The 67,000-nt window shown below is 47.1% G+C and overlaps 1 protein-coding gene across 1 annotated transcript; it reads left to right on the top strand.

The window, feature by feature from the left end:
- The first annotated feature begins 8,869 nt into the window (after positions 1–8,869).
- Positions 8,870–44,380, top strand: LOC134346425 (zinc-binding protein A33-like). Its single transcript, XM_063047795.1, has 12 exons — positions 8,870–9,299; positions 9,377–9,472; positions 10,808–11,041; positions 12,310–12,332; positions 12,429–12,544; positions 21,787–22,311; positions 29,829–29,980; positions 30,491–30,586; positions 30,985–31,218; positions 32,280–32,302; positions 32,390–32,508; positions 43,771–44,380. Exons 1-12 carry the CDS (start codon positions 8,889–8,891, stop codon positions 44,301–44,303), a joined length of 2,562 nt encoding a protein of 853 aa, XP_062903865.1. The 5' UTR covers positions 8,870–8,888; the 3' UTR covers positions 44,304–44,380.
- The last annotated feature ends 22,620 nt before the right edge of the window (positions 44,381–67,000 follow it).

Genomic DNA, 67,000 nt, shown 5'->3' with positions numbered 1-67,000 from the left:
TCCGCATAGTGAAATGAAACTGTCCCGGACTCGGAACGGAGATAAACTCCTACCCTCCCGAGGATGGGAACAGCGGGGAGATGGGATTCAGGGACAGTGAGAACCCTGATTATTTGACTAAAATGCCAGATGATCCAGAATGCGGTCACTGGACTCAGGCTGAACCTTCATTTCCTCTCCACAGACTCTGCGGCAACTTCCAGCATCCAAGGCTGATTCCCCATCACCTCCACCTCCTAGTAATGTCTCCCCTCTGTAAATCCCTCCGATCCCAGCGCACAAAACCAGTCTGTGAACCTCTGCCTGGTGTCAGGGAGATTCCTCCGGGTCTCGGTCCATCTCACACTCTTCCGATCCTCAGACACCTCGAGCTCTGGATGCACCGTTTCCACATCCAGGGTGACAGAGACTGGGGGGAAAAGCAGAGAATTAGAGAGTCCCTCGGGATCGGTGGAGGGGAGGGGGCGGGGACAGGCAGTACGGTCCCTGGACCAGGGAGAGGCCGCTGAGTCTCAGGCACTGTGGTTAACTCAACTCCAGGGATGGACAACCCGTATCTCCCCCATGTTTTCCCTCCGGGATGGAGAATGGAGTTTTACTGATCAACACACAAAATGCAGCTTGAGTGGAGGGAGATGGACAGTCCACGTTTCAGGTTAAGTGGAGGGAGATAGACAGTCCGTGTTTCAGGTTGAGTGGAGGGAGATAGACAGTCCACGTTTCAGGTTGAGTGGAGGGAGATAGACAGTCCGTGTTTCAGGTTGAGTGGAGGGAGATGGACAGTCCGTGTTTCAGGTTGAGTGGAGGGAGATAGACAGTCCACGTTTCAGGTTGAGTGGAGGGAGATGGACAGTCCACGTTTCAGGTTGAGTGGAGGGAGATGGACAGTCCGTGTTTCAGGTTGAGTGGAGGGAGATGGACAGTCCACGTTTCAGGTTGAGTGGAGGGAGATGGACAGTCCGTGTTTCAGGTTGAGTGGAAGGAGATGGACAGTCCGTGTTTCATGTTGAGTGGAGGGAGATGGACAGTCCGTGTTTCAGGTTGAGTGGAGGGAGATGGACAGTCCGTGTTTCAGGTTGAGTGGAGGGAGATAGACAGTCCGTGTTTCAGGTTGAGTGGAGGGAGATGGACAGTCCGTGTTTCAGGTTGAGTGGAGGGAGATAGACAGTCCACGTTTCAGGTTGAGTGGAGGGAGATGGACAGTCCACGTTTCAGGTTGAGTGGAGGGAGATAGACAGTCCGTGTTTCAGGTTGAGTGGAGGGAGATAGACAGTCCACGTTTCAGGTTGAGTGGAGGGAGATAGACAGTCCACGTTTCATGTTGAGTGGAGGGAGATAGACAGTCCGTGTTTCGGGTTGAGTGGAGGGAGATAGACAGTCCACGTTTCAGGTTGAGTGGAGGAAGATAGACAGTCCACGTTTCATGTTGAGTGGAGGGAGATGGACAGTCCGTGTTTCAGGTTGAGTGGAGGGAGATGGACAGTCCGTGTTTCAGGTTGAGTGGAGGGAGATGGACAGTCCGTGTTTCAGGTTGAGTGGAGGGAGATGGACAGTCCGTGTTTCAGGTTGAGTGGAGGGAGATGGACAGTCCGTGTTTCAGGTTGAGTGGAGGGAGATGGACAGTCCGTGTTTCAGGTTGAGTGGAGGGAGATGGACAGTCCACGTTTCATGTTGAGTGGAAGGAGATGGACAGTCCGTGTTTCAGGTTGAGTGGAGGGAGATGGACAGTCCGTGTTTCAGGTTAAGTAGAGGGAGATGGACAGTCCGTGTTTCAGGTTGAGTGGAGGGAGATAGACAGTCCGTGTTTCGGGTTGAGATCTTTCCTCAGGGATGGTAAGAAAGAGGGTAGATATCCAGTAGAAACCTGTGTGGTGAAAGAGTCGAATGGGATACAGATGGGGATGAGGGTCACTGAATATTGGGGGAATTTAAAGAGGAGGTCAGAATGGCTCTTCGCCCAACTCGTTCCACCCGGCCAACTTGCTTTAAAATGCTAATCCCATTTGCCTGGTAGCATAGTGGTGAGCACCAAGATATTATTCCTCAGGGCATTTGGAGTTCGATGTCCCTTTCTGGCGCTGTGTGTACGTTCTCCCTGTCAACATGTGGGTTTCCTCCAAAGGACGTGTTAGGAGTTTGACTGGCCATTCTCAATTGTCCCGTGATTATGCTAATGTTAAACACCTGGGTCCCTGGGCGGTGCAGCTCACTGGACTGGGAGGGCCTATTCCACACTGCATCTCTAAATAAATAAATAACTGCTTACATACATTATTCCTTTACAACTTTCTCATCCAGGTACCTGCCCACATGGATTTTAAAACATTGTCACAATACCCACCTCTACAGCCTCCTCTGTCAGCCTCCAAGCTTCAGGAAGAAAATCCCAGCCTATTCCACTTCCACTTATAGCCCAAACTCTCCAGCCCCAGTAGCATCCTTATAAAAAAGAGAAAATCTGCAGATGCTGGAAATCCGAGCAACACGCACAAAATGCTGGAGGAACTCAGCAGGCCAAGCAGCATCTATGGAAAAGAAACAGTCAACATTTTGGGTCGAAACCCTTTGTAAAGGATTTACATCTTCGTAAATCAGGTTTGCACCCTCTCCAGTTGAATGACATCCCTCCTGTAGCAAGGTACCCAGAACCGTACACACTGCTCCAAATATGGCCGGACCAACACCTTGTACACATGGAACAGGAAGTCCCAGCTCCTGTACTAAGTATTCTGACCGATAAAGACAAGCACTCCTCCACTCCCCCCATCCTCCATCCCATTGCTCCATTCCTCAACACTCTCCAGAGTGGTACGATTGTTGTGTAAGCTGTGTTTGGCTTTGCAAATACAACACCACGCTTTTCTCTGAATTAAACTTCATTTGCCATTTCACAGCCCACTGTCCTAGTTGATTAAGGGCCCATTTTAACTTGAGATAACCCTCTACACTGTTCGCTATACCACCAATTTCAGTGTCATCCACAAATGTACAAGCCATGCCACCTACAATCTCATCATAATCACTAATATGAATGACACACAATAGTGGATCCCTAAGGCACACCTGCAAGGCACAGGCCTCCAGTCTAAAAACGAACCCTCCACCACAACACACTGCCTCCTCCCAGCCAGCCAATTATGCATCCAATTTGCTAGATCGTACTGGATCCCATGTGATCAAACTCACCGGAATACCATTCCAGGAACTACCTTGTCAAACACCTTGTTAAAGTCCCTGTAGACAATGGCTAGTCCAGTTACATCATCTGTATCAACCAAATTCATGAGACAATATATTCCAGCCAGAAAGCCATGCTAACTATCCCTCATCAGTCTTTGCCCTTCTAAATACACGTGGATCCTGTGTCTCTCAGAATCCCCTCCATTAACGCCCCCACCACCAATGTTAGGCTCACTGGTCTGTACTTCCCAGGCATTTCCCTGCTGTCATGGTCCGGTCCATGAAATCCACATTCCGGTTCACGGTCCGGTCCGTGGACTCAGGACTCCGGGTCTTCCAGCACATTTGATTGAGTTAAGCATAGGCACCTGATTCCCATCTTGGGGCTTGGGATATAAGTAGCCTTGGGGTTGAGTGTGGGTGGTTGGTTTGTCTTGTAAGTTCCCCTTGGAGCAGTCTGCTGATGGAAGGCTAGTGAAGCCATTTGTGATCTCTAGGCCTGGTTGGAGGACCACCGCTTCATAGAGCCTTGTTGCCACTCGTTGGAGTAGTCTTTTCAGTATGGATTCAGCTGTTTCCCGGGCCAGCTGAGTGGCCGTCAGCCACTCCAAGCTAGGTAGGGATACCGGTGACCCCTGTTTCCATCCAGGAGGTCAGTGTGGACATGGTGGAGGATTACAAATACCTGGGGATACGAATTGACAATAAACTGGACTGGTCAAAGAACACTGAGGCTGTCTACAAGAAGGGTCAGAGCCGTCTCTATTTCCTGAGGAGATTGAGGTCCTTTAACATCTGCCGGACGATGCTGAGGATGTTCTACGAGTCTGTGGTGGCCAGTGTGATCATGTTTGCTGCTGTGTGCTGGGGCAGCAGGCTGAGGGTAGCAGACACCAACAGGATCAACAAACTCATTCATAAGGCCAGTGATGTTGTGGGGATGTAACTGGATTCTCTCACGGTGGTGTCTCAAAAGAGGATGCTGTCCAAGTTGCATGCCATCTTGGTCAATGTCTCCCATCCACTACATAATGTACTGGGTGGGCACAGGAGTACATTCAGCCAGAGACTCATTCCTCCGAGATGCAACACAGAGCGTCATAGGAAGTCATTCCTGCCTGTGGCCATCAAACTTTACAACTCCTCCCTTGGAGGGTCAGACACCCTGAGCCGATAGGCTGGTTCTGGATTTATTTCATAATTTACTGGCATAATTTACATATTACTATTTAACTATTTATGGTTTTATTACTATTTATTATTTATGGTGCAACTGTAACAAAAACCAATTTCCCCCTTGGATCAATAAAGTATGACTATGACTATGGGGTGATCTGACAGAAATATATAAGGTTATGAGGGTGTAGATTGAGCAGATGGTTGAAATCTTCTTCCCACAGGAGGGGGGATCAAATACAAGAGGTCACATGTCTGAGGTGAGAGGAAGGAGTTCAAAGGTGAATTTATTTGAACAGTGAGTGGTTGATGTTGGAACTTGCTGCCAGAGGAGGTGAGGGAATCAGATACAATCACTCTGTTTAAGACACAAACGAGAGAAAATCTGCAGATTCTGGAATCCAAGGAGCCCCACACACAACATGCTGGAGGAACTCAGCAGGCCAAGCAGTATCTATAGAAAAGAGTACAGTCAGCGTTTCAGGCTGAGACCCTTCATCAGGACTCTTCAGTCTGATATCTAATCTTGCCTCTTTTACCATTTATATATTTGAAAAAAAAACAATGAAGGAACCATCAGCAGCTCTATGTTATGATCAGAGGAAATAATTTTTTCCTGAGATGTATGGAAGTTGTGGGAATCCAGTTTTGCCACAGCAGTGCTGAATAGTTGCATCACCTGTCTGGTAAAAAATCAGTTTACCACCATTTGTAAACTGTTCATTGATGCCCTTTGACAGAAACAAATTCAAACATAGTCCCTCACCTTGAGAAATATCACACTGTCTAGAAGGGCTGAGATGGCCTGTTTCCATGCTGTAATTGTTATATGGTCTTTTTGATCCACCTGTTCCTGTAACTTTGAAATTTCCTTATTCATAGAATTTAAATTCTCTTCAATCTCTCAAAGATTTTTCTCCATTGGATTTAGAATCCTCTCTTTTTCTTCCCTGAGATCTCGGAGTGCGTGCTGTTCTTTCTCAGTGAGAATCTGGTGCAATTCAGCAAAATGGGATGTGATGTGAAACTGACGGCTGTGTGACCCTTTCTGTCAAATCAAAGGTGAAGATTAATTTACTGTATTGCTGTGCTGTATTTCCTTATGACATCAGGTGACCATTCAGGCAATTTAAATCCATGCTAGTTCTAGGAGCAAACCCATTTGCTCACATTTCCTGAAACTTCATTGACTCATTAACTCCAAACCGATTCACATACACCCAACCCCACATCCACAGGGTTAATAGTAATTATCCAGCATGTCCTTGGAATGTGGCTAACACTGTTGTGGTCACAGGGAGAACATACAAATTCCACGCAGACAGCCTCAGAAGGTCAGAATTGGACCCAGGCCACTGGAACCGATACTCTGCTATTCTGCATCAAAAGGTGCAAAACTACACAGCAACATTGGAAATTCTGTGCAGAATGCCCCACCCGAACTCCGGATTTTTTCTCTTTCTGTTGCTGCTTCTTTCCCTGGAAGTCTGATTTCTTTTTTTGTGAGAGAGGCTAAGGAAGATTTAACCTGATCCTGGAAGTCAGAAAGTGAATGAAATAGAAAAAAAGCTACAAAACAAACAGGTGAAATAAAAGAATTATCGCACAACATGCTGGAGGAACTCAGTGAGTCGGGCAGCAGCGATGGAAGGGAAATAAACAGGTAACGTTTCAATATGAGACCTTCATTAGGACTGGGAAGGAATTGGGCAGAAGCCAGAATAAAAAGTCTGGCGATGAGTACCATCTGGCAGGTGACAGGTGAGACAACGTGAGTGGGAACGTGGGGGAGGGTGATAAAGTAAGAAGCTGAGAAGGGCAGGTTGAAGAGGTGAACAGCTGAAGAAGAGAGAATCGAGAGGACAATCGACTATGGAAGAAACAGAGGGAATCAAGGCTTGTTGGGGCCCTGAATCGTGACGAAGGAGGATGTTGTGGAGGCAGGTGTAGCACTTGTCCTGTTTGCAGGTATAAGTGTCAGGACGGGGATCAGGGAGCAGTAAATGAGTGAATAAAGGAGTTTTGTGGAGAGCGGTCCCTACAGAGAGCGGAGTGTTGTGTGTGTGTGTGGCTTCTATGAGGGGGTAGAATCGTTGAAGATGGCGGAAGTTGCAGAGAATGATATCTTGGTTGTGGAGGCTCATGTGGTGGTAGTTAGGACAAGGGATAATGGGCTGAGTATGAGTATCAAGTTTGAGTTATTTTGTAGATTTCTACAGCTTCTTGTAACGGCAGGAAGCGGTGCTCTCTGTGTTCCCGCGCACCTCTGCAGATCAGACAGAGCAGTTTCTTGTCGGTTTCACAAAACAGCCTCAGTTCTTCCTCATGTTCTTTGCAGTGAGGTTTACTTTCGTTCCCTTTCGGATTCAGGTTTAGTTCTTGAAACTTCTCTGACAGACTTGCTAAGGCCCGATTGATCCTAAGGGTGCGGTCTGCCTACTCCTCTCTACATTCCGGGCAGGAGTTTCTCTCCTCCTTTTCCTAATACAGGAGTGGCAGAAGTTGTGTCCACACCCCAAAAACATCGGATTGGTGAAGAAATCGAGGCAGATGGGACAAATTGCCACTCCGGTTAAACGTTCGACCTGGCCTTTCGAAGCCATGTTAACTCCTGAAGCGTCCTGACTCAGAAACCTTTCACTTTCGGGGAGCTGCTGGACCCCTGCAGTACCGCGGTTGTCCTCTAGGGGCGCTGCAGTCTCAGGGAATGATCGTTATCTTGTCAGAAGTGTTCAGTGGGCAGGGATCGCGGCCATTCCCACATCAGGGTGGGATTAGAAACACATTAAACAAGTCTGAATATAAATGAAGCCGGAGAGGACAGCCTGACTCAATCTAAAGTAGGACTGAAAGGGACAAGTTCTGAAAAGGGAGACTCAAGAGACTGCAGGGAGTGAAGAAACTGCACCAATCTCCCTCCAGGCACCTATCCCTCAAGTGGCCTGAATGCTACAGCTGCCCCTACACCTCCTCCCTCACCTCCACCTCCACTGAGGGCCCCAAGCAACTCTTTCCAGCTGCGAATATGCTGGTGTCGTCTGTTGTGTCCGGTGCTCCCGGTGCCGCCTCCTCTACCTTAGTAAGATTAGTCGTGAATTGGGGGACCACTTCGTCACGCAGCTCAGCACCATCTGGCGCAAGCGGGACTTCCCGTTGGCCAAACACTACTGCCTGACCTGCTGAGTTCCTTCAGCCCTTTGTGTGTGTGATTCTGCCAGTCGGCTGCCACCATGCCCATCCAGGGCATTCCGTGCTGACCACTCCCTGATGAAACTGTGGTCAAAGGTGTTGGTCTGGAAGAACTATGACCAAGTTCACGAATGCAGGGTTCATACGTAGAGGGCGATGAACAAAGCAGTTGCGGAGAAATTTCCGTGACACGCCGCTTCCATCAGATTGACCACTCCAGCTCCCGGAGGCAGTCACACTCATAGCCGATCAGCGATTGCTGTTCCATAGACCAGTGGGTGCGACGCAGGCCGGAGTTTGGAACAGAGAGCGAGCGGACTACGAGAGAAAACTGAGATCAGGAGCTACACCCCAGGAAAAAGCTGGAACACCAGCCGGGAAGACTGAAAATCTGGCTGAGTGGTGCCACAGTATCAACCGCTCATTCAATGTCAGCAAGACCAAGGAGCTGATTATTGACTTCAGGAGAGGAATCCAGGGGGCATGAAACAGTTCTCATCAGTGGATTAGGGCTGGGGAGAGTCAGCAGCTTTTAATTCCTCGGTGTTATTATATGGAAAGACCTGTGCGGGACCCAGCAAGTGCATACAATTGAGAGTTTATTTACCTCCTTAGGAGTTTGAGAAAATTGGACACGACACCTAAAACTTTGACAGGCTTCTAGTGGAGAGCTTATTGACAGCTGGTATGCAGACACCAAACGTCTGCAATGGAAAGTCCTACAAAAAGTACTGGATACGGCCCCAGTCCCACTCGGGTAAACCCCTCCCCTCCATTGAGCACATCTACGTGAAGCGTTGTCGTAGGAGAGCAGCATTCATCATCGGGGACCCCCACCACCCAGGATATGCTCTCTTCTGGCTGCTGTCATCAGAAGAAGGTACAGGATTCTCAGAGCTCACACCACCAGGTTCAGGAACAGTTATTACCCCTCAACCTTCTGAGCCTTGAACCGGGGGGATCAGTTCATTTGCTCCAACACTGAGCAATTCCGACAACCTACGGACTCAAATTCAAGGAATCTTCATCACATGTTCTCGATGGTTTGTTTATTATTACTGGTTCTCTCTCTTTGCATTTGCAGCTTCTTGTATTTTGCACTCTGGTTGATCAATTTGGTGCTGTCTTTCTTTGATTCTATTACAGGTTTTATTCTATTGTGGATTTATTGAGTATGCCCACAAGAAAATGAATCTCAGGGTAGTAGACGGTGATATATGGGTACTTTGATAATAAATTTATTTTGAACTTTGAACTGTTATACAATGGACAATCGCGGTACTGCAGGGCTTCAGCAGCTCCCGAAAGTGAAAGGATCCTGAACCAGGAAGTGGAGAGTTAATATGGCTTCGAAAGGCCAGGTCGAGAGTTTAACTGAGGAGGTAATTTGCTCCATCTGCCTGAATTTCTTCACCGACCCGGTTATACTGGAGTGTGGACACAACTTCTGCCGCTACTGTATCACACGGTATTGGGAAACTGCGGAGAGAAACTCCTGCCCGGAATGTAGAGAGGTGTTTGCGAGCCGCACCCTCAAGGTGAATCGGGCCTTAGCAAATCTGTCTGAGAAAGCTCGAAAACTAAACATGGATCCGAAAGAGAAGGAAAGTAAACTTCACTGCGAGGAACACGAGGAAGAACTGAAGCTGTTTTGTGAGACGGACAAGAAGCTGCTCTGTGTGATCTGTAGAGATGCGCAGGAACACAGAGACCACCGCTTCCTGCCGATTAAAGAAGCTGTGAAAATTTACAAGGTAAAAATCAACCGATTGATCGCCTGTTTACTTTGTCGCATCTTTATTGTCTAACATCTTTACTCTCTGTTTCCCAGGATAAGGTTAAATCTTCCTTAGACTCTCTCACAAAAAAGAAATCTGACATTCAGGAAATGGAGTGGCAACAGAAAGAGAAGATTTCTGGAGTTCGGGTGAGACTTTCCGATCCTTCATCGTATTAGAAACATAGAAAACCTTCAGCTCAGTACAGGCCCTTTGGCCCACAAAGCTGTGCCGGACATGTCCTTACCTAGGCTTACTCATACAAGGAGGAACTCAGCAGGTCGGGCAGCATCCGTGGAAAAGATCGGTCGACGTTTCGGGCCGGAACCCTTCGTCAGGACTGTAGAGGGAAGGGGCAGAGGCCCTATAAGAAGGTGGGGGAGGGTGGGAAGAAGAAGGCTGGTAGATTCCAGGTGAAAAACCAGTAAGGGGAAAGATAAAGGGTTGGAGAAGGGAGGCAGGGAGGTGATAGGCAGGAAAGGTGAAGAAAGAATAGGGGAAAACACAATGGGTAGTAGAAGGAGGCGGAACCAAGAGGGAGGTGATAGGCAGCTGGGGGAGGGACAGAGTGACATAGGGATAGGGGAAGGGAGGGGGAGGGAATTACCGGAAGTTGGAGAATTCTATGTCCATACCAGGGGCTGGAGATTACCTGGACAATATATGAGGTGTTGCTCCTCCAACCTGAGCTTAGCCTCATCATGGCAGTAGAAGAGGCCATGTATGGACACATCTGAATGGGAGTGGGAAGCAGAGCTGAAGTGGGTGGCTACTGGGAGATCCTGTCTGTTTTGGCAGACAGAGCAGAGGTGCTCGACGAAGCAGCCCCCAATCTGCATCGGGTTTCACCGATGTAGAAGAGGCCGCACCGGGAGTACCAGATGCAATAGATGACCCCAACAGACTCAGAAGTGAAGTGTTGCCTCACTTGGAAGTACTGTTTGGGGCCCTGAATGGTGGCAAGAGAGGAGGTGTAGGGACAGGTGTAGCACTTACACTTACAGGGATAAGTGTCATGTGGGAGATCCGTGGGGAGGGACCTGTGGACCAGGGAGTCGCGGAGGAACCGATCCCTGTGGAAGGTGGAGAGGGACGGAGAGGGAAAGATGTGCTTAGTGGTGGAATCCTGTTGAAGGTGGTGGAAGTTGTGGAGGATAATGTGCTGGATCCAGAGGCTGGTGGGGTGGTAGGTGAGGACAAGGAGAACTCTGTCCCTGTTGTGGTTGTGGGAGGATGGGGTGAGAGCCAAAGTGTGGGAAATGGAGGAGATGCAGGTGAGGGCATCATTGATGACAGCAGAAGGGAAACCACGATCCTTAAAGAAAGAGGACATTTGAGATGTCCTGGAACAGAAAACCTCATCCTCGGAGCAGATGCGGCGGAGACGGAGGAACTGGGAATAGGGAATGGCATTTTTGCATGTGGCGGGGTGGGAAATACAACTTAGTAACATAACATGTTAACCCTCGCCTTTGATTTGACAGGAACAGTCACACGGCCTTCAGTCAGAGATCACGTCCCAGTTTGCTGAACTGCACCAGATTCTCACCCAGAAAGAGCAACAGGTACTCCAAAATGTCAGGGAAGAAGAGGCGAGGATTCTACACCCGATGGAGAAAAATCTTCACAAGATTCAAGAGGATTTAAAGTTAATTCAGGAGGAAATCTCAAAGTTACAGGAACAGTTGGATCAAGAAGACAGTATAACATTTCTGAAGGTGTGGAATTACATGTAAAATTTGAATCAATAGAAGTGCACTGTCACAAAATGGGGAGTAGCATATTTGAGATAAATACAGTATTTCTGCAATTAAACTGATTTCAACTAGATGTTTTCACTGTTCAGGACTGTTGTCTCCAAATGGGCCTTGTACAACATCTGTACATCACAGGACAGTCTGCAACCTTCTCAGGAATGAGTTACTCTGATCATAGTCCTGAGCTGGTGATCGTTTCTGTGATTCCCACATATAGTATCCCTGAAAACTCGTATTAAAATCCAATTAAAATCACACACTCTGAGTGTGACTGGTGCTGTGCATTGTCCCCTCTTAGCTGCACAGCTGTGCATAAACTGAAATGCTCCCGTGCACGTAGTCTTTGTTACTACGCAGCTAGTACTTTCTTTTATATACCACATGATTAATTACAAGATATTTTACAATGATATTAACATAGATTTCAAATTATGAAGGAAAATACCAGCTGTATTGGAGTTTGAGAGTGGGAGCATTTCAGTTCCTGCGCGGCTATAGTGAGGGAACAGCAGCGGTGGGTATGAAGGTCTTTTAATCGACCAGTAGGAATGAGGATAAATTCCAGAAGATAAACATATTCTGTCAGATATGTTCCTCGTGGGATTCCATCCCTTACCATATCACAGCAGGCTATTTAGTCCATCATCTCTCATCAGTTTTCCTACCCTGCACAAGCCTCCTCCCACCTGGTCAGCACACCCATCAACCATCTCCCCAACTCAATGTCTTCATTCACCTTCCACATTATATTTCATCTCTGCTGTCTGCTTCAGCAACAATGGCGGCAAATTTCACATTTTCATTGCTGAATATCTCATAGGATTTATTAAAGTCCATCTTACATTTTATATTTGCCTTATGCTGTCCTCTCTGAAGGAGATACTGTACTTTACCAGATATATTCTCCACACCACCCCTATCATGTCCATTGATAATGTTAAACTCTTCAATCTCATCATTACTGACATTTTATCAAAATGTTGATCCTTTTCAAACTTTCTTGAACTTTTCACCCACTCAGTAGAAGTATAATTTTCAGAAACATTCCTTGTACTTTCTCCTGTTGTTCTTTGTCAAATCTGTAATGTTATCATTTGGTCCCTGTGCCTGTAGGAGTGAGAGTTGGAACTTTTTTAGCATCTGTAATCACTTGGATGAAATGCCTGCTCTCGGGCTGCATGCAGATGGTCAATCTCAGCTAATTCGTATCTGTGTTTTATTTATTTCAGGACAACGCTGATCGGAAGAGGAGGTAGGACCCACTCTTTGCTGAAACTCTGCTGGTTTTTATAAAATGTGTCATGGATTGTTGCTGTTTGGTTAATAACCAACTGTTTAAAATTTGCAGGATTAGTGATGAGAATCAGTTATTGTCCGTGACAGGCGGCACGCTGCCAATTGAGAAATTCGATCAACCTGTATTGTACACAGTGTGGAGTGAAATGTTTGATGCCATAAAGCGGGGTAAGTCTCATACAGAGTCCTTTTAAACTGAGCCAAAAATTGAATTCACTGATGGGGGAATTGAAGCTTTTTCCCTGGGCAGCATCAATTTCATATAGTCAGCTGCTGAAGTCAGATCCCTGAGCTCACCAACCGAGCAGCAGAATAAACCAAGTACACGGGCTTTTAGGTGAACCACTACATCCTGAAGCCACACACACTGCAAAATACCCCATGAAGTGGGGTTGAAACGAGCCACAGCCACTGAGGAATTAAAATTTGTTTATTTAAATGACAGGGACAAAAAAAAAAATAAGCCAATGACAATGTAGTGACTCGGGTTGTTCTAAAATACCATTGTTTCGTTCAGGAAAGGAAATTAGCTCGACTCACCTTCTGCGGCTTGCCATGACTGCAGACGCTGGTTAACTCAGGTCTGCCCCCTGCTGGATCGGCAAGCCTCTTAGTTGTTCATTCAAATTACTGTAGTTCATTTCAACCAAGATATCTTCCTGAGCTAGTCCAATTGCCCATGTTTGCACCGCATACCTCTAACCCTTTCCTATTTATGTACCTGTCTAACTATATTTTTAAATATTGTAATTTTACTTGCCTCTACAACTTCTTCTAACAGCTCTTTCCACTGTGTGATAAAGTTGTCTCCAACTCCATTTTAAAATTTCCCCTCTCACCTTTAGTCTATATCTCTTCTGGTTTTACACTCACCCATTCTAGGAAAAAGACTGAACATTGGACAGGCTAGATGCGGGAAGATTGTTCCCGATGTTGGGGAGGTCCAGAACGAGGGGTCACAGTTTGAGGATAGAGGGGAAGCCTTTTAGGACCGAGATTAGGAAAAACTTCTACACACAGAGGGTGGTGAATCTGTGGAATTCTCTGCCACAGCAAACTGTTGAGGCCAGTTCATTGGCTATGTTTAAGAGGGAGTTAGATATGGCCCTTGTGGCTATAGGGGTCAGGGGGTATTGGAGGGAAGGCTGGGTTCTGAGTTGGATGATCAGCCACGATCATAATAAATGGCGGTGCAGGCTCGAAGGGCCGAATGGCCTACTCCTGCACCTATTTTCTATGTTTCTATGTTTCTATGTTTCTCCCCACTCCTCGTGGTTTTATACGGTGCCTTGTAAAAGTATTCAACCCCCAACACTTTGTTCACATGAATGAGTGTTACAAGCAGGGATTTTGATCAATTTAACTGAGAATTCTTATTTGTGAATCGCATGCTCCTTTTTTCACAGTAGAGCCCAAAAACAGGGAAAATTGTAAAGCATGGAAAGCTAAAAATTCAAAAACTGAAATGATAGCAGTTCAAAAGTATTCATCCCCTTTGTTCAGTACTTACGTAGTTGGACCACCTCTTGCAGCTATTACAGAGAGTAGTCTATTTGGACGAATCTCTACTAGCTTTGCACAACATTATGGAGCAAGATTTGCCCATTCCTCCTTGCAAAATTGCTCAAGCTGTGCCAGGTTATCTGGGGAGCGGCAGTGGACAGCCATCTTGTCAGGGGTGTCTGATTGGGCCTCTCAAATACATCAGTTTTCTTCATTTGAACTCCATGGTTGCTCTGGCAGTTGTGCTTTGGGTCTTTGTCCTGCTGAAGGACAAACTTCCTCCCCAGTTTAAACTTTTTGGCACAGGCCAGCAGATTTTTTTCCAGGATCTCTCTAATTCAGCAACATTCATTTTCCCATCAATCCTGACCAATTTTCTGTCCCTGCTACTGAAAAGCATCACCATATCTCACAGTCATGAGAACATCTGCAAATGCTGGAAATCAGAGCAATGCACACAAAATGCTGGAGGAACTCAGCAGGCCAGGCAGCATCTATGAAAAAAGTAAATAGTCGATGTTTCAGGCAGAGTCCTGATTTTGGTTGTTCCCATAGCTTGCTGTTACCTCTACCATGCTTTACAGTAGCGATGGTGTTACCTACCTGTTGCACAATATTAGATTTATGCCACACTTAGTGTTGAGGCCAAGAAGTTCCACTTTAGTCTCATCAGTCCACAAGATCTTCTTACACATCTTCTAAATGATGCTTTGCAAAGTCTTTATGGGCAAGGATATGCTTCTGTTTTAGCCAGGCCTTTCTCCTTGCCACTCTTCAATGAACACGCTTTTGGTGCAAGGCCTTAGAGGTTGTAGAGCCATGAATTTCATTTCCAGTTGCAGACTCTGACTGCTGCAGCTCACTCAGAGTGACTGTTGGTGTCACAGTAGCTTCCTTTACAAATACAGTTCTTTTCCGGTTTTGAGGGGCGGCCTGACCTAGATAGTATGGCTGTGGTTTCATATTTTTCCACTTTTTCACAATGGACTGCACTGAGCTCCAAGGTATGTTCCATGCCTCTCAGATTGTCTGTACCCTTCTCCAGATCTGCGCTTCTCTATTAGTATTCCTCTTCCTTGTCTTGAATGCTCTTTTGTCTTCATTTTGGTTCGGTCTGTTGAAAATCTACCATACTGTTGGACCTCTTAGAGGGATGGAGGTATTTATTCTTATGAATTCAATGAAAGCAGGTGATCTTCTAATTTTCTACATCAACAAGCTGGGTGGGTTGATACTTAATATATTGCACCTGAGGAAAGTTACTGTTATAATGACAAAGGGGCTGAATATTTCTCAGCCTCACAGTTTTGGTTTTTAATAATTGACAGGTTTTGGAATTTTTTTTTCACTTGACATGATGCACAATGCTTTGCAGATAAGCTCCAAAACTCCTACAATATATTTTAAATTTGGAAAATAAGACAGTGCAATGTGAAAGTTGTTGTGGGGCTGAATACTTTTTTAGGCACTGTGGTGTTACCCCTCAACCTCCTATACTGAAGGGAAATGGACCCATCTATATTGTAAGCACAGTCCTCCAGATCTGGTAAAGTTCTTCTGAATCTTTTGTGCACACTTTCCAGCTTAATGACATCCTTCTGATAGTTGGGCGACCAGAAATGTGCACAGTTCTCCATGTGCAGTCTGATCAACGATTTCTACAGTGACTTTCCTACTGCTGAGCTCAATGCCATGTCCAAGGGAACCATGGGTGCCAAATGCCTTCCTGACCACCCTGTCTACCTGTGTTGCCACCTGCAGGGAGGTCATGTACCTGTATCCTTTGGTCTCTATTTTGGAATTATTTCTGTAATTTACTGTCTGAGTCCTGTGCCAGTTTAACAGACCAGAATGTAACATGTCACAACTGTCCAAGTCAAATTGCATCTATTGTTCTTTGATCCCTGTTCCCAGTTGATCTCAATAAGCTGGAAACTAGACAGCTTTCCCCACTGTCCACTTTATCACCAATTTTGCTGTCAACCACCAACTTACTAACCATACAATCTACATTGTTTTCCAAATTGTTAATACTGATGGCCAATAACCCTAGTAACCCCTGTGGCTGTGGCTGTGCCCCTTAACAATAAGTACCGCTGTTTGAGTACTGTTGGGGGGGACAGCTTACCTGGGGGAAGCGACACTGGCCGTGCCTCCGGCACAGAGTCCGGCCCTGTAGCTAAGAAGGGTAGGGAAAGGAAGAGGAGGGCAGTAGTAATAGGGGACTCAATAGTTAGGGGGTCAGATAGATGATTCTGTGGATGAAGTCCGGAGACCCGGATGCTAGTTTGCCTCCCTGGTGCCAGGGACCGGGATGTTTCTGATCATGTCCAAGAGATCCTTAAGTGGGAGGGAGAGGAGCCAGAGGTCGTGGTACATATAGGTACCAATGACATAGGTTGGAAAAGGGAAGAGGTCCTGAAAGAAGAACATAGGGAATTTGGAAGGGAGTTGAGAAACGGACCGCAAAGGTAATAATCTCGGGATTACTGCCTGTGCTACGCGACAGTGAGAGTAGGAATGCAATGAGATGTAGGATAAATGCGTGGCTGAGGGATTGGAGCAGGGGCAGGATTCAGGTTTTTGGATCATTGGGACTACTATTGGCGCAGGCGTGACCCTGTATAAAGGGGACAGGTTGCACTTGAATCCTAGGGGGACCAATATCCTGACGGGGAGATTTGCGAGGGCTACTGAGATGACTTTAAACTAGAATGGTTGGGGGGAGGGAATCAAATTAAGGAGACTAGGAGAGGGGCGGTTGAACTAGGGAAAATGGAGGAAAAAGATAACAAAGTTGTTTGCTCCATTAAGGATAAACAGAGAGTAGGAGGTGGAGAGTTTCTTAAATGCATCTATTTTAATGCTGGGAGCATTGTAAGAAAGGTGGGTGAGCTTAGAGCATGGATTGATACCTGGAAATATGATGTTGCAGCTATTAGTGAAACATGGTTGCAGGAGGGGTATGATTGGCAACTAAATATTCGAGGATTTCGTTGCTTCAGGTGTGATAGAATAGGAGGGGCAAGAGGGGGAGGTGTTGCATTGCTTGTCAGAGAAAATATAACAGCGGTGCTCTGGCAGGATAGATTAGTGGACTCACCTAGGGAGGCTATTTGGGTGGAACTGAGGAATGGGAAAGGTGTTGTGATGCTTATAGGGGTGTATTGTGGTCACCTAATGGGAACCGAGAAGTGGAGGAGCAAATTTGTAAGGAGGTAGCATATATCTGTAGTAAGCACAAGGTTGTGATTGTGGGAGATTTTAATTTTCCACACATAGAATGGGAAGCACATTCTGTAAAAGGGCTGGATGGTTTGGTGTTTGTCAAATGTGTGCAAGGTAGTTTTTTGGAGCAATACAAAGAGGTACCAACTAGAGAAGAGGCAGTGTTGGATCTCCTGTTAGGGAATGAGACAGGGCAGGTGAGAGAGGTATATGTTGGGGAGCACTTCGGGACCAGTGATCACAATACCATTAGTTTCAGTGTAATTATGGAGAAGGATAGGACTGGACCTAGGATTGAGATTTTTGATTGGAGAAAGGCTAGCTTTGTGGAGGTGCAAAAGGATTTAGAAGGAGTGGATTGGGACAATTTGTTTTATGGGAAGGATGTAATAGAGAAATGGAGGTCATTTAAAGGTGAAATTTTGAGGGTTCAGAATCGTTATGTTCCTGTTAGGTTGAAAGGAAAGGTTAGAAGTTTGAGAGAGCCATGGTTTTCAAGGGATATTGGAAACTTGGTTCAGAAAAAGAGAGAGATATTCAATAAATATAGGCAGCTTGAAGTTAATGAGATACTTGAGGAATATAAAAAATGTAAAAAGAATCTTAAGAAAGAAATTAGAAAAGCTAAAAGAAGATTTGAGGCTGCTTTGGCAAGTAAGGTGAAAATAAATCCAAAGGGTTTTTGCAGTTATGTTAGTGGCAAAAGGATAGTGAAGGATAAAGTTGGTCACTTGGAGAATCGGAGTGGATGGCTATGTGCGGAGCCAAAAGAGATGGGGGAGATTTTGAACGGTTTCTTTTCTTCGGTAGTCACTAAGGAGAAGGATATTGAATTGTGTAAGGTAAAGGAAACAAGAAGGGTAGTTATGGAAAGTATGACAATTAAAGAAGAGGAAGTACTGGAGCTTTTAAGGAATATAAAAGTGGATAAGTCTCCGGGTCTGGACAAGATATTCCCTAGGACCTTGAGGGAAGTTAATGTAGAAATAGCAGGGGCTCTGACAGAAATATTTCAAATGTCATTAGAAACGGGGATGGTGCCGGAGGATTGGCATATTGCTCATGTGGTTCCATTGTTTAAAATGGGTTCTAAGAGTAAACCTGGCAATTATCGACCTGTGAGTTTGATGTCAGTGGTGGGTAAATTGATGGAACAGTCAACATGGATTTGTGTGTGGAAGGTCATGTTTGACAAATCTTATGGAATTTTTTGATGAGGTTACTAAGAAAGTTGATGAGGGCAAAGCGGTGGATGTGGTCTATATGGACTTCAGTAAGGCCTTTGACAAGGTTCCACACGGATGGTTGGTTAGGAAGGTTCAATCATTAGGCATTAATATGGAAGTAGTAAAATAGATTCAGCAGTGGCTAGATGGTAGACGCCAGAGAGTAGTGGTGGATAACTGTGTGTCATATTGGAGGACGCTGTGTCGCAGAGTGCGTCAGGGATCTGTACTGGGTCCAATGTTGTCTGTTGTATATATTAATGATCTGGTTGATGGGATGGTAAATTGGATTAGTAAACATGCAGATGATACTAAGATAGGTGGCGTTGTGGATGATAAGGTAGGTTTTCAAAGCTTGCAGAGAGATTTAGGCCAGTTAGAAGAGTGGGCTGAAAGATGGCAGATGGAGTTTAATGCTGAAAAATGTGAGATGCTACATTTTGATAGGACTAATCAAAATAGGACATACATGGCAAATGGTAGGGCATTGAAGAATGCTGTAGAACAGAGGGATCCAGGAATAATGGTGCATAGTTCCCTGAAGGTGAATCTCATGTGGATAGGGTGGTGAAGAAAGCTTTTGGTATGCTGGCCTTTATTAATCAGAACATTGAGTATATGAGTTGGGATGTAATTGTGTAGGGCATTGGTAAGGCCAAATTTGGAGCTTTGTGTACAGTTCTGGTCACCGAATTATAGGAAAGATGTCAATAAAATTGAGAGAGTACAGAGGAGGTTTACTGAAATGTTGCCTGGGTTTCATCTCCTAAGTTACAGAGAAAGGTTGAACAAGTTAGGTCTTTATTCTTTGGAGCGTAGAAGGTTGAGGGGGGACTTGATAGAGGTGTTTAAAATTGAGGGGGATTGATAGAGTTGACATGGATAGGCTTTTTCCATTGAGAGTGGGGAAGATTCAAACAAGAGGATATGGAGTTGAGAGTTAAAGGACAAAAGTTTATGGGTAACATGAGGGGGAACTTCTTTGCTCAGAGAGTGGGAGCTGTGTGGAACAAGCTTCCAGCAGAAGTGGTTGAGGCAGGTTCGATGTTGTCGTTTAAAGTTAAATTCGATAGATATATGGATAGGAAAGGAATGGAGGGTTATGCGCTGAGTGCAGGTTGGTGGGACTAGGTGAGAGTAAGAGTTCAGCACGGACTAGAAGGGTCGAGATGGCCTGTTTCTGTGCTGTAATTGTTATATGGTTATATGATTAACAGTGGACCCAGCATCGACCTCTGAGGTCACAGGGCTCCAGCCTGTAGAACAAACTTTCACCAGCAGTCTGTCTCCTATCGCAAAAGTAGTTTTGTATCCAATTAGATGTGTCATCTGCAACTTTACTGAATAACATGCAACAACAGTGGTCCCAACACTGTCCCCTATGGAACATCACTGGTCATAGACCTCCAGGCAGATTAACACCCCTCTAACATAACCCTTGGTTTCCTATAATGACGCCATCTGAATCCAATCTACACTCGTCTTTTGTAAAATGTGTATGTTCCAAGGCAGAACTATGCATATTCCTCACATTCCCAGTCTCCATGGGAAATACTTTAAAGGCCTCTCCCATCTCCTCTGGGTCCAGATATCAATGACCACATTGGTCCTTAATGAATCAAAACCCTGTATCAGGATGAGAGTGGGGGGGGGGGTCGGTGATGGGGTCAGGGTGGGTTTGTGTGAAAGAGGACAAAAGGACCCTCATCACCCATATTTATCCCCCTTCACCTTCTGTTTCCATCTACACACACACCGTTCACCCACAGGCTTTCCACCCCCTTCCCATCTGGTTCTGATTCCATTTGCCATTCATCTCTCCCCTCACGGTTCCCATTATCACCTCCATTACTGAGAAGATTCTAAGCCAGATCAGTTTTTGTGTTTCTGTTTTCACCTTCCTCCAGTTGACTCCTCCATAACCTCGGTTTTTTACCCAGAGAGTGGTTGGTGTGTGGAATGCACTGCCTGAGTCAGTGGTGGAGGCAGATACACTAGTGAAGTTTAAGAGACTACTCGACAGGTATATGGAGGAATTTAAGGTGGGGGGTTATATGGGAGGCAGAGTTTGAGGGTCGGCACAAAATTGTGGGCCGAAGGGCCTGTACTGTGCTGTACTATTCTATGTTCTATGTTCCCTGTTTAGAAGAATGACAGGAAACGTTGTTAGTAGGTTTGTAGGTGACATGGACCTTGATCAAATGGGCCAGTGCGACTGTAGAATGTCCGATGGAGTTTAATTTAGAGAAATAGGAGTCATTGCATTTTGGGGAGCTAAATGCTTCACATAAGTTGGTGGGCCACTGGCCAGACAGAGCGGGTGGTGGGCGGATTCGTCAGTCAGAGTATTGCGTACAGGAGCTGGGACTTCTATTTCCGTGTGTACAAGACGTTGGTTGGGTCATGTTTGGATAACTGTGTACAGTCTGGTCACCGTGCTGTAGGAGGGATGTCATTCAACCAGAGAGGGGGCAAAGCAGATTTACAAGAATGTTCTGGGCCTGGAGGGCTTGGGCATAAAGAGAGGCGGGATAGGCTGGGACTTTCTCCCTGAAGCTGAGGAGGCTGCCAGAGGAAGCTGTGGAGCTCACAATGGTTTAAGACAACACTCACAACACGCTGGAGGAACTCAGCAGGTCAGGCAGCATCCATGGAAATGATCAGTTGACATTTCGGGCCGGAAACCTTCGTCAGGATTGAAGAGGGATGGGGCAGAGGCCCTATAAAGAAGGTAGGGAGAGGGTGGGAAGGAGAAGGCTGGTAGGTTGCAGGTGAAAAACCAGCAAGGGGAAAGATAAAGGGGTGGGGGAGGGGAGGCAGGGAGGTGATAGGCAGGAAAGGTGAAGAAGGAATAGGGGAAAACTCAATGGGTAGTAGAAGGAGGCAGAATCATGAGGGAGCTGATAGGCAGCTGGGGGAGGGGGCAGTGTGAAATAGGGATACGGAAGGGAGGGGGAGGGAATTACCGGAAGTTGGAGAATTCTATGTTCATACCAAGGAACTGGAGACTACCTAGACGGTATATGAGGTGTTGCTCCTCCAACCTAAGTTTAGCCTCTTCATGGCAGTAGAGGAGGCCATGTATGGACATATCCGAATGGGAATGGGAAGCAGAGGTGCAGTGGGAGGCTACCGGGTGATCCTGTCTGTTGTGGCGGTCAGAACGGAGGTGGTTTAAGACATGTTGTCAAGTACGTGGACACGAAAGATGTGAAGGATTTGTTTCTTTAGCGACACAGCACAGAACGGGCCATTGTAAGCTTAACGACTCGCACAGCGCAGCAACCCACCTTCTTTAAACACTGACCTAATCACAGGACAATCTACAATCATCAATTGACCCACTAACCAGTACGTCTGTGCCTGGGTCGGCGCTGCCCGAGTCTCTCCCGCCCCTCGCCCCCCGCCACCTCACGATCTTCGATGACTCTAATTCTCTGCTTCTCTCCACAGTCTCTGTCACCCTGGATGTGGAAACGGCGCACCCGGGTCTCGAGGTGTCTGAGGATCGGAAGAGTGTGAGATGGACCGAGACCCGGAGGATTCTCCCTGACACCGGGAAGAGGTTCACAGGCCGGGGTTGTGTGCTGGGATCGGAGGGGTTCACATCGCGGAGACATTACTGGGAGGTGGAGGTGACAGGGAATCGGTGGTGGTATCTGGGAGTCGCCGCAGAGTCTGTGGAGAGGAAGAGACTGGTCGGACTGAGTCCGAAGACTGGATTCTGGATCATCGGGCGGGATGATCACGTAATCAATGTTTTCACCTCCCCTGTGTCCCGTCTCCCTGCCGGTCCCATCCCCGGGAGGGTGGGAGTTTATCTCAGTTACGAGTCCGGGACAGTTTCATTTTACAACGCGGAAACCAAGTTCCATCTCCACACCTTCACTGGGAACAAATTCACGGGGAAACTTTATCCTTTTTTCTGGACTTGGCATAAAAAACAGTGGCTGAGAATCTGCTCCGGTTCCTCTCCGGGTCTGTAAACTGGTCGGGTTCCGGGACTGGCGTCAGGAGTAAATCAGTGTAAATATAAATGTGCGCAGAGTGAATTAAACACGGTGTGAGAATTATCGATCCGTTAATTTTAACTCGTTCACCGCATCCGTCAACGGAACAGAAACACCGCGGATTCAGCAGCAGCCGCGGGCGGCGGGTCCGGAGCTCCCCCGCTCCCCCGGGTCCTAATGTCCACTCACACTGGGCCAGGTTAAGTGGGACAAGTTGTAGTGGTTAGCGAAGTCAAGGTGAATCTTGGGTAGGCGGGACATACGATGGAGGTAATATGGCACGAGGAGAGAGAAAATTGAAAAGTGACAGAGGGGGAGCAACAATCGGCTGTTTGAGAATTTGATGTTCACGCCACAAGGCCGCCGGCTGCACAGGCGGAACATGGAGTTGGGATCCTGACGGATTTCCACGTAGAATCAGTTATTCTGTTTTGGACACATTTATCCCCAGGACCTGCAGGAAACTTGCAGGTCAGTCAGGATCAGTGGAAAGAGTAACGGAGTTGGCGATCCACGTCGATGACATCTCACCGAACTGATTCAAACCTGCAACACACACAAAAATTGCTGGTGAACGCAGCAGGCCAGGCAGCATCTATAGGAAAAGATACAGTCGACGTTTCGGGCCGAGACCCTTCGTCAGGTCTAACAGAAAGAAGAGATAGTAAGAGATTTGAAAGTGGGAGGGGGAGGGGGAGATCCGAAATGATAGAAGAAGACAGGAGAGGGAGGGATGGATCTAAAAGCTGAATAGTTGATTGGCAAAAGGGTTACAGACATAAAGAAGGGAAAAGATCATGGGACGGGAAGCCTGGGGAGAGAGAGAGAAGGGGGGAGGGGAGCCCGGTGGGTGGAGAGCAGGCAAGGAGTTATAGTGAGAGGGACAGAGGGAGAAAAAGAGAGAGAGAAAAGGAGGAAAATAAAAAATATATTAAATACATAAATAAGAGATAGGGTGTGAAGGGGAGGAGGGGCATTAACGGAAGTTAGAGAAGTCAATGTTCATGCCATCAGGTTGGAGGCTACCCAGACGGAATATAAGGTGTTGTTCCTCCAACCTGAGTGTGGCTTCATCTTTACAGTACAGGAGGCCGTGGATAGACATATCAGAATGGGAATGGGACGTGGAATTAAAATGTGTGGCCACTGGGAGATCCTGCTTTCTCTGGTGGTCAGAGCGTAGGTGTTCAGCGAAACGGTCTCCCAGCCTGCGTCGGGTCTCGCCAATATATAAGAGGCCACATCGGGAGCACCGGACGCAATATATCACCCCAGCCGACTCACAGGTGAAGTGTCGCCTCACCTGGACGGACTGCCTGGGGCCCTGAATGGTGGTGAGGGAGGAAGTGTAAGGGCATGTGTAGCACTTGGTCCGCTTACAAGGATAAGTGCCAGGAGGGAGATCAGTGGGGAGGGATGGGGGGACGAATGGATAAGGGAGTCGCGTAGGGAGCGATCCCTACAGAAAGCGGGGGGGGGGGGAGATGTGCTTGGTGGTGGGATCCCGTTGGAGGTGGAGGAAGTGATGGAGAATTATAGTTGGACCCGGAGGCTGGTGGGGTGGTAGGTGAGGACAAGGGGAACCCTGTCCCTGGTGGGGTGGCGGGAGGATGGGGTGAGATGTGTGTGAAATGGGAGAGATGCGTTTGAGAGCAGATTTGATGGTGGAGGAAGGGAAGCCCGTTTCTTTAAAAAAAAAGGAAGTCATCTCCTTCGTCCTGGAATGAAAAACCTCATCCTGAGAGCAGATGCGGCGGAGACGGAGGAATTGCGAGAAGGGGATGGCGTTTTTGCAAGAAACAGGGTGAGAAGAGGAATAGTCCAGGTAGCTGTGAGAGACCGTAGGCTTATAGTAGACATCAGTAGATAAGCTGTCTCCAGAGATAGAGACAGAAAGATGAAGAAAGGGAAAGGAGGTGTCGGAAATAGACCAGGTAAACTTGAGGGCAGGGTGAAAGTTGGAGGCAAAGTTAATGTAGTCAACGAGAACAGCATGCGTGCAGGAAGCAGCGTCAATGCAGTCGTCGATGTAGCGAAGGAAAAGTGGGGGACAAATAGCAGTATTTTAAAATTTCAAAATATACTTTATTCAAAAATAAAATTATATACCATAAACCATTCAATGACTCTCAATCCTTTACAGATGTTTCCATTATGGTCTGTACATTTCCACACTTTTAGCCACCCACGTGGCGCTCTGTTGTTTCATCTTTCCACACCCTTGTTAAGGGGTATACTCCTCGCCACCCGACCCCTCCCAGTCCCGCGGGTGAAGAAACCTATACCGTGGTCCTTCCCCACCGGGCCCTTGCAGTGGCTGCACCAAGTTTCAGTGCGTCCCTCAGCACGTACTCCTGCAGCCGAGAATGTGCCAGTCGGCAGCATTCTCCCACGGACATCTCCATGTGCTGGTAGATCATCAAGTTTTGGGCCGACCAAAGAGCCTCTTTCACCGAGTTGATGATCTGCCAGCAGCACCGGATGTTGGTCTCCGTGTGCGTCCCCGGGAACAGCCCGTAGATCAGAGAGTCCTCTGTTAAGCCGCTGCTGGGGATAAAACGTGACACTAGCCCGTCCATCTTTCTCCACACCTTCTTTGCGAACTGGCAGTGTGCAAAGAGGGGGGTCACAGACTCCTCCTCACTGCAGTCCTCCCGTGGGCAGTGGGGTGTGGAGGCGACGTTCCGGGCATACAGGAGGGATCTGACTGGGAGGGCCCCTCTCACTGCCAGCCAGGCGAGGTCCTGGTGTCTGTTGGTGAGATCTGGCGATGAGGCATTTTGCCAGATGAACTGGACGGTCTGCTCCGGGAACCACCCCACTGTGTCCATCACGTCCTTCTCCTGCAGTGCCTGCAGGACATTACGTGCCTGATGGCCCTGTGGTCAAAGACGTTGACCTGGAAGAACTTTACTACGAAGGACAGGTATGGCGGCAAGGACCAGCTGACTGGGGCGTTGCGCGGGAGTGGGGCCAGACCCATCGTTCATAGCCAGGGCGATAGGTAGAACCTGGGCACATAGTGGTACTTGGTGCCCACATACCTGGGTTCTACACACAACCTGATGCAGTCACACACGAAGCTGGCCATCAGGCTGAGGGCGACATTGGGGACATTTTTGCCCCCATTGTCCAGGGACGTGTGCATGACGGTCCGTCTGACCCGCTCCATCTTGGATCCCCAGACGATTCTGAAGATTGCTCGGGTGATTTCCGAGCTGTAGGACCGGGGGACGGGCCACACCTTCGCCAAGTACAGCAGCCCTGAGAGCACCTCACGCCTGACGACCAGGTTCTTGCCCGTTATCGACAGGGAGCGCCGTCCCCACAGTCCCAGTTTCTGTTTCACCTTGGCAGTCCGCTCCTGCCAGTTCTTGTTGCACGCCTCGGCCCCTCCGAACCAGATCCCCAACACTTTCACGTGATCTGACCTGATGGTGAAGGGGACGCTGGATCGGTCGGGCCAGTTGCCGAAGAGCATGGCTTCGCTCTTCGTGCGGTTGACCCTGGCCCCCGACGCCAGCTCGAACTGTTCGCAGGTGCCAATCAACCTGCGAACTGACCTCGGATCAGAGCAGAAGACGGTGACGTCGTCCATGTACAGGGAGGTTTTCACTTGGGACCCTCCACTGCCTGGCAGAGTCACCCCTCTTATGCCCTCATCCTTCCTGATGGCTTCGGCGAAGAGTTCAATGCAGCACACAAACAAGACAGGGGAGAGGGGACAGCCCTGCCTGACTCCAGACCTGATGGGGAAGCTGTCTGTTTCCCATCCGTTGACCTGGACTGCACTATGGATGTCTGTATAGAGCAGTCTAATCCAATTCCGGATTCCCTCCCCAAATCCCATTTTGGAGAGCACGTCCGCCATGTACGTGTGCGATATCCTGTCGAAGGCTTTCTCCTGGTCCAAGCTGACCAGGCAGGCGTTCACCCCCCTGTCCTGCACGTAGGCGATGGTGTCCCTCAGCAGCGCAAGGCTGTCTGAGATCTTCTGGCCCGGTACAGCACAGGTTTGGTCCGGGTGGATCACATGTCCCAGAGCAGACTTGACCCTCTTGGAGATAGCCTTGCACAGAATCTTGTAATCCACATTCAGGAGAGAGATGGGTCTCCAATTCCTAATGTTCTCCCTTTCCCCCTTCTGCTTGTGGATGAGGGTGATGATGCCCTTCCTTATGGACTCTGACATGCTGCCGGCCAGAAGCATAGCGTTGTACACTTCCAGCAGGTCTGGGCTCATCCAGTTCCACAGAGCTGAGCACAACTCAGCCGGTAAGCCGTCGCTTCCGGGAGTCTTACCCGACCCAAAGGAACGGATGGAGCCTGTCAGCTCGTCCAGGGTCAGTGGCTGATCCAGACTCTCCCGCTTGCCGTCGTCTAAGACCTGCGTGATAGACGACAGGAGTTGTGGGAGGCTGTGGAGTCTGTGGCCTTTTCGTCGTACAGAGCGGCATGGAAGGACTTGCAGATCCTCAGTATGTCGGTCTTCGAGGACGCGACTGAGCCGTCCTCTTCCTTAAGGTTGTGGATCACAGAGCTCCCCCTGTGCACCTTTTGGAAGAAGAAGCGTGAGCACGTCTCGTCCTGCTCCACGGTTCGGACCCTTGATCGGAAGATGATCTTGGAGGATTCGGCGGCGAGGTGCTGGGCTTGCCAGCCCTTCACCTCTCGCAACTCCTCCCTGACTTTCACCCCCTTCGACTGCAGAAGGAGAAATTGCTGCAACTCTCTCTGGAGTTTACGCAGTTCCCTCTGCTCCTGCCTTGCTTTCTGGATACCTTTGCGAATGAAGAACCTCTTGATGTTCTCCTTGGTGGCTTCCCACCAGTGAACAGGGGAATCAAATAAGGCTTTCAGGGTTCTCCAACCTGTGTACTCCTTCTCTAGTTCCTCGGTGTTCTCTGGGGTCAGCAGCTTAACATTCAGCTTCCAAGTCCCCCTGCCTGCCTTCTGGTCCTCCCGTAAGTGACAGGTGGCTCTCAGAAGGCAGTGGTCAGAGAAGAACACCGGCGTGACGTCGGTGGACCTGACCGTGAGGGACTCTGACAGGAAGAGGAAGTCGATCCGGGAGCGGGCTGAGCCATCCGATCGTGTCCAGGTGGCTTGTGGCTGTGCTCCACCTGTGGGGATGCCAAAGGCGTCGCGCAGCTTGGCTGTCTTCACGGTTTCCATCAGGAGTCTGGAGGTACTGTCCAGCCTGCCATCGGCACTGCTGGATCTTCCAGCCGCACCAATGGTGCAGTTGAACATTTATTTATATTTCCCCATATTTTCACCCTCCTGCTCTACACCTCTATTTATTCGCTAGCGCCTTCTACGCTCCCTCAGTTCAGTCGATCCACGGCTCTGAAGAACATGGAAAATCGAATCAAGGGGAGGCAGTTCAGCCCCTCACCTGACAAACTCCCCTTCCCTGTGCTGATGCCATTTCCACTGACTCCGCTCCGCATCCAAACCTCCACCCAGTCAGCTCAGATTGGCAGCAACATCTCCACAGTCTCCATCAGCACAGGTCACCCCAGGGCAGTGTGCCTATCTCCCCACCCCTCCATTCTACTCTTTGGATACCTGTGACTGTGAGGATCAGCACAGCTCCAATGCCGTGTTTACATTTGTTGACGACACCACTGCTGTTGGCCGCATTAAAGGTGGTGACCAATCTGCATACAGGAGGGAGGGTGAAAATCTGGCTGAGCCTTGTCACAATAACAACCTCTCATTCAATGTCAGCAAGAGCAAGGAGCTGATCAGTGACTTCAGGAGGTTCATGAGCCAGTCCGCCTCGGGGATCAGAGGTGGAGAGGGTCGGCAACCTGAAATTCCTCCGTGTTATCATTTCAGAGCATCTGTCCGGGGCCTGGGACACCAGTGCGATTGCGATGAAAGCATGGCTGTAACTCTACTTCCTCAAAAGTTTGTGAAGATTCCGCAAGACATCTAAAACCTCAACAAACTTCCTCAGATGTGTGGTGGAGAGTATACTGCGTGGTTATATCATGGCCTGGTATGGAAAAAGCCTGGGAATGGAAAATCCAGCCGGGAAGTAGCGACAATCATAAGGCCTTCATCCTCCCTTGCTTTCCGTGAGTTGCAGCCTTTGCTTCCACTGTCACTGGACGGCACAGGTGACCATGTCCGACCTTTGCGCCGCCTTCTCCCCTGGCCTTCAGCCTCTGCGGTGCTGCTTCCGTCACCCAGAAGCAGGTGACGGGTTTAGGAGGCAGCAGCAGACAAAACGCCCCGATCTCGTGGTCTATGAAAGGATGGGACCCACTGCGGCAGAGGAGTGGAACGACTGACACCTTCCAGGCTGCAGAGTACGTGCTGATGGGACAGGGTTCCTCTGCTACTGGACAGGGAGAGACCGGGTTGGCTGAGGAAGTCTCTCTGTTATTGTCGTAGTGAACCACCTCGGGGGCAACATGAGCAGCAACAGTCGGATCGGTTTCAATGAATGTAAAGGGACACTAAGTACCGCATTGACTCTGAATGTAAATTCATTGGCTAAGGGCATTACACACTTTATATTTGTGAATATTTTTATGGTAGACAAAATCTGTAATGATTTTCTAAAAAATCAACTTGTTGGGTGTGTCCAGAGTGAGGGAGACCGGACCTGCCATTGGAGCCGGGACGGACAGAGTGAAGTGAGGAAGCCTGTTCATATGAACGGCAGTGGAAATCAGATCTTCACTGAAAAACCGAATACTTTCCACCCTGTGACGTATATGTGCTTTTTCCTGCAGCCACAAGTCATCATCGCAACTGCATCTGTCTCCTCACAGCAGAATATTCTCTCCACACACCCAGTTTTATGGCATGAACTAATTTAACAGTTGCTTTAAATGTTTACTCAACCACAGTTTTAAACTCCAGTCTGGCTCTCTTTAGACCTCAATAAAAATTAAACGAGCTGCTGGAGGAACTCAGCGGATAGGCAGCATCTGTGGAGGGAAATGTAAAATCGACATTTCGGGTTAACTCCCGCTCAGTTCCTCCAGCATCTCGATTCTTGCTCGAGATTCCAGCATCTGCAGTGTCCAGTGTCTCTATTTTCAGAACTTGTCCCTTTCAGTCCTGCTTCAGACTGAACCAGGCTCTTCTCTCCGGCTTCACTTATGTTCTGCATCTTCTTATGCCAATCACGCCTGCTGGGGCACAGGCTGCCAACAGCAGCTCGGCAGAGGCCTCCGTCCTGGGCCGAACGCCGATCGGCCCTCTGGGGCCTCCTTACACCAGGCGACCAATCATCTTGCAGGCGAAGGTCCTTCCTATCCCAGGGGTGAGGCCTTTGGGGATTCAGTTGACGTATCTGTCACACTGGGATTTTGCGGGACGGGTAGATAAACCCATGCCCAATACTCCTCTTTTCACAGTCGGGCATGGGACTGTCCATGGCTGAGGCGTTAGTTATGTTCCCACCTGTTTAATGTGCTCCTGATCCCACCTTGTTGTGCAAACGGCCCCTTTGAACACTTGTAGGAACAGAACGATCATTCCCCGACACTTCGGCGCCCCTAGAGGACAATCGCGGTATTGCAGGCATTCAGCGGCTCCCCGGAAGGATCCTGAACCAGGAAGTACCGGGAGTTAAAATGGCTTCGAAAGGACAGGTCGAGAGTTGGACCGACGAGGTAATTTGTCCCATCTGCCTGGATTTCTTCACCGATTCGGTTATGCTGGACTGCGGACACAACTTCTGTCGCTCCTGTATCACACAGTGTTGGGAAAGGGAGGAGAGAAACTCCTGCCCGGAATGTAGAGAGGAGTTTGCGGACCGCACCCTAACGATCAATCGGGCTTTAGCAAATCTGTCTGAGAAAGCTCGAAAACTAAACCTGAATCCGAAAGGGAAGGAAAGTAAACTTCACTGCAAGGAACATGATGAAGAACTGAAGCTGTTTTGTAAAACGGACAGGAAACTGCTCCTGTGATCTGTAGACATACGCGGGAACACAGAGAGCACCGCTTCCTGTCGATTAAAGAAGCTGTTGAAGTATATAGGGAAAGACAAATCAATTTTGATCACCTGATGTTTTTTTCATTGCATATTTATTTTCTAAGCCCTGGTGTATATGACAATAAACTGGCCCGAATTGGCACTGCAGCTTTATTGTCTAATTCCTTCACTCTCTGCTTCCCAGGACCGGGTTAAATCTGCGTTGGAATCTCTCACAGAAAAGAAATCCGAGCTGGAGGAAATGGAGCGGCAACAGAAAGAGAAGATTTCCGGAGTTCGGGTGAGGCTTATGGGGGAGAATTTCCAATGTTGTTGTGTAGTTTTGTTCCCTTTAATACAGAATATCAGCTTTGGTGATTATTTTCGATCCTGGTCTTTTGTGCTGTCTGCGGGGAGTTTGCATGTACTCCTTGTGAACTCGATGGGCCGACATTGCCAGGAAATCCCGGTTGAATGTTTAATTCGCTCCTTTAATTAACCCTGTGAAGGCGGGTGGTCTGTGAATCAAGTGTAAATGAATGGGTCAATGAGGAACAATCGGTTTCAGGGAAAGTGAGGGAGTGGGATTGAAGCTCTGTGAATTCCCATATAATTTAATGGACTGAATGGTCACTTTCCATGTCAGGAGGAAATATTTCATGGCCAAACAATAAACTAGCCTCTCCTTTCATTTGACAGGAACAGTCACACAGCGTTCAGTCCCGCATCACATCCCAGTTTGCTGAACTGCGCCGGATTATGACCGAGAAAGAGAAGCATGCACTCCGAGATCTCAGGGAAGAAGGGGAGAGGATTCTAAATCCAATGGAGAAAAATCTTCGACAGATTCAAGAGAATATAAATTCCATTCAGGAGGAAATCTCCAAGTTACAGGAACAGATGGATCACCAAGAAAATGTGATGTTTCTCATGGTGAGAGTTTTGAGTTGGTTTCTGTAGATATGTACAGTTACAGAATAATGTATTTTGAATCAATGTGTTCTTTACAAATATTGTAGTTGTAAACTGATTTAAACCTGACAGATGTTTTGACTGTTCCAGATTGTTGCATTCCCCAAGCCGGCCTCTCACAACATCTGTACCTCACAGGACAGTCTGCAACCTTCATGGGAATGAGTTACTGTGATCAGAGCACTGAGCTGGGGATCGTCGTCTGTGATTCCCACGTATAATATCCCCCGATACTCAGAGTAACACCCAGTTACAGTCACAGGCTGTGAGTGTGTCTGGTGTGGTGGGTGTGAGGGTCTCTCTGTCGATCAGTGGGAACCGAGGCTGAATTTCAGAATGTGACCCACACATCACACTTACCATCTATACCATCTATATCCAGATTGTATCAGATTAACTGTTTTAGAGAATTTTGCACTGTCTGTTTTCTTTTTCACATATATTCTTCATTGGATTATATCCCAATTTACATCATAGACAGGTCTGTCAGTCCATTTTCTCCTATCAATTTCCCTGTTTAACAAGCCTCATCCCACCTCCTCACCACACCCAGCAACAGTGCCCTAAACTCCATGGTCCCTCGTATTTAACCAACTTCCCCATTACATTCAATCTCTGCTGTTCCACTTCTACCACTCTTGTGGCAGTGACTTCCACGTTCTTTTGCTAAACCACCTGGCATTTTATGTTTAATTTAAGGTCTCCCCATAAATAGAGACGGTTTCTCCAACAGCACCCAATTTAATCCATCACTCATCTTATATTCCTCCATTTTATCATCCTGTCATCATATCCAGATAAAAAATACACAACCTGCTCAGCCTTTCCTGTTAGTTGCATCCATTCATTTGTGGTATAATTTTCAGAAACATTCTCTGTAATTTTCCCTGTGATTCTGAACTGTTTGTGTGTGTGAGTGACTGAGGAGTGGGAACTTGTAACACCTTGTAATGACTTGGATGAAATTCAGGATGTGGACAGTAAGCCTAAATCTTCTCAGATTTGTGTTTTATTTATTCCAGGAGGAAGCTCGTCGGGAGCGGAGGTAGGACACACTCTTTACTGAAACTCTTTATGGAGTTGTGAAACAATTCAAAATTGCAGAATGTGACCATCAGTTTAATATTTACAGGATTAGTGATGATGTCCATGAATTGTCAGTGACAGATGGAGCCCTACCAGTTGAAAGATTCTATCACCCCTATTTTTTGAACACAGCATTGAGAGAAACTCTTGATGCCGTAAATCAAGGTAAAAGTTACGAGGATTCATTTGTCCTTCTTTATGATACACAATTGCAGAATGCCAATGAGGTGGCTTTTTAGAGCAGCTTGTGGTTGAGCCCGCTAGTAGCTCTTATGGATTTGGTGTTGTGCAATAACAACTGAGAGAGCTTAAGGAAAAGGAACCCTTAGGGGCCAGTGATATAATTGACCCTCCAGTCTGAGAGGGATAAGATAAAACCAAAGGTGTCAGTATTACAGTTGACTAAAGGGAATTACAGAGGCATGAGAGAGGAGATGGCAAATTTGATTGGAGGTGGATACTGGCAGGGATGACTGCAGAGCAGCAAAGGCTGAAGTTTCTGGAAGCAATTCGGAAGGCGCAGCTTAGATAATCCCAAAGAGAAAGAAGTTTACTAAAGGGACGATGAGGCAACCATGGCCGACAAGGGAAATGAAGGACAGCATAAAAGCAAAAGAGACAGCATACAACATAGTAAAAATTAGTAGGAAGTCTGAGGATTGGGAAAACTTGGTATATGGAAATCGTGTCGGTAGGTGTATGATCATGCACTTTGGTCGAAAGAAGAAATGTGTAGACTGTTTTCTAAATGGGGAGAAATTTGAAAGGTCAGGGTGCAAGGTGATTTGGGAGACCTTGTGTAAGATTCCCTGAAGGTTAACTTGCTGGTTGGGTTGGTAAGGAGGACAAATTAAATATTTGCATTCATTTTGAGAGGGATGGAATATAAAAGCAGGGGCTTTATAAGACATTGGTCTGGCTGCACTTGGACTATTGTGAGCAGGTTTGAGCCCCATGACTAAGAAAGGATGTGCTGGCATTGGAGAGGGGCCAGAGGAGGTTCACAAGAAAGATCCCAGAAATGAAAGGGTTAACATATGAGGAGTGTTTGATGGCTCTAAGCCTGTACTCACTGGAGTTTAGAAGAGTGGGGGAGGATTGCTCTCAAACCTATTGAATATTGAAAGGTCTGGATAGGGTCAATGAAGGGAGGATGTTTGATACAGTGGGTGAGTCAAGGACCAGGGGGCACAGACTCAGACAAGATCAGCCTTTCTCACCATTTTGCCCTGGAGGATCCCTTGAAATAATTTTCAGGTCTCAAGGAACCCCTGTGTAAGAAATATTCTATCTACAGCTCATGGTACATTAGCTTGATCAGTAAGTTGCAGATATAATAATCTAAAAATAATTGTTAGTATTGTTTTAAGTAGAGAATCAATTTGTAGCCAACCATTCTTGAAAAAAATCAGGTAGTTAAGATTAACTTTAGTTTCTTGAAATTAATCTTTCTTTCCTGTTCATAAATTTTAAAAACTCATAGAACATAGAACATAGAATTGTACAGCACAGTACAGGCCCTTCGGCCCACAATGTTGTGCCCACCCTCAAACCCTGCCTCCCATATAAGCCCCCACCTTAAATTCCTCCATATACCTGTCTAGTAGTCTCTTAAACTTCACTAGTGTATCTGCCTCCACCACTGACTCAGGCAGTGCATTCCACGCACCAACCACTCTCTGAGTGAAAAACCTTCCTCTAATATCCCCCTTGAACTTCCCACCCATTACCTTAAAGCCATGTCCTCTTGTATTGAGCAGTGGTGCCCTGGGGAAGAGGCGCTGGCTGTCCACCCTATCTACTCCTCTTATTATTTTGTACAACTCTGTCATGTCTCCTCTCATCCTCCTACTCTCCAAAGAGTAAAACCCTAGCTCCCTTAATCTCTGATCATAATGCATACTCTCTAAACCAGGATAAATCTCCTTTGTACCCTTTCCAATGCTTCTACATCTTTCCAATCGTGAGGCGACCTGAACTGGACACAATACTCCAAGTGTGGTCTAACCGGAGTTTTATAGAGCTGCGTCATTACATTGCGACTCATAAACTCTATCCCTCGACTTATGAAAGCTAACACCCCATAAGCTTTCTTAACTACCCTATCCACCTGTGAGGCAACTTTCAGGGATCTGTGGACATGTACCCCGAGATCCCTCTGCTCCTCCACACTACCAAGTATCCTGCCATTTACTTTGTACTCTGCCTTGGAGTTTGTCCTTCCAAAGTGTACCACCTCACACTTCTCTGGGTTGAACTCCACCTGCCACTTCTCAGGCCATTTCTGCATCCTATCAATGTCTCTCTGCAATCTTTGACACTCCTCTACACTATCTACAACACCACCAACCTTTGTGTCGTCTGCAAACTTGCCAACCCACCAATCTACCCCCACATCCAGGTCATTAATAAAAATCACGAAAAGTAGACATCCCAGAACAGATCCTTGTGGGACACCACTAGTCACAATCCTCCAATCTGAATGTACTCCCTCCACCATGACCCTCTGCCTTCAGCAGGCAAGCCAATTCTGAATCCACCTGGCCAAACTTCCCTGGATCCCATGCCTTCTGACTTTCTGAATAAGCCTACCGTGTGGAACCTGGTTGAATGCCTTACTAAAATCCATATAGGTCACATCCACTGCACTACCCTCATCTATATGCCTGGTCACCTCCTCAAAGAACTCTATCAGGCTTGTTAGACACGATCTGCCCTTCACAAAGCCATGCTGATTGTCCCTGATCAGACCATAATTCTCTAAATGCCCAGAGATCCTAACTCTAAGAATCTTTTCCAACAGCTTTCCCACCACAGACGCAAGGCTCACTGGTCTATAATTACCTGGACTATCCCTACTACCTTTTTTGAACAAGGGGACAACATTCGCCTCCCTCCATTCCTCCGGTACCATTCCCGTGGACAATGAGGACATAAAGATCCTAGCCAGAGGCTCAGCAATCTCTTCCCTCGCCTCGTGGAGCAGCCTGGGGAATATTCTGCCAAGCCCCGGGGACTTATCCGTCCTAATGTATGTTAACAACTCCAACACCTCCTCTCCCTTAATATCAACATGTTCCAGAACATCACCCTCACTCATATTGTCCTCCCCTTCATCAAGTTCCCTCTCATTGGTGAATGCCGATGAGAAGTATTAGAAACATAGAAAACATAGAAAATAGGTGCAGGAGTAGGCCATTCGGCCCTTCGAGCCTGCACCGCCATTTATTATGATAATGGCTGATCATCCAACTCAGAACCCAGCCTTCCCTCCATACCCCCTGACCCCTGTAGCCACAAGGGCCATATCTAACTTCCTTTTAAACATAGCTAATGAACTGGCCTCAACAGTTTGCTGTGGCAGAGAATTCCACAGATTCACCACTCTCTGTGTGAAGAAGTTTTTCCTAACCTCGGTCCTAAAAGGCTTCCCCTCTATCCTCAAACTGTGACCCCTCGTTCTAGACCTCCCCAACATCGGGAACAATCTTCCCGCATCTAGCCTGTCCAATCCCTTTAGGATCTTATACGTTTCAATCAGATCCCCCCTCAATCTTCTAAATTCCAACGAGTACAAGCCCAGTTCATCCAGTCTTTCTTCATATGAAAGACCTGCCATCCCAGGAATCAATCTGGTGAACCTTCTTTGTACTCCCTCTATGGCAAAGATGTCTTTCCTCAGATTAGGGGACCAAAACTGCACACAATACTCCAGGTGTGGTCTCACCAAGGCCTTGTACAACTGCAGTAGTACCTCCCTGCTCCTGTACTCGAATCCTCTCGCTATAAATGCCAGCATACCGTTCGCCTTTTTCACCGCCTGCTGTACCTGCATGCCCACTTTCAATGACTGGTGTATAATGACACCCAGGTCTCGTTGCACCTCCCCTTTTCCTAATCGGCCACCATTCAGATAATAATCTGTTTTCCTATTTTTGCCACCAAAGTGGATAACTTCACATTTATCCACATTAAATTGCATCTTCCATGAGTTTGCCCACTCACCCAACCTATCCAAGTCACCCTGCATCCTCTTAGCATCCTCCTCACTGCTAACACTGCCACCCAGCTTCGTGTCATCCGCAAACTTGGAGATGCTGTATTTAATTCCCTCATCCAAGTCATTAATATATATTGTAAACAACTGGGGTCCCAGCACTGAGCCTTGCGGTACCCCACTAGTCACCGCCTGCCATTCTGAAAAGGTCCCGTTTATTCCCACTCTTTGCTTCCTGTCTGCTAACCAATTCTCCACCCACACCAATACCTTACCCCCAATACCGTGTGCTTTAAGTTTGCACACTAATCTCCTGTGTGGGATCTTGTCAAAAGCCTTTTGAAAATCCAAATATACCACATCCACTGGTTCTCCCCTATCCACTCTACTAGTTACATCCTCAAAAAATTCTATGAGATTCGTCAGACATGATTTTCCTTTCACAAATCCATGCTGACTTTGTCCGATGATTTCACCGCTTTCCAAATGTGCTGTTATCACATCCTTGATAACTGACTCCAGCAGTTTCCCCACCACCGACGTTAGGCTAACTGGCCTATAATTCCCCGGTTTCTCTCTCCCTCCTTTTTTAAAAAGTGGGGTTACATTAGCCACCCTCCAATCCTCAGGAACTAGTCCAGAATCTAACGAGTTTTGAAAAATTATCACTAATGCATCCACTATTTCTTGGGCCACTTCCTTAAGCACTCTGGGATGCAGACCATCTGGCCCTGGGGATTTATCTGCCTTCAATCCCTTCAATTTACCTAACACCACTTCCCTACTAACATGTATTTCGCTCAGTTCCTCCATCTCACTGGACCCTCTGTCCCTTACTATTTCTGGAAGATTATTTATGTCCTCCTTAGTGAAGACAGAACCAAAGTAATTATTCAATTGGTCTGCCATGTCCTTGCTCCCCATAATCAATTCACCTGTTTCTGTTTGCAGGGGACCTACATTTGTCTTTATCAGTCTTTTCCTTTTTACATTGAGGACCTCGCTCACTTCCACGGCCTCCAGGCACATCTTCCCACCTTTATCTCTAATCGGTCCTACCTTCACGCCACTCATCCTTTTTTTCTTCACATAATTGAAGAATGCCTGGTGGTTTTCCTTTACCCTACTCCCCAAGGTCTTCTCATGCCCCCTTCTTGCTCTTCTCAGCCCCTTCTTAAGCTCCTTTCTTGCTTCCCTATATTCCTTAATAGACCCACCTGATCCTAAACCTCATGTATGCTGCCTTCTTCCACCTGACTAGATTTTCCACCTCACTTGTCAGCCATGGTTCCTTTACCCTACCATTCTTTATCTTCCTCACGGGACAAATTTATCCCTATCATCCTGCAAGAGATCCCCAAACATTGGCCACATGTCCATAGTACATTTCCCTGCAAAGACATCATCCCAATTCACACCCGCAAGTTCTAGCTATAGCCTGATAATTTGCCCTCATAAGGCAAACATAATACATTTCTGTTAAATAACTGGCTCTGCAATTCTTTGAGGTGGTTTTGTTTTATAACACTCGAGACTCTTTGATATCCTTCCTCACTCACAAGTCCAAGTAGCAGTGGAAACATTTCATATTTCCTGTTGCAATATGATTTTTCCAAAGATTCTCTTTTGTTTAAAGTCCAAGAATCTTGTCACTTGAAGTCAAAACATTTTCTCTGTGGCCTTGGGGAGACTTGTTCAACTGGTTCGTATGATAAAAAAGGTCTGTTAAGTAGACTAGTTTCTACAGCCTTATTCTTCATCTTCAAAGCACTCAGCAAAATCTGGCCTACTATTTTATTGATAGTACTCCTGCAATTCAACTTTTAGCTCAAATACCCTGTTGAGAACTCTTCCTCTGCTGAGCCACCAGATTTTTGTATGTGCACTTTGTCCAGGTTTTCACACAGTTTTTTAAACATTTGCAAGTGAACTGGTTTTTGTTTAATAAAGTCAACCAGTTTCGTCGCATCATCCAGAATTTTTTTCATTTCATCTCCAAGAGTTTTTGACATCAGCACCCCTCTGCGAAGAGAGCACTGTGTTGTGACAACATCAGGATTTTCTTTAACAGGAGGAACAAAACTTTTCATGGAGCCAGCCATTGATGGTCACCATCAGCAGAGATGTCTACACAGTTCCTCCAAGATGGACCTTTTGCTTTCAGCTATGAAACAAAACATGTACAAATGTTTGTAGATATATCTTGGCTTCTGCCTGTTTCAGGCAGGTCTTTGCAATAGAAAAAATATTCCTGAATTTCACCATCATTTACAAATCTTACAAATGCTACAACATGACAATTATTGGTGAAATCTGTTGACTCATCAACCTGCATAGAGAAGCTGTTGTTTTTCAGTTTATCACACAAAGCCTTTTCAGTATCATGTGACACGTCTTCAAACATTGACTGTTTGAGAGTGAAACATTTTCAATTTCTCGTACTGTATCTTGTCCCAGCATTTTACCCACAATAGTTTTACATGCTGGCATTATTAGGTTCTCAGCAACTGTGTGACTTTTCCTTTCCTGGGTAATAAGTTCTGCTACTAAAAAAATTGTGTCCTGAAGCCTTTCTCTGATTGTGACTTTATTAACAAAAGCTTTACTCTGTTTCTTTTGATATTCCAGTAGCCGTTTAAAAGTATCAACTCTTTTACGTGTCATGTGACTGATTTATAGTTAAGTGCCTTTTCAATTATGCTTGAGCCATTGCTACAGTTGCTGGTTGTGCTGCAGATTAGGCTCCATGTCTCACCAGTCCGTGTAAAACAAACTGATAAGTAGCTTTCCTTGCAAAGACGGACCTTTTTGTGTCCCTGTTGCATTAGTGCAGTGAAATGACTCAGAAGATTGTAGTTCCTCATCCTTCAGCTTATCAAAATTGTCTGTAGGCCTAGAATCCTCCTCTTCAATCTCACATTTCCTCATCAAAAAATTGCCACAGTACTGTATTTAGAGTGAAATTTTTGATGCAGTTTCCTGTTATACTTAATCAGATTTGTGAGCCATGAGTTTTTTCATGCTCAATGCCATGCTGACTGTCCTTGCCTTTCCAAGTGCTGTCAATCCTGTCTTTCAGAAACTTTATCACTACTGATATTAGGCTCAGTGGCCTGGAGTTCCCCAGCTTGCTCATCCGGTCCTTCCTAACCAGAGGCACCACCTGAGCCACCCTCCAGTCTTCCAGCAGCTCACCTGTGGTGAATTGTCAAGCAAATATGTCTGCCAGGGTCTCTGCAAATTCATCCCGTGTTCTAATGAGGGACTATGGGGGTGGGATCATAGGCAAGAGATCCTCATCACCCATCTTCATCCCCTCCACCTTGTAGTTCCATCTATACACACTGCTACATGGATCTTCCCCTTAGTAATAATGGTCAGCAAGGCACAGAAAGAATCTGTAATTCCCAACAAGTACCTTTATTGTCTCCATGAAAGCACACATGAATTTATACAGCCGATTACCTGTGTGCTCACCTACTGAGTTTTCCAGATCCTCCATGAACAGTCACAGAATAGAAAAGGTAATCCCAGTAAAAAAGAGTCTCTGCTGGCCCTGTGTTCCTCATAGTCCCGTTTTGAATCTCAACATCGGTGAGGCATTTCAGATCCATGATGGTGACTCTCAGAGAGTCAATGTAGCCAGCACACTTGAATCGTCTGCTTTTGTACTCACTTCTTACCAATTCAAATGTTGCATTTCAGTGTTATGGGCTGTGAGTCATAAGACTGACCTTTAACACATTCGTATTGGTTCTACTCCAAACCAGCATTCATTCATTCTTTGCCCTCTCACCAGCAAATGACAACTGGTAATTTATGGCTCTTTACACAAACAACAGGAATTCTGCAGATGCTGGAAATTCAAGCAACACACATCGAAGATGCTGGTGAACGCAGCAGGTCAGGCAGCATCTCTGGGAAGAGGTACAGTCGATGTTTCAGGCCGAGGCCCTTCGTCAGGACTAACTGAAGGAAGAGTTAGTAAGAGATTTGAAAGTTGGAGGGGGAGGGGGAGATGCAAAATGATAGGAGAAGACAGGAGGGGGAGGGATGGAGCCAAGAGCTGGACAGGTGATTGGCAAAGGGGATATGAGAGGGTCATGGAACAGGAGGCCCAGGGAGAAAGACAAGGGGGTGGGGAACCAGAGGATGGGCAAGGGGTATAGACAGAGGGAGAAAAAGGAGAGTGAGAGAAAGAATGTGTGTATAAAAATAAATAACGGATGGGGTATGAGGGGGAGGTGGGGCATTAGCGGAAGTTAGAGAAATCAATGTTCATGCCGTCAGGTTGGAGGCTACCCAGACGGAATATAAGGTGTTGTTCCTCCAACCTGAGTGTGGCTTCATCTTTACAGTAGAGGAGGCAGTGGATAGACATATCAGAATGGGAATGGGATGTGGAATTAAAATGTGTGGCCACTGGGAGATCCTGCTTTCTCTAGCAGACAGAGCGTAGGTGTTCAGCAAAGTGGTCTCCCAATCTGCGTCGGGTCTCGCCAATATATAGAAGGCCACATTGGGAGCACCAGATGCAGTATATCACCCCAGCCGACACACAGGTGAAGTGTCGCCTCACCTGAAAGGACTGTCTGGGGCCCCGTGAGGGCATGTGTAGCACTTGTTCCGCTTACAAGGATAAGTGCCAGGAGGGAGATCAGTGGGGAGAGATGGAGGGGGGGACAAATAGACAAGGGAGTCACGTAGGGAGTGATCCCATGGCTCTTTGTTCCCTTCAGTAACCATCGCGAATCATGCAGAACAGATACAGACTCCAGCAGTCACAAACCTTCAACCAAAGAACATGTCAGAAATAACTTCTTATTTGAAAACGAGCCTTGGCCCAGCAGTTTACCAGAAGCATTGAGTCTACTTCAAAACACTTATCAAGCAAAGCAACTTGAGTTCTCAAAATGGAGGACAGATTTTTATGGCAGGTTCTATCTCCTTCCACCTCATGGCAACAGGAAAGACAATCGGTCTGTCTGCTTCCACTGTCCTTGATTCATTCAAATTCACTCATTTGTAGCCTGTAGTTCCTCCTGGCTAGAAAGACTGTTCACTCACAGGCTTTCCACCCCTCTCCCATCCGGTTCTGTTCCATCTGCCATTCATCTCTCCCCGAATGGTTCCCATTATCACCTCCGTTACTGAGAAGATTACAAAACAAGGCAGCCTTTGGATTCCTGTTTTTCACTTTCTCACGCTCTCCATCACTCAATCCTGCAACCTCGCTCCATCGTCCTCTCACTTGTTTCTCTGTGTCAATCGCCATCTGTCATTCACCTCCCGGTGTCCCCCAACTGGAGACCAGACTCCCCGACCCTTCCCCGACCCGGTGTAACCTGCCCACCATTTTTTACCACTCCTCAGTCCACAGTCACTCCTGTCTCATCACTCGCCTTCTCCTCTGTATACCGGCCATCTCCCATCTCCACTCTCAGTCCTGATGTAGGGTTTTGACATGAAACGTCGACAGTCCCTCTCCCCGACAGATACTGCTCGACCCACTGACTTCCTCCAGCAGTTTGTGTGATGCCTGATTATTGGATATAGTTGAGGTGAAGGGAGAGAAATTTTTGAAAGATCGAGGGATGGAGGTTTTGGGGATCTGACATAGAAGAGGAGTTGATGCCGGAATCGATCAGTCACTGTCACATTGAATGAAGTGTCTGTTCCTGTGCTGTACTGTTCTATGTTCTCTGTTCCCAGTGTAGAAGAATGAGAGGAGATCTCCGGGAGACACAAAACTCTTCCCAGTCTCAACAGACAGGATGCAGGGAGGATGTTACCCCTGTCTGAGGCGTCGAGGGTCAGTGGTCACTACCTCAGGGTGGTTATACCCTTGAGAGGATGGTGTATCTTTGGAATTCTTCACACCGGAGGGCTGTGGGGTCCCAGTCATTCAGTTCATTCAAAGTCACAGAATCATCTTTGTACAGTACAGAAATGGGCCTTTCAACCTATCACCTGTGTGCTGACCTATTTACCCATCTACACTCATCCCATTGGCTGGTATTAGGTGACACTCCTTCTGTGCCTTGTCCATTGAAATGACCGTCCAAGTGAATCTTAAACACAGTGGACTGGAGGCCTGTGACCTGCAGGGGTCGCTGCTGGGTCCGTAGTTGTTTGTTATTCATTTTAATAATTTGGATGAGAATGTAGGTGACATTGTTAGTAGGTTTATGGATGACACTAAAATTCATGGTATAGTGGACAGTGAAGAGGGTTATCCATGTTTACAACAGGCCCTTGATCAACTGGGCCAGTGGGTTGAGGAATGGCAGGTGGAGTTCAATTCAGGGAAATGTAGGGTGTTGTATTTTTTGAAAACAAACCAGGACAGGACTTACACAGCAATTGTACCACTCTGGAGAATGTTGTCCAATGGAGAGACCAAGTGGCACAGGTACATAGTTCCTTCAAAACCGTGACACAGTTTATAGTGCTTACCTTTATCGGTCAGAATACTGAGTACAGGAGCTGGGACTTCCTGTTCCGTGTGTACAAGACGTTGGTCCGGCCACATTTGGAGCAGTGTGTACAGTTCTGGTCACCTTGCTATAAGAGGGATGTAACTCACCTAGAGAGGGTGTAAACAGATTTACAAGGATGTTACGGAGGCTGGAGAGCTTGGTTTATAAGGAGAGGCTGGACAGGCTGGGACTTTCTCTCTGGAACTGAAGAGGTTGCCAGAAGAAGCTGTTGGGGTGGGTAGAGCAACTCAAGTATTTATCATTAGCCTAATCACAAGACAATTTACAATAATCAATTAACCTAGTAACTGGTACACCTTTGGAGCAAACCAGAGCATCTGGGGGAAATCCACGCAGTCACGGGGGTGGGGGACGTAGAAAACTCCTTCCAGACAGCACCGGAATTTAACTCCAAACTGCAAGAGTGGATGCAAGTTGTAATGACCTTGCACAAACCAGTATGATGCCAAGCAAATGGGACTAGCTCATTAAAGCAAGTTGGTTGGCACAAACGTGTTGGGCCGAAGAGGCCCTCTGACTTCCTGTTTAAACCCCTCCAGTATTCACTTGCCCCATCCCCATCTGGATCCAGTTGTTGTTCCAGCACCTACCCACACCGGTTTCTACTGGTCATCTCCCCTCTTTCCTTCCATTCTTGAGGAAAGATCTGGAATTGAAAAGTGGCCTGGCCACTTCCCTCCACACTCGCTGCTAGACCCACTCAGAATTTTCTGTGTGTTGATTGGGAAAACTCCGCTCTCTGTCCCGAGTAAAGTCTTGGGCATATACTGGTTGTCCATCCGCTGTAGTTCAGTAAAATGTTAAGAACAGTTTCTGTCGGCCTCCCAACTGCGGCTGAGGCCCAACGGCCTCTCCCCCGGTCCCGGGGCAGCGAAGCCCGAGTCTCCCCCGATCCCCGGGGACTCTCTAATTCTCTGCTTCTCCCCCCAGTCTCTGTCACCCTGGATGTGGAAACGGCGCATCCGCTGCTCGAGGTGTCTGGGGATCGGAAGAGTGTAAGACTGACCGGAACCCGAAGGAATCTTCCTGACACCGGGAAGAGGTTCACAGACCGGCGTTGTGTGCTGGGATCGGAGGGATTCACATCGGGGAGACATTACTGGGAGGTGGAGGTGACGGGGAATCGGTGGTGGAGTCTGGGAGTCACCGCAGAGTCTGTGAAGAGGAAGGGAGGGGTCACACTGAGTCCGGAGACCGGATTCTGGAGAATCGGGCGGCGTGATGACGAGATGTGGGTTCACACCTTCCCTGAAACTCATCTCCCTGCCGATCCCATCCCCGGGAGGGTGGGAGTTTATCTCAGTTACGACTCCGGGACAGTTTCATTTTACAACGCGGAGACCAAGTCCCATCTCCACACCTTCACTGGGAATAAATTCATGGAGAAGCTTCATCCTTTCTTCTGGATTGGGAATAAAAACCAGTGGTTGAGAATCTGCGCCGGTTCCGCTCCGGGTCTGTAAACGGGTCGGGTCCGGGACCGGCGTCAGGAGTAAGTCAGTGTAAATATAAATGTGCCGAGAGTGAATTAAACACGATGTGAGAATTATTGATCCGTTAATTTTAAGTCGTTCACCGCATCCGTCAACGGAACAGAAACACTGCGGATTCAGCAGCAGCCGCGGGCGGCGGGTCCTGAGCTCCCCGGCTCCTGCAGTCCACCGGGACTGAGCCGGCAGAAGGGGGACAAGTGGTGGGGGTGCTGACTGGAGGGAGGAAGTCAAGCTGAACCTCAGGGAGGTGGGACATGTTGAATATGGATCAGAATGAGGTTTAATATAACCAGCAGAAGTCGTGAAATAACCAAATTCTGGTAAGTATGTACATTAAATAGTGAAATTAAATAATTAGTGCAAAACTGGAAATAAAAAGTAGTGAGCGAGTGTTCATGAATTCAATGTTCATTCAGAAATCGTTTGGCTGAGGGGAAGAAGCTGTTGCTTAATTGCTGAGTTTCTGTCCCTCCTTCCTGATGGTAACAATGAGAACAAGGCATGACCTGGGTGATGGAGTTTATAACCCTCTGCAGCTTACTTCGATCTTTTGCAGTAGCCTCCACCCCACTATAGTAGCCAGTGATGCAGGCAGTGTGAATGCTCTCCACAATACACATGCAGAAATTTTCAAGTGTGTTTGGTGACGTACCAACTCTTCTCAAACTCCTAATGAAATATAACCGCTGCAGTGCCGCCTTCGTAGCTGCATCGATACATTGGATCCAGGCTGATCCTCAGAGATATTGACAAACAGGAACTTGTAATTGCTCACTGTCTCCACTTCTGATCCCTCTATGAGGATCAGTTGGTGTTCCCTCGTCCTACCCTTTCTGAAGATAAATAGAGGGATAACTCAAGCGAAGCAGCCTGTGGAAAGTGGCCAGTGAGTGAGTGGGCCAGTGAAGGAGTGGAGCTTTGAGGCTTTGACGAGAAGAGGCGGAGGACAAGCTTGCTCGCAGTTAGTCTTTACAATGCCTCCTGAGACGGTGATGTGCCTCTCATGTGAGATGTGGCAGTCTTGGTGGAACTCCCCTCTCCCGCAGAGTCACATCTGCCAGAAGTGCATACGGCTGGGCGATCTGGAAGACCATGTAAGGAACCTGGAGCAGCAGCTGGATGACCTTCGACTCATAAGGGAGAATGAGGCAGTCATAGATGAGAGCTACAGGGAGGTAGTCATACCTAGGCTGTCGGAAGCAGATAGTTGGGTGACAATCAGAGGGTGGGAAAGCGAAGGTGAGCAGACAGGTAGTGCAGAGCACCCCTGTAGCCATTCCCCTGAATAATAAGTTTACCATCCTGGATACTGTTGGTGGGGATGATCGACCAGGTGTGAGCCACTGTGGCAGGACCTCCGGCACTGAGTCCCACCCGGTGATGCAGAAGAGATTTTGTGGACGTGAGAAGGACACCCGCATGGTTTGTTGCCTCCCGGGTGCCAGGGTCCGGGATGTCTCTGACCGGGTGCACGACATCCTGGTACGAGAGGGAAAGCAACCAGAAGTCGTGATACATGTTGGGACCAACGACATAGGCAGGAAGAGGGATGAGGTCCTGAAGTGTGAGTTTCGGGAACTAGGCAGAAGGCTGAAGAACAGGACCTCAAGGGTAGCGTTCTCAGGATTGCTGCCAGTGCTACGTGACAGAGATGGTAAGAATTGGAGGAGATGTCAGTTGAATGCGTGGCTGAGGAGTTGGTGCAGGGAGCAGGGTTTTAGATTTTTAGATCATTGGGATCTCTTCTGGGGAAGGTGGGACTTGTACAGATTGGATGGGTTGCACCTGAACTCGAGGGGGAGCAATATCCTTGCAGGTAGGTTTGCTAGCATGGTTCGGGAGGGTTTAAACTAATTTGCAAAGGGGATGGGACCCACAGTGATAGAGCAGTGAAAGAAGTGCATGGAGTAAAGCCAGATATAACATATCGAGAGGCTTTGAGGAAAGAGAAGCAGAATAAAGGGTGTAAAGGTAGTAAGGTAGAAGGGCTGAAGTGTGTGTACCTCAATGCAAGAAGCATCAGGAACAAAGGTGATGAACTGAGAGCTTGGATACATACATGGAATTATGATGTACTGGCCATTACAGAGACTTGGCTGGCACCAGGGCAGGAATGGATTCTCAATATTCCTGGATTTCAGTGCTTTAAAAGGGATAGAGAGGGCAGAAAAAGGGGAGGAGGGGTGGCATTACTGGTCAAGGATACCATTACAGCTACAGAAAGGGTGGGTAATGTAGCAGGATCCTCTTTTGAGTCAGTATGGGTGGAAGTCAGGAACAGGAAGGGAGCAGTTACTCTATTGGGAGTATTCTATAGGCCCCCTGGTATCATCAGAGATACAGAGGAGCGGATTGGGTGGCAGATTTAGGAAAGGTGCAAAAATAACAGAGTTGTTATCATGGGTGACTTTCACTTCCCTAATATTGATTGGCACCTGATTAGTTCCAAGGGTTTAGATGGGGCAGAGTTTGTTAAGTGTATCCAGGACGGATTCCTGTCACCGTATGTGGACAGCCCGAATAGGGGGAATGCCATACTAGATCTAGTACTAGGTAATGAAACGGGTCAGGTCACAGATCTCTCAGTGGGGGAGCATCTGGGCGAGAGTGACCACTGCTCCCTGGACTTTAGCATTATCATGGAAAAGGATAGAATCAGAGAAGACAGGAAAATTTTTAATTGGGGAAGGACAAATTATGAGGCTATAAGGCTAGAACTTGCGTGTGTGAATTGGGATGATTTTTTTGCAGGGAAATGTACTATGGACATGTGGTCGATGTTTAGAGATCTCTTGCAGGATGTTAGGGATAAATTTGTCCCGTGAGGAAGATAAAGAATGGTAGGGTGAAGGAACCATGGGTGACAAGTGAGGTGGAAAATCTAGTCAGGTGGAAGGCGGCAGCATACGTGAGGTTTAGGAAGCAAGGATCAGATGGGTCTATTGAGGAATACAGGGAAGCAAGAAAGGAGCTTAAGAAGGGGCTGAAAAGAGCAAGAAGGGGGCATGAGAAGGCCTTGGCGAGTAGGGTAAAGGAAAACCACCAGGCATTCTTCAATTATGTGAAGAAAAAATGGATGGCAGGAGTGAAGGTAGGACCGATTAGAGATAAAGGTGGGAAGATGTGCCTGGAGGCTGTGGAAATGAGCGAGGTCCTCAATGAATACTTCTCTTGGGTATTCACCAATGAGAAGGAACTTGATGATGGTGAGGACAATATGAGTGAGATTGATGTTCTGGAGCATGTTGATATTAAGGGAGAGGAGGTGTTGGAGTTGCTAAAATACATTAGGATGGATAAGTCCCCGGGGCCTGATGGAATATTCCCCAGGCTGCTCCACGAGGCGAGGGAAGAGATTGCTGAGCCTCTGGCTAGGATCTTTATGTTCTCATTGTCCACCAGAATGGTACCGGAGGATTGGAGGGAAGCGAATGTTGTCCCCTTGTTCTAAAAAGGTAGTAGGGATAGTCCAGTTAATTATAGACCGGTGAGCCTTACGTCTGTGGTGGGAAAGCTGTTGGAAAAGATTCTTAGAGTTAGGATCTCTGGGCATTTAGAGAATCATGGTCTGATCAGGGACAGTCAGCATGGCTTTGTGAAGGGCAGATCGTGTCTAACAAGCCTGATAGAGTTCTTTGAGGAGGTGACCAGGCATATAGATGAGGGTAGTGCAGTGGATGTGACCTATATGGATTTTAGTAAGGCATTTGACAAGGTTCCACACAGTAGGCTTATTCAGAAAGTCAGAAGGCATGGGACCCGGGACGTTTGGCCAGGTGGATTCAGAATTGGCTTCCCTGCAGAAGGCAGAGGGTCATTGTGGAGGGAGTACATTCAGATTGGAGGATTGTGACTAGTGGTATCCCACAAGGATCTGTTCTGGGACCTGTTTTGTGGTTTTTATCAATGACCTGGATGTGGGGGTAGAAGGGTGGGTTGGCAAGTTTGCAGATGACATAAAGGTTGGTGGTGTTGTAGATAATGTAGAGGATTGTCGATGGTTGCAGAGAGATATTGATAGGATGCAGAAGTGGGCTGAGATGTGGCAGATGGAGTACAACCCAGAGAAGTGTGAGGTGGTACACTTTGGAAGGACAAACTCCAAGGCAGAGTACAAAGTAAATGGCAGGATACTTGGTAGTGTGGAGGAGCAGAGGGCTCTGGGGGTACATGTCCACAGATCCCTGAAAGCTGCCTCACAGCTGGATGGAGTAGTTAAGAAAGCTTATGGGGTGTTAGCTTTCATAAGTCGAGGGTTGGAGTTTAAGAGTCGCGATCTAATGATGCAGCTCTATAAAACTCTGGTTAGGCCACACTTGGAGTACTGTGTCCAGTTCTGGTCACCTCACTATAGGAAGGATGTGGAAGCATTGGAAAGGGTACAGAGGAGATTTACCAGGATGCTGCCTGGTTTGGAGAGTATTATGATCGGAGATTAAGGGAGCTAGGGCTTTACTCTTTGGAGAGAAGGAGGATGAGAAGAGACATGATAGAGGTGTACAAGATAATAAGAGGAATATATAGAGTGGATAGCCAGTGCCTCTTCCCCAGGGCACCACTGCTCAATACAAGAGGACATGGCTTTAAGGTAAGGGGTGAGAAGTTCAAGGGGGATATTACAGGAAGGTTTTTTATTCAGAGAGTGGTTGGTGCGTGGAATGCACTGCCTGAGTCGGTGGTGAAGGCAGATACACTAGTGAAGTTTAAGAGACTACTGGACAGGTATATGGAAGAATTTAAGGTGGAGGCTTATATGGGAGGCAGGGTTTAAGGGTCGGCACAACATTGCGGGCCGAAGGGCCTGTACTGTGCTGTACTATTCTTAAAAAAAAGTCCACATTCGGTTCTTCGGTTTTACTGACGTTGAGTGCAAGTTTGTGACTGCAATACCACTCGATGAGCTGGTATATCTCACTCCTGTACGCCCTGTCATCACCGTCTGAAATTCTGCCAGCAATGGTTGTATTAGCTGCAAATTTATAGATGGCATTTGAGCTCTGCCTAGCCACAGTCAGTGGTGTAGAGTCTGTAGAACAGAGGGCAAAGCACGCATCCCTGAGGTGCACCAGTGTTGATTGTCAGCGAGGTGAAGTTGTTTACATTCCACACTGATTGTGGTCTTCTAGTTTGGAAGTTGAGGATCCAATTGCAGAGGGAGAGAAGAGGCCCAGTTTCTGGAGCTTTTTGATCAGAACTGTAGGAATGATGGTGTGAAACATGGAGCTGTATTCAATATCCAGCATCCTGACATAAGTATTTGCATTTTCCAGGTGATTCACGCCGCATGGAGAGACAATGTGATCGCTTCCACCATAGTCCTATTGTGGAGATAGCAAATGCTGTTCTGTTGTTTAGGAATGCTCTGGAAGTAAATGAGGAAAATATAGGCCTGTGATTCTGACATCAGTAGTGGGAAAGTTACTGGAGAGGTATTCTAATGGACTGGATATGCAAGTATTTGGAAGACGGACTGATTAGGGATAGTTAGCATGGCTTTGTGCGTGGTAAGTCATGTCTAATCAATCTTGTGGCATTTTTTTTTCGCAAATGTACAAAGAAAATTAATGAAGGTAAGGCAGTCAATGTTGTCTACATGAACTTTTGCAAGGTCTTGAATTGGAGGTTGGTCAAAAAGGCTGGATTGTTTTGCATTCAGGATGAGGCAATAAATTGGATGAAAATCAGGTTTGATACCACCTGCTTATGTCGTGAAATTTGTTGATATGCACTCAACATTGCAGTACATGATAAAATCTGAATTACAGTGAGAAGTATATAAATATATAAAGTTAAATTCAATAAGTATTGAGAAAAAGAAAGTAGTGAGGTAGTGTTATTGGGTTTGATACCCATTCAGAAATCTGATGACAGAGAGGAAGAAGCAATTCTTGAATTGTTGAGTGTGTGTCTTCAGGCTCCTGTACCTCAACCCTGATGGTACCAAGGAAAAGTGGGCCTGTCCTGGGTGTTGGGGGTCGTGAGTGATGGATGCCCCCTTTTTCAGGCAGCGTTTCTTGAGGGTCCTGGATGCTGGGGAGCCGAGTGCCCGTGATGAAGCTGATAAGTTTACAACTTTCTGCAGCTTATTTTGATGCTATGCGGTGTCCCACCCCCATAGCAGATGGTGATGCAGCCAGTTAGAATGCTCTCCTTGGTCCATCTATAGAAATTTACTGGTGTCGTTGGTATCATACCAAATGTCCTGCATCTCCAAATGAAGTATAGCCGATGATGTGCCTTCTTTGTAGCTGTAGGGATATGTTGGGCCCAGGATAGATCTTCAGAGATGTTGACACCCAAGAACTTGAAATTGCTCATTATTTCCACTTCTGATCCCTCTGTGAGGATTGGTTCATCACAAGTAGTGCCAAAATAGTTGTGTCATCAGCAAATTTACAGATGACATTTGAGCTGTGTCCAGCCACACAGTCATGGGTGGAGAGAGAGTAGAGCAGTGGGCTAAGCACACATCCCTGAGGTCCACCAGTGTTGATTACCGGAAAGGTGGAGATGTTATTTCTGATTCATACAGGCTGTAGTCTTCTGGTGGGAAAGTCGAGGATCCAGTGGCAGAGAAAGGTACAGAGCCCCAGATTTTGAAACTTTTTTTTTATCAGAACTGTAGAATGATTGTGTTAATTGCTGAGCTGTAGTCAATAATGTTTTTGAAGAGCCACCAGTTAGTTGGCACAGGTTCTCAGAGCCGTACCAGGTACTCCATCGAGCCCTGTCAACTTGCAAGGATTCTCACTCCTGACAGACAGCCTGATGCCAGCCTCAGACAGAGATCACGTAGTCACCGGGTGCTGTAGGGATCCTGACTGCCGTTTTATTCTCCCTTTCAAAGCAAATAAAAGGTGTTGAGCTCACCTGGGAGTGACCATCACTGCTGTTCATGGTGTTAGGTTTCACTTTGTAGGAAGCAATGGCTTGCAAACATTGCCAGAGTTGATATGCATCCAATTTTGCCTCCAGCCTTGTTCGGATTTGTTCCTTAGCTCTTGAAATAACCTTCTCAGGTCCTGGTTGTCTTGTACAGACTTAGGTCAGCAGACTTGAATGCCACAGACTATGAACCTCCTGGGTCATCCGTGGCTGTTAGTTTGAGAATGTACAGTAAGTTTTTACAGGCACACTGTCATCCACATTGCTTAGTTCACACAGAGCCTGTTTTACACTGGCCTGTGGTGGGATGTACACCACTACCAAGATAATTACTGAAATCTTGAAATCTCCCACAGCAGAGGAAGGGATGGGTCAAACTGACACCAGATGCTCAACACTGGTTCAAGTTCCTGGATGTCAGTATCTCAGTGGATGTATAATATTGATGCATTTACAAAGAAGGTGTCAGTACCTCCAGTTGAACTCTATCTTTTTGCGTGTTTCCCCCTCGCTGTCAGCATGTGGTTTTGAATTGCCATGTGCTCCTGTCCCCACTCCTGCTCTACTCCGGCCCCTCTATTACTGAGTACTCCGTCTCTCACCTGTTTCTCATTATTACCTGTATTGCTGCCACCTGTGTCTCATTGTGCTCCACCTATCATCTGCCTCTCTGTTTATTGCTCAGTGTATTTCAGTCCTGTATTATCACCTGTTTGTTGCCAGATTGTGCCAGTGAATTTTCCGGAGCCTTTGCAGCATTTGTACCTGTGTTCTGTCCGTCTGAGTATTGACTCTGCCTGTTTCCCGATTCTGGGTTTTGGATTTCTCTGGATGTTTTGATCTCTGCCTGAACTTTGACGCCAACTTTGTTTGTACCTCGGGATTTGTTACTCAATTAATATCACTGTGTGCACAGTACTGGGTCAGCGACTGGATACCTGCTCGCTTGTCCTGACAGAAGGCATAACAATGGCTACTTTTCATTCGGAATCTGAAGAGACTTCGTATGTCACCAAAGACACTCGCAATGTACTGCTGCCGCAAAACAACAAATTTCATGACATCTGCCAGTGATATGAAACCACATTCCAATTCTGATTCTGGGTCACCGAGGGGGATGGTGACGTGTTCGATGTGAACTCCTACTCTGAATCCAATCTCTCTGCCATCGCAACCTTAAGACACCCTCATTGGAATAAATTCCCAGAGGAGCATTATCCTTTCTCCTGACTCCTGACTGAGAAGCTTAATGAGATACAGCCTGGAATTGGTCCTTCGAGTCACACTGCCCAGCAATCGCCCAATTTCATCCCAAGCCTAATTACAGGACAATGAGCAATTAACTTACAACCAATACATTTTTAGACTGTGGGAGGGAACCAGAGAACCTGGAGGAAACCCACGTGGTCATGGGGAGAACGTAGAAACACCTTGTAACCAGCGGCAGGAAATGAATTGGGGTAACTGGCACTGTAAAGTGCTGTGCCAACCAATACACGACTGTGCCATGACGGACTCGTGGCCCAGTCTGCGTACGATATGAAGATAGGTGGAGGGGTTGTAGTTCTGAGGAAGAAGGGGAGCTACAGAATAACTTAGGCAGATTAGGAGAATGGGCAAATAAGTGGCAGTTGGAATAAAGTGTTCAAGAGTATAGTCATGCACTTTGGCAGAAGGAATAAAAGCATAGGCTATTTTCTAAATGGAGAGAAAATTCAAAACTCTAAAGTGCACGGGCACTTGTGCAGTATTCTCTGAGGGTTAATTTGCAATTCGAGTCGGGGGTGATGAACGATAATGGAATGTTAGCATTTGTTTCAAGAAGACTAAAATATAAAAGGATGTAATTTTGAGGCTGTATAACGCACCAGTGAGGCCTCACGGAGTATTCGGAGCAGTTTTCGGTCCCTTATCTAAGAAAGGGGAGAATATGGGACAGTACAACAGAGGGACTGGTCAGTTGACCCATAATGTTGAGTGAACCAGCTGAAAAGGAAATCAAAAACACACAAACACTAATCCCTCTGACCATGTCCATATCCTCCGATCTTCCTTACAATCATATGCCTATCCACACATCTCTAAAAAGCCTCTGGTGTATTGACCTCTACCACCATAGTAGGCAGCGCATCCCAGGCATCCATGACTCTCTGAGTTAAAAAAAACTTACCCCAAACATCCCCCTGGAACCTACCTCCTCTCACCTTCAATGCATGCCCTCTGGTATGAGAGGATGTGCTCACGTTGGAGAGATTTCAAAGGAGGTTCTCGAAAATGATTCTGGAATTGAAAGACTTATGAAATGAGGAGTGTTTGATGGCTCTGGATCTGTATTCATTGGAATTAAGAGAATGTGGCGAGGGGGTGAGGTGGGATCTCCTCGAGACCTTCCGAATGTTAAAAGGCCTTGGTAGAGTGGATGGTGAGGCAGTCAAAGACGAGAGGAGTCAGACTCAGAATAGAGGGATGTCCATTTTGAATGGAGATGAGGGGGAATTTCTTTTGGCAATGAGTGGTGAATCTCGGAATTTGTTGCCGCAGGCAGCTGTGGAGGCAAAGTCTTTATGTATATTTAAGGCAGAGGTTGATAGATTCTTGATTAGTCAGCACATAAAGGGAAGAGATTGGAGCTGAGAGGAAAATGGATCGTGCATGATGAAATGGCAGAGCAGACTCAATGGGCAAAATGGCCTAATTCTTCTCCTGTATTTTATGGTCTTCTGGTCAATGTGTCTGGGCCAGAGGTGAGGGTTGGGCCATTGTTCAGCTCACTGCTCTGTAAGGTGAACTTGTCATTATGCTGATTGAGACTGTGGCCTGCCAGTAACAGGCTGCTGGAAGAGCTGTGACTGGCTTCGTGGCTGTGAACGTACCTTCGTGAACTTCAGTTCTGAATATTATTTGATGTTAGTATTCAGCAGACCCAACAGAAGCCATCCCGCGCAGGTCCGGCGAAGAGCTTCAGAATCCCAGTCTCTATAAAAGAGAGGTCCCGCCCAGCAGAGTGTTCATCACGGGAGCGGTCGTCGTCGGAGTAATCTTGAGTCAGAGTGGAAAGGCTTTGGCTTGACAGGGCTTCAGTGAGAACAGGCGGAGGCAAGGTAAGTAGGTGAGTTCATTACTTGTTTCAAGATCGGTGGAGGGGCAGGTAATGTTGAGGACAGGCTGCAGAAGGACTTAGACAGATTTGGAGAATGGGGAAGAGAGTAGCAAATGAAATACAATGGTGGGAAATGCACGGTCATACATTTTGGTAGTAGAAATAAATGTGCAGACTATTTTCTAAACGGAGAGAAAATCCGAAAGTATGAGATGCAAGTCTTGTATCTGAGATGGGAGTCCTTGTGCAGAACACCCTAAAGGTTAACTTGCTGTCATAAGGTGGTGGCTGGGAACGGACCCAAGTGCAAGACACAGACACTGAAGTACTAGGGACAGGACTAGAATACAGGGCGATAGCAAGGACATGGACAGGAAAATCAGGAACCTGGAACAGGACTGAACAAGAGAGCTAGGAGCCCGGGCTTGGACTCCGAGCCAGAGATTGGACAAGGACCCAGTACCTGGGTCTTGCCTCTGGCTCGGACCCCAGAATTAGGCAAGGACGAGGCTTGGCAGGCAGAACGAGGCTGGAGGCTCGAGGCCCGAGACCTGAGGTGAGGCGAGGCTGGGCTCCACCTGGGCAGGGCACGGGTCACCACCCGACAGAGGCAAGGGACAGGGAGGGACAGAACCAACCCCAGGTAATGGCAAGACAGCCTGGCTTACCTGGGCGGAGTCAAGGGACAGGAAAGGAGCGAGGTACAGGGTGGCTCCAGAACCAGACAGCAAGACAAGGCAAGGCTACTGGCAAAGCAGGACAAGACGAGAACTTCTGGTGAGGCGAGAGTTACCGGCAAGACAAGGCAAGGCTACTGGCAAAGCAAGGCGAGACAGACCTTCAGGCGAGGCGAGAGTTACTGGCAAGAGAAGGCAGGGCTTCAGGTGAGGAAACAGAAGGCAGAGGAAGGGATCCAAGGAGTAAGGACGAGTACAATCCTGGTCTCTGGAGGTATTTATGCAGCCAGCCCCAACTAGCATCAGCTGCCTCAATTAGAGCTCAACAAGACAGGAACAGGGTAGATAGGAAAACCTGGAGCAAGGGTCGATGGACTGGACCGTGAACCGGAATACGGACTTCACGGACCGGACTATGACATTTGCAGGTAGAGTCGATGGTGAGGAAGGCAAACGCAATGTTAGCATTCATTTGAAGAGGTCTACAATACAAGAACAGGGATGTGATGCTGAGGCTTTATAAGTCACTGGTGAGGCCTCACCTTGAATATTGTGAACAGTTTTGGGCACCTCATCTGAGAAAGATGTGCTGGCATTGGAGAGGTTCCAGAGGAGGTTCACAAGGATAATTCCGGGAATGAAAGGCTTATCATACAAGGAACATTTCATGGCTCTGGGTCTGCACTCACTGAAATTTAGAAGTATGGTGGGGCGGGATGACATTGAAACCTTTCATATGTTGAACGGCTCAGACAGAGTTGATGTGGAAAGGATGTTTCCCATGGTGAGAGAGTCAAGGCTAAGAGGGCACAGCCTCAGATAGAACGGCGCCCATTTAAAACAGAGCCACTGTGTACAAGCAACATACATCAAAGTTGCTGGTGAACGCAGCAGGCCAAGCAGCATCTGTAGGAAGAGGTGCAGTCGACGTTTCAGGCCGAGACCCTTCGTCAGGACTAACTGAAGGAAGAGTGAGTAAGGGATTTGAAAGCTGGAGGGGGAGGGGGAGATGCAAAATGATAGGAGAAGACAGGAGGGGGAGGGATAGAGCCGAGAGCTGGACAGGTGATAGGCAAAAGGGGATACGAGAGGATCATGGGACAGGAGGTCCGGGAAGAAAGACGGGGGGGGGGGTGACCCAGAGGATGGGCAAGAGGTATATTCAGAGGGACAGAGGGAGAAAAAGGAGAGTGAGAGAAAGAATGTGTGCATAAAAATGAGTAACAGCTGGGGTACGAGGGGGAGGTGGGGCCTAGCGGAAGTTAGAGAAGTCAATGTTCATGCCATCAGGTTGGAGGCTACCCAGACGGAATATAAGGTGTTGTTCCTCCAACCTGAGTGTGGCTTCATTTTTACAGTAGAGGAGGCCGTGGATAGACATGTCAGAATGGGAATGGGATGTGGAATTAAAATGTGTGGCCACTGGGAGATCCTGCTTTCTCTGGCGAACAGAGCGTAGATGTTCAGCAAAGCGGTCTCCCAGTCTGCGTCGGGTCTCACCAATATATAAAAGGCCACATCGGGAGCACCGGACGCAGTGTATCACCCCAGTTGACTCACAGGTGAAGTGATGCCTCACCTGGAAGGACTGTTTGGGGCCCTGAATGGTGGTAAGGGAGGAAGTGTAAGGGCATGTGTAGCACTTGTTCCGCTTACACGGATAAGTGCCAGGAGGGAGATCAGTGGGGAGGGATGGGGGGGGGACGAATGGACAAGGGAGTTGTGTAGGGAACGATCCCTGCGGAATGCAGAGAGAGGGGGGAGGGAAAGATGTGCTTAGTGGTGGGATCCCGTTGGAGGTGGCGGAAGTTACGGAGAATAATATGTTGGACCCGGAGGCTGGTGGGGTGGTAGGTGAGGACCAGGGGAACCCTATTCCTAGTGGGGTGGTGGGAGGATGGAGTGAGAGCAGATGTACGTGAAATGGAGGAGATGCGTTTAAGAGCAGAGTTGATAGTGGAGGAAGGGAAGCCCCTTTCTTTAAAAAATGAAGACATCTCTCTTGTCCTAGAATGAAAAGCCTCATCCTGAGAGCAGATGCGGCGGAGACGGAGGAATTGCGAGAAGGGGATGGCGTTTTTGCAAGAGACAGGATGAGAAGAGGAGTATAGCTCCAGATAGCTGTGAGAGTCAGTCGGCTTATAGTAGACATCAGTGGATAAGCTGTCTCCAGAGACAGAGACAGAAAGATCTAGAAAGGGGAGGGAGGTGTCGGAAATGGACTAGGTAAACTTGAGGGCAGGGTGAAAGTTGGAGGCAAAGTTAAAAAGTCAACGAGTTCTGCATGCGTGCAGGAAGCAGCGCCAATGCAGTCGTCGATATAGCGAAGGAAAAGTGGGGGACAGATACCAGAATAGGCACGGAACATAGATTGTTCCACAAAGCCAACAAAAAGGCAGGCATAGCTAGGACCCATACGGGTGCCCATAGTTACACCTTTAGTTTGGAGGAAATGGGAGGAACAAAAGGAGAAATTATTAAGAGTAAGGACTAATTCCGCTAGACAGAGCAGAGTGGTGGTAGAGGGGAACTGATTAGGTCTGGAATCCAAAAAGAAGCGTAGAGCTTTGAGACCACTGTGTACAAACAAATTTCACAACCCACCCCGGTGATAATAAACCTGATTTTGATTTCTTTAGCCAAAGGGTGGGGAATTTGTGGAATTTATTACCACAGGCGGCTGTGGAGGACAGATCCTTGGGGGTATTTAAGGCAGAGCTTGACCGGATCTTGCTTGGACACGGCATCTCAGATAGCAGGGCGAGGCAACCGTGGCTGACAAGGAAAGTTAAGGACTGCATAAAAGCCAAGGAAAGGGCATGTAAGGTAGCAAAAGTGAGTGGGGTTGGATGATTGGGAAGTTTTTAAAATGCAAAAAGGCATAAGATGGGAAAGATTAAATATGTTCGCAAACTAGCCAATAATATAAGGAGGATACTAATTTTTTTTTCAGTTGCATAAATGAAAGGGAGGTGAAAGTTGATATTGGATCACTGGAAAATGATGCTGGTCAGGTAGTAATGGTACCTGAGTCCCAGCGGGCTCTCCCCACACCGCCGCCCCACGCCCCCGGTCCTGGGACCGCGCTGCGCGAGTCTCCCGGCGATTTTCGGGGGCGCTAATTCTCTGCTTCTCTCCCCCCCCCCCCCCCACCACAGTCTCTGTCACCCTGGATGTAGAAACGGCGCATCCGGAGCTCGAGGTGTCTGAGGATCGGAAGAGTGTGAGACGGACCGGGACCCGGAGGAATCTCCCTGACACTGGGAAGAGGTTCACAGTCCGGCTTTGCGTGCTGGGATCGGAGGGATTCACGTCGGGGAGACATTACTGGGAGGTGGAGGTGACGGGGAATCGGGGCTGGGGTCTTGGAGTTGCCGCAGAGTCTGTGGGGAGGAAGGGAGGGGTCGGAACGAGTCCGGAGACTGGATTCTGGATCATGTAATCAAATTTTTAACCTCCCCTGAATCCCGTCTCCCTGCCGGTCCCATCCCAGGGAGGGTGGGACTTTATCTCAGTTATGAGTCCGGGACAGTTTCATTTTAAAACGCGGAGACCAAGTCCCATCTACACACCTTCACTGGGAATAAATTCACGGAGAAACTTCATCCTTTCTTCTGGATTTGGCATGAAAACCAGTGGCTGAGAATCTGCTCTGGTTCTGCTCCGGGTCTGTAAACGGGTCGGGTCCAGGGACGCGTCAGGAGTAAGTCAGTGTATATATAAATGTGCGGAGACTGAAAAAAGCACAATATGGGAATTATCGATCCATTAATTTTAACTCGATCACCGCATCCGTCAACGGAACCGAAACACCGCGGATTCAGCAGCAGCCGCGGGCGGCGGGTCCTGAGCTCGCCGGCTCCTTCAGGTCCTAAAGTCCACACACACCGAAAACAGATGAAGTGGGACAAGTTGTGCTGGTTAGCGAAGTGAAAGTGAATCTTGGGGAGGCGGGACATACGATGGAGGTAATATGTCACGGGGAGAGAGGAAAAGTGACAAAGGGGGAGTAACAGTCGGCTGTTTGAGAATTTGATGTTCACGCCGCAAGACTGCCGGCTGTACAGGCGGAACATGGGGTTGGGATCCTGAGAGATTCCCACGTGGAATCAGTTATTCTGTTTTGGACACATTTATCCCCCGGGACCTGCAGGTCAGTCTGGATCAGTGGAAGGAGTAACGGAGTTGGCGATACACGTCGATGACATCTCACCGAACTGATTCAAAGCTGTTGCGGATTTCAGGAGTGTTCCGTTTATTTTTAGTTCTCCGAGCATCGGGTTGAAGCAAAAGAAAAGTAGATCTGACATCTGCTCTCACTCCATCCTCCCACCACCCCACTAGGAATAGGGTTCCCCTTGTCCTCACCTACCACCCCACCAGCCTCCGGGCCCAACATGTTATTCTCCGTAACTTCCGCCACCTCCAACGGGATCCCACCACTAAGCACATCTTTCCCTCCCCCTCTCTCTCTGCTTTCCACAGAGATCGCTCCCTACGCGACTCCCTTGTCTATTCGTCACTCCCCATCCTTCCCCACTGATCTCCCTCCTGGCACTTATCCGTGTAAGCGGAACAAGTGCTACACATGCCCTTACACTTCCTCCTTCACCACCATTCAGGGCCCCAGACAGTCCTTCCAGGTGAGGCGACACTTCACCTGTGAGTCTGCTGGGGTGATATACTGTGTCCGGTGCTCCCGATGTGGCCTTCTATATATTTGCGAGACCCGACGCAGACTGGGAGACCGCTTTGCTGAACACCTACGCTCTGTCCGCCAGAGAAAGCAGGATCTCCCAGTGGCCACACATTTTAATTCCACATCCCATTCCCATTCTGACATGTCTATCCACGGCCTCCTCTACTGTAAAGATGAAGCCACACTCAGGTTGGAGGAACAACACCTTATATTCCGTCTGGGTAGCCTCCAACCTGATGGCATGAACATTGACTTCTCAAACTTCCGCTAATGTATCACCTCCCCCTCGTACCCCATCCATTATTTATTTATATACACACATTCTTTCTCTCACTCTCCTTTTTCTCCCTCTGTCCCTCTGACTATACCCCTCGCCCATCCTCTGGGATCCCCCCCCCCTTGTCTTTCTCCCTGGGCCTCCTGTCCCATGATCCTCTCATATCTCCTTTGCCGATCACCTGTCCAGATCTTGGCTCGATCCCTCCCATTCCTGTCCTCTCTTATCAATTTGGATCTCCCCCTCCCCTCCTACTTTCAAATCTCTTACTAGCTCTTCCTTCAGTTAGTCCTGACGAAGGAGTTCGGCCTGAAACGTCGATTGTACCTCTTCCTAGAGATGCTGCCTGGCCTGCTGCGTACACCAGCAACTTTGATGTGTGTTGACCGTAAAATGTCAGTTTCATGGTGCAGTGTCGCCTCCTGCTGGTGGAACGAGGAACGACGGTTTTACAAAGCAGCAGAACATCAGATAGGACGGAAATGTAGATGTTTGAAAATTCAACAAATTCCCCAGCTTCCACACCCATCTTCACTTCAAACACAGGAAAGTTATCAAAACTCACCAATCCCCTCTCCCCTCTCCCCCTCCCCTCCCCCTCTCCCCTCCCCCTCTCTCCTCTCCCCCTCCCCCTCCCTTCCCCTCCCCTTCCCCTCCCCTTCCCCTCTCCCCTCCCCCCTCTCCCCTCCCCTCTTCCTCTCCCATCTTCCCTCTCCTCTCTCCCCCTCCCTTCCCCTCCCCTTCCCCTCTCCCCTCTCCCCTCTCCCCTCTCCCCTCCCCCCTCCCCCCTCCCCTCTTCCTCTCCCATCTTCCCTCTCCTCTCTCCCCCTCCCTTCCCCTCCCCTTCCCCTCTCCCCTCTCCCCTCTCCCCTCTCCCCAATCCCCTCCCCCTCTCCCCTCCCCCTCTTCCCTCTCCCATCTTCCCTCTCCCCTCTCCCCAATCCCCTCCCCCTCTCCCCTCTCCCCATCCCTTCCCCTCTCTCCCCCTCCCCCTCTCCCCTCTCCCCTCTCCCCTCTCCCCCTCCCCGCTCCTGTGTAGACGCATCTAGACGTATTACTGCCCTCCGCAGGATGTATAATTACTTATATAATTTCAAGAAGCTCAGATTCTCCAATAGAATGTAGTCACACGTATAAACTGAATAATAGACTCTTCAATCAGATGTTGGTTCTCCTGGTGGTCAAACAAAGATTTAATAGAAAACCAAAATACATTTAAGTCAACACTTTCAGTACGCTGGATGAACTCAGCAGGTCGGGCAGCATCAGTTAGAAATGATGAGTCGACGTTTCGGGCCGGAACTCTTCGTCAGGACTGAAGAAAGAAAGATGGGGAAGGATTTGAAGAATGCTTGTAGCTTTAGTTGAAAGGGTTTTTTTTTTCTTTTGCAATGCCATCCACAATTTAATTACCCTCCACCCCAGCATGCCCAGGTATCCATGAAAATCCGACTGCACAACCCATCTTCCCTACTCTAAACAACTCTAAGAGAATCTCAATAACTATGTCAGGATGAGCTTCTGATTAATTCCCTTTTATAGACTCTAAGGCAGCAGCAGAATCCAAACAGATGATAACCCTACGTGGTTGAGAGTCTTCTATCCACCATAAGGCCCAGAGGATTGCTGATAATTCTGTTGCAAAGACAGAAACACCATCTGAAACCCGGTGACCAATCTTAACACATATATCCCAAATCCTGCCCTACTGCTCTCTGGGTCCACTGAGCCACCAGTAAAAATCTTCAGATAAGATCCCCATTTATTATTTAAATATTCATTTATGATCGAAGCTGTTGAAGTTGCTCTGCTTCCTAGAGGCTGAAGAAGGAGGAATAAGTCTGCTTCTGGTTCTGGCAAGAGCCAAAAAGGAACGGGTGGCAAGCAAATTTGGTCAGCTATGTCTTCCTCAGTCAGTTTCAATTTCATAGCCCAGTTATTAACCACATCTAAAAATGGATATCTTTTAATTTTACTTTGGCGTTCCGACTTCCCTGCAAAAGACATTTTGATGGACAGCTGTGATTGAAGCCATTTAGTTTTGCCCAATACTGCAGGCCCAGCTGAACTCGTCTTAAATGGAGAGGCACTTATTCCATCTCCACACATAATGCCAGGACTGATGTTGTTCTAAAAGCTCCACAACAGAGTCTAAATGCTTTGGACTGCACAGTGTCTAGTTTTTCAAGCACTGCCGTAGCAGCGGAACCATAAGCAATACAACCATAATCAAGAAGTGATCTAATCATAGCTAGATCTATTAATTACATAGTGTGCCGCCCTGCTCCCCAGTCACATCTAGCAATACTTCTCATAACGTTTAAAACTTTCTCACACTTTCCAATTGTTTTATCTATATGATCCCTCCAAGTATAAACGTTTTTAAGTCTTTCATGAAACCAGACACCTAAAAACTTGAATATCTTGTCTTTTTCTAATGGAGAATTATATAGACACAATTCACAATCAGGAATCTTCCTTCTAAAGCCAAAAATCATATATTTGGACTTAGAAGCAGAAATCCTGAAACCCCATTTATTCGCCCAGTTTTCAACTGATCTTAAAGCCTTTGTACCTGCTTTAATATATAGTTGACGTTTCTTCCTCTTTTCCAGATTGCACCATCGTCTGCAAACAACGATTTGCCAAATCCTGTCCCTACCTGATCAAAGATATCATTTATCATGATATTAAAAAGAACTGGACTAATGACACTTCCTTGAGGGGTACCATTACCTATCTTAACTCACTTGGAGCTTGTTCCGCCTATTCTTTCTTGAATTGTCCTTTCCTTAAGAAAATCTTTGATCCAATTAAACATTCTACCTCTAATTCCCGCATCATAGAGTTTAATTAATAAACCGTCCTTCTATACTGAGTCATATGCTCTTTCAATATCTAGAAATACACTTACCATTACTTCTCTATTTTGAAACGCTTTTTAATATCATGATCTGAAAGGGCAACAGATTCCATTGTTGATCTTCCAGTTCTAAAACCATTTTGATAGGCAGCAAAATGTCCCTTATTTTCTAAAAAAAATAAACAAGTCCGTTGGTGACCATTCGTTCCATAGTTTTACAAAGCACTGATGTTAAAGCTATAGGCTGATTCGAGTTAGGACTCGACGCGTCTTTACCTGGCTTTAAAACTGGAACTACCACCGCATGCTTCCATTCTACTGGTAATTTTGCTTCCTTCCACCCTGAATTAAACAATGCTAGCATTTCTATCAATACTGAGTCATCTAAATGCTTAAGCAATTCATAACACAGTCCATCCCTACCAGAGAACTGTTTGAACCTGATTGGACAGATTCCTGCAATTACTGAAGGGCAGAAAACAAATTTATGGAGCTATTATCATCCAAACTCCTGTCCAATTTCCAACTTTCCTTTGACATAATTTCCTTTCTCAAATCACCTAACTCTCCGGAACTGTGTAACGCTTGGAACACCTCTATAAACATATCAGCCTTTTCCTTATTGGTTACAGCTTCAATATCTGCTTCCAGCAAAGCTGGGATAGATGGTTTCCTATATATCCTTGACATTCTGTGAATGATCGTCAATAGCTGCTTTATAGGTGTCTCAGGGCCCAGGGTTCCATAACATCTTCTCCAACTATCCCTCTTTGCATTTTTAATTCCTCTCCTTGCTACTGCTCTTTCCTTTTTATACTCCATAACATTATCTAACACTGGGTACTTTCTTAATTTCCTGTAAGCTCTATTTCTGTTTCTTACTGCTATATCACAATTTTTATTCTACCATGGAACCAATGCTCGAGCCTTAGGAACATTCTGTAGCGGAATAGTCAACTGAGCAACTTTATCAATTATAGAACAGAGGGACTTTTCCAATCGTCTATGGAGTCCTCTGTATCAATCTCTTCAATGATATCCACAACTTTCTCAGGGACCCAACGGGCAAAAGAATAATTATACCTCGCAGCATTCTCCTCAACTTCTACTAGCAAAATTCTACCAAATCCACATAATATAGGATAGTGATCACTTCCCAGTGTGTATCTGTCCATAACATCCCATTCCCCAACACTGGCTAAGTTTGAGGAAGTGATTGATAAGTCTAAATGACTACAAGTATTCTTTACAATATTCAATCTTGTAGGCCTTCCTTCGTTTAGAAGTACCATGGTGTATTTATCTTTAAACTCCTCTACTACCTCTCCATTAATATCTTTACTTTCACTACTAGTCCATATAGGATTATGGGCATTGAAATCTCCAACCCAGATTACCGGGGATCTTACCTTATTCATAGTTCCATCAAAATCTGATAACATCATCATATTACATGGATTATAAAAGTTAATCGAAGCTGTTTGACCTCGAGAGCTCCAAACCTCCACAGCCACAATTTCAAGGTTAGATTTAAAATCAAGATTTCTAAACTGTAGTCCTGTTCTTAGGAAAGTTGCACACCCTCCACCAGATTTACCCGTTCTGTCAGCTCTCAAACTTTCATATCTAGGGAATACAAAATCTAAATGAGGCTTTAACCATGTCTCCTGTATACAGATCAAATCAGGCTTGTCTTTAAAAGTTCCAACAAATCCTATTAATTCTTGACTATTTGCAATTAAACTTCTTGCATTCCATTGTCATATTAAAAACATCCAAATACTAATTATCGGACTTTTCATCCACATAAAGCTCCCCCATACTCTCTAACCCCGACAACTGGGAAGTATTCAGTGATTATTTGTCTGTCATATACTCATGTAATGTTTCCGGTAAAGCCTGTTTCATATCAGGGAATCTCTCTGCAGCTCCTTTTATCGTACTTCTTTTATCGTATCCGACCTCTTGGTTGTAGTTTTAGCCCCGACCAATACATCAACAACAAACGCCAAAAAAGGCTCTTTAGTCATCAACAACATGTCTGAAGGAACCATAGTTGGAGCACACGGAATGCGCTGACTCCCCATCCTTCCAATCTTTTCTTTACTTATCCTGTGCTCTTTAGCAACTTTCTTTATTGCCTCAGCATATGACATTTCTTGTTGGTTACTAACAACCTGCATCTGCTTTGCCTTGATAAAATACTCACATCCTCTGAACGCCGCTGCGTGGTCACACAGACACAGAGACTTAAGCGGGCATTTTATTTCCCTCGTTATACTTTGCTCTCAAGCCAATTCGAGGAGACTCCTGGAGAAGAAGGTGCATTTCCCGGTGCGGCCAGGGGTGGCGGGTTTGCTCCAGTTATTCGCTCTCTCACTCTGCTTTCACCCAGTCGGGACGGATTCTGCCCACTGATCCCAAGTGCACACTCGCTGCTCCCCACTGTCCAGCAGGAGTTGTGGAGAATTACTCTGGTCCACACCCACGTCTCCTTACCAGGGAGGGGGGCATTACAGACTGAGGGAATCACAAGCTGCAGAAATCTGGGAACACGGTGCTTCAGCAGCTGTCGACGAAATAGTCAACAACAACTGACACATGATTGACAGTCGGAGCCTATTTATCCTCAGTGTGAGAATGTCAAATACTACAGGGAGTAAATATAAGGAGAGGAGAAGGTTTAAAGGAGATTGAGACAAGTTTTTTCTACACAGAGAATGGTCGGTGCCCGGAACGTGCTGTCAGGGGAGGAGGTGGAAACAGATACAAAAACATCATTTCAGTGACATTTGGACAGACACATGAACAGACAGGGAATGGAGGGTTGTGGACCATGTACAGGCAGATGGGATGAAATTGAATTGGCACAATGTTCAGCACAGACTTGTGGGCCGAATGGCCTGTTCCTGTGCTGTATTGTCCAATGTTCTATGTTCAGCAGTTGTGGACGCAGCAGTCAACAACAACAACTGGTATTCAGGAACGGTCGCTGTGTAAATGCAGTAAAGTGTCCCGGGCGCTTACACAGACGTGTTTCTCACTGGATACAAAAACAATGAACACAACAAACTCTGCAGACTGTTACATGCATTGGGGACAGTGGAGTGAATACAGTCAACACGGGGTACAGAGGATGCTCTACACAGAGTGCACGGGTTACCGCTCCCCTGTGTAACCCAACAGACTGAAGACAAAAAAATTAAACGACACAAAGATCGATTTCTGTTTGAAGAAAATGAGAAACAGGAGCAGGAGTGGCCATTCGGCCCCTTGCTCCTGCTCTGCCCTTCACTCGGAACATGGCTGATCATTGACCTCAGTGCCAATTTCCTGCACCATCCCATCATCACTGTTCCCCTTAAATCCAGAAATCTTTTGTAAAGAATTCCAAATACTCACCGCACACTGGGAGAGGAAATTCTTCCTCATCGCAGTCCTGCTGAGGCGACCTCTGATTGTCAGTCTGTGCCCCTGGTTCCACACCCAATCCAGGGGAAATATCATTCCTGCCTCTACCCTGTCAATACCCAGTGAGACTGTGTCTGTGCCAGTGAGACCACCTCTTATTCTTCTAATTATGAGACAGTCTCAGTCAGTCTAATCTCCCTGAGGACACGACGTGAAGGGTAAAGCTTTAAAGTAAGATCGTCAAAGTCGAAACGGGATGTTCAAGGAATGTTTTTGGACACAATGAGTGGTATCTTCCTGGAATGCGCAGCCGGGATGGGGAGTGGTGGAAGCAGATACGATCGGGATGTTAAACAGACATTTAAACAGGGAATTGAACAGACAGGGAATGGAGGAAATGGATGATTTGCAGGCAAACGGGGTTACATCATGGTCAGCATAGACAGCGTGGCCAGAATGGCCTGTTCCTGTGCTGTACTGTTCTGTGTTCAGAGTTTGAAATATCACAGACAAGGACACAGCAATTTCTTCCCTGGATTCCCACCATGACAGAGAATGCACTGGGTCAGACCCTGGGATTTATTCAGCTTTATGTGTTTAAGCTGGCCAGCCTCCTTTGTAATGTCGGTATGTTTTAGGACATTCATATTCTCCTTCTTAAATTCCCCAGCTCCATCACCTTCTCACAGTAAATACAGATGAGAAGTATTTATTTCAGACCTCACCCATCTGCTGTGTCTCCACACAGAGATGAC

This window comes from Mobula hypostoma, chromosome 5 (genome assembly GCF_963921235.1).
Source record: "Mobula hypostoma chromosome 5, sMobHyp1.1, whole genome shotgun sequence".
Lineage (NCBI taxonomy): Eukaryota > Metazoa > Chordata > Chondrichthyes > Myliobatiformes > Myliobatidae > Mobula > Mobula hypostoma.
Note: the sequence above shows the minus strand (reverse complement) of the source record. Positions and strands in the feature narration are given on the sequence as shown.

What these genes read in the sequence shown, in the direction of transcription:
- LOC134346425 (XM_063047795.1), top strand. Translation starts at nt 8,889, where the DNA reads ATGGCTTCGAAAGGCCAGGTCGAGAGTTTAACTGAGGAGGTAATTTGC. An exon ending in GTTTGATGCCATAAAGCGGG is followed by an intron (nt 12,545 to 21,786) that starts GTAAGTCTCATA and finishes TTCTCTCCACAG; the next exon opens with TCTCTGTCACCCTGGATGTG. An exon ending in AAAATGTGATGTTTCTCATG is followed by an intron (nt 31,219 to 32,279) that starts GTGAGAGTTTTG and finishes TATTTATTCCAG; the next exon opens with GAGGAAGCTCGTCGGGAGCG.